This window comes from Camellia sinensis, chromosome 8 (assembly GCF_055761805.1).
Source record: "Camellia sinensis isolate YWXY chromosome 8, ASM5576180v1, whole genome shotgun sequence".
NCBI classification, from domain to species: Eukaryota; Viridiplantae; Streptophyta; class Magnoliopsida; order Ericales; family Theaceae; genus Camellia; species Camellia sinensis.
The window spans coordinates 65,813,953-65,886,041 of NC_138968.1; the positions used below are offsets into that span (position 1 = coordinate 65,813,953).

The 72,089-nt window shown below is 38.2% G+C and overlaps 2 protein-coding genes and 1 long non-coding RNA gene across 3 annotated transcripts in view; all 3 read right to left on the reverse strand.

Moving 5' to 3' along the window:
- The window catches only part of LOC145796568 (uncharacterized), an 8,165-nt gene extending 2,268 nt beyond the window's left edge, over positions 1-5,897 (reverse strand). The window contains exons 1-2 of the long non-coding RNA XR_014337045.1: positions 5,818-5,897; positions 4,693-4,788 (exon numbers count right to left, since the gene is read on the reverse strand). This is a non-coding gene — a long non-coding RNA (uncharacterized LOC145796568). The remainder of the gene's footprint in view (positions 1-4,692; positions 4,789-5,817) is intronic.
- Positions 5,898-34,213: 28,316 nt separating this feature from the next.
- Positions 34,214-35,044, reverse strand: LOC145797808 (uncharacterized). The gene has a single exon (XM_082885232.1). It carries the CDS (start codon positions 35,042-35,044, stop codon positions 34,214-34,216), a length of 831 nt encoding a protein of 276 aa, XP_082741358.1.
- A 4,774-nt stretch (positions 35,045-39,818) lies between these two features.
- Positions 39,819-42,742, reverse strand: LOC114321579 (aquaporin TIP1-3). The gene is made up of 3 exons (XM_082881786.1): positions 42,468-42,742; positions 41,209-41,459; positions 39,819-40,458 (listed from the first exon to the last, which is right to left on the reverse strand). The coding sequence occupies exons 1-3, from the start codon at positions 42,598-42,600 to the stop codon at positions 40,084-40,086; spliced, it is 759 nt and encodes a 252-aa protein (XP_082737912.1). The 5' UTR covers positions 42,601-42,742; the 3' UTR covers positions 39,819-40,083.
- Between the last annotated feature and the right edge of the window lie 29,347 nt (positions 42,743-72,089).

A 72,089-nucleotide genomic window follows, 5' to 3' on the forward strand; every position in this document is an offset into this window, starting at 1 on the left:
AAACATGATATTATGTTCTATCTCAAAATTATAATTTCTCCACAACCCGTCTATATTCATTGCAACCTGTAATACGTATATAAACAAATTGATACATACTATCAATCATTCCACAATCTGCATCCATATACCAAAAATAAATAACTTTAAATGTCAAAGTCCATACAAATCAACTATTGTCCAAACTAAAATAATAATTCCATACAAAATATATCATACAAAAATCAAAGCCCTCTGTATACACAAAATACATTTACTACCAAGCGAAATTACCATTTGGCATGGTACAAATTACCATCGTAATCTGTACAATGACAAAAGGTGATATATGTACCACAACAAAAGTTTTCTATAGACCATGACAAAACGTCCTATATGTACCATGACAGAAGGTGATCTATCTACCACGACAGTCATTATCTGTTGATTGTCAAAAGTTTTCTGTATCAGTAATAATGAACTACACAAAAGCTGAGGACGACAAAAGTATTATATTAGTTCTACACAAAAGTGAAAATTCTTCTCCATACACCAATATGGATTATGCACAAGTCCATGCAACAAAGCCATTTACAAAGAAAAACAAAAAATGAAACATTAGAATTGGTTAGAAAATATCAATTTAGTCAGCCATATGGAACATGTTCTAACATGCATTTAAGATAGAACAATCGAGAAATGTCTTCTTGGAAATAAAAGAAAGTATATAAATATGTATCATGCAATATTTATTCCAACCAACTGCACAAACAATGTAATATGTAATTTCTTCATCTTATAAATATATAAAGGCAATTATTAGAATATGTAGATATTATTTTCATAAAGTTGTCACTTTTTAAACTAAGTGTTGCGATTTTTTCGACTAAGCATAAGGCGTATTCGGGGACTGTAATGAATTTTCGCCTCCAGAAAGCTCTTTTTCGAGTAAGTTTAGGGCGTATTCGGCTCTAACTCCCAACCTACGGGTCTGAATTACATTCTGTCAGTTCTCACAAGTCCTATTTGTTATGGAGAAGTTATCCATGTGAGCCACACGGTCATTCGGGGGCTGTTTTGAATTTTCACCCCCGAAACGCCCTTTTTCAACTAAGTTTAGGGCGTATTTGGCTCTAACTCCCAACCTACAGATCTGGATTACATTTTGTTAGCTGTCACAAGTCCTATTTGTCATGGGGGAACTATCCGTATGAGTCACACGGTGGTTCAGGGGCTGTAATGAATTTTCGCCTCCGGAAAGCTCTTTTTCGAGTACGTTTATGGCGTATTTGGCTCTAACCCCAACCTATGAGTCTGAATTACATTCTGTCAGTTCTCACAAGTCCTATTTTTCATGGCGAAGCTATCCGTGTGAGCCACATGGTCGTTCGGGGGCTGTTTTGAATTTTTGCCCCTAAAATGCCCTTTTTCGACTAACTTTAGGGGGTATTCGGCTCTAACTCCCAACCTACGGGTCCAGATTACATTATGTCAGTTGTCACAAGTCCTATTTGTCATGGGGGAACTATCCATGTGAGCCACACACGGTGGTTCGGAGGCTGTTTTGAATTTTCACCCCCCAAAACACCCTTTTTCTACTAAGTTTAAGGCGCATTCGACTCTAACTTCCAACCTACAGATCCGAATTACGTTCCGTCAGTTCTCATAAGCCCTATTTGTCATGGGGAAATTATCTTTGAGAGTCACACAATCATTCGAAGGCTGTTTTGAATTTTTGCCCCCAAAAAGCTCTTTTTCAAGTAAGTTTAAAGCGTATTCGACTCTAACTCTCTACCTATGGGTTCGAATTACGTTCTATCAGTTCTCACAAGTCCTATTTGTCATGGAGAAGCTATCCATGAGAGCCACATGGTCATTCGGGGGCTGTTTTTAATTTCCAACCCCCGAAATGCCCTTTTTTAACTAAGTTTAGGGCATATTCGGCTCTAACCCCCAACTACGGGTCCGGATTACATTCCATCAGTTGTCACAAGTCCTATTTGTCATGGAGGAACTGTCCGTGTGAGTCACATGGTGGTTCGGGCACTATTTAGAATTTTTGCCCCCGAAACACCATTTTTCGACTAAGTTTAGGGCGCATTCGACTCTAACTTCCAACCTACATGTCCGAATTATGTTCCGAATTAAGATTTTTATGAGATACAAATGAAAATTCTTTTGCTCAGTCACCTTTTTAACACAGCAACAAAAAATAGTACATTCAAGGGGTGGTAAATAAGCCAAACTGAGTTACGTATTGACCATGCTTGAGCTCTGGTTGAGAACGTAACATTGCAAGATGGGGTTTATCTTGAAAGTGCCTGATTACAGTCTACTAACTATTTCACATGTGACTTATCAAAATATCATTGGCTTAAAGACTAGATTAACACCAAATTTGGGATGTAAAACATTGTAGTCTTTTTGACTAGTGTTTTTTTATGTAGAGATCACTGTAAATGTATTGTTGTTCTTTTATTGCTGTATATAATTTCAAATTTACCTAGTCAAGCTTTGCAGAGCCAAACCTCCTCTTGCTGAATATCAGATCAACTGTTAAGGAAGTCAGATATTCGACTTGTGCTAGGCTTTAACCACAAAACAAGCCACGACAAGCCTTTTGTGAGTTGAGTTTGAGCTACTTGTTGTTTGACTCCTTTTACTTATAAAATTCAGCACCCGTAGTGAACAATATTACCTCAATTTTTAAGATATTTTTCCAATTTTTTATTTTCTTGACTTTGCCTTGACACTTGTGAGTTTGTTGATTTTCGCTTATGTGATGACAGCCATCTTCCTAGCTAAAACAGATCAATTAGTAATATGATGATCTTAATTGGAGGATCTAAAGTCTGCGAAAAATGGCCAAGATTCACTCCTGATTTTATGTGGTGCTGCCCATTGATTTGTATATTCTTCAACTGTTTTTTACTCAAAATTGTCTAACAAAATTATCATTTTTATTGAACAGGTTTTGGATCACTGCAAATATGGATTTGCTATCTGATGCTGGATCGTTGTTGTTGTCGCTTAAAGCACCAAAGACTTGTACAAATGTGCTGCTTCCCAATCTTTAAGAAGCGATGCCCAACCATTTGGTTATCGTTATCATCCTCACTTCAAAAACGTTGTACTTTGAACCATGTACTGTGTAAATTGTATTGCCTAATATATGTATTTGAATTTGAATGTCAGACTGGGGTCTGAAATAATTTACAATGACTTACTGTTTATGATAGATCAGTCAATTTGCCTATTTACTTGAATTTCTTTGCAAATTTCACCCCACTTAAGGGATCTGCAAGTTTTGGGCATCTCATGGTTGATGCTTTTGAGGTGCAGGGAGGGAGGGAGGGAGGGAAAGAAAAATATGGTGTTGAGCTTTCGAAGTTTTTACTGTGACAATGATCCCATAACTATTTGCCAATCTCAAATATGTTTTGGACTTTTTTTTTTTTTTTTTGAACTAGTTTTAGATTGTTATTTTCCGTGGCCATTTTTTGAGGGACTGGAAACCGACATAGATACATGCATACATACAAGTCCTATTTGTCATGGGGAAGCTACCCGTGAGAGTCACACAGTGGTTCGAGGACTATTATGAATTTTTGGCCTCGGAAAGGTCTTTTTTGACTAAGTTTCGAGTGTATTCGGCTGTAACACCCAACCTACGGGTCCAGATTGCATTCCGTCAGTTGTCACAAGTCCTATTTGTCATGGGAAAACTTTCTGTGTGAACCACACGGGGGTTTGGGGGCTGTTTTGAATTTTCGCCCCCGGAACGCTTTTTTCGACTAAGTTTAAGGCATATTCGGCTCTAATTCCCAACCTACGGGTCCAAATTACATTCCGTCTGTTGTCACAAGTCCTATTTGTCATGGGGAAGCTATCCGTGATAGCCATACTATGGTTCAGGGGTTATTTTGAATTTTCGACCCCGAAATGCCATTTTTCGACTAAGTTTACTACGTTTTCGGCTCTAACTCCCAACCTACAGGTCCGAATTACATTACATCTATTGTCATGGGTCCTAATTGTCATGGGAAAGCTGTCTGTGACAGCCACATAGTGGTTTAGGAGCTGTTTTAAATTTTTTCCCTCAGAACGCCCTTTTTCGACTAAGTTTAAAGCGTTTTCGGCTCTAACTCCCAACCTACAGGTCCGAATCACATTCCGTCAATTGTCACAAGTCCTGTTTGTCAAGGGGAAGCTGTCCATGACAGACACATGGTGGTTCGGCTCTCCCAGCCCACAGGTCGGAATTACTAGCACAACTTGTACAACAACTTGTGAAGATTTATGTTAAACCATATATAGTTGAGTTTTGAAAAAGATTAAGAAGGAGTCCAGTGACACAAAGATGAACATAAACTTCGAATAAAAAACGTGAACCACAACCTAGAGTAACAAATGGGTAGCAAGATGAGCAAAATAATGCTTATTAATTGAGTTCTGAAAAATTGCAAAGAAGATGCTTAAATAGTTACTACAAATATATCCACTGCCCATGTCAAACTAATTTTATTATTCATGAGGCACTGAGGAACACTTTAATCATAACATAATAATTAAGCACTCAAGTAATCTTCTCCAAGTAGTTGGGATTTCTACTGGTGTCTATTTATGAAAATGAAAATGAATTTTAATAAATAAAATTAGACAATGTTATTGCCCATCAAAATTAGAAGTAGAGTCTACTCATTAGAAGCATACCTCATATCCTATCCAAGCAACTGAAGCAATCACTGTTCCTGCTAATGCATTTGAGAACTTTCTATAAATATCCAACTTGACACAACTCCTCTTTGCCTAGATAGAGAGAAAAATATCATTATACAAAGTCTATGAGAAGGAAAATAGTAAAGTTGCTCTAATGGAAAAATAATTTAATGTTGCAACTAATCAGTTCCTCAAATTCTACCTATCCCCATGAAAATGGTACTAAAGAAGCCCTCTTGATGATGTTAACAAAGCTTTATTTTGTCTCGTGATTCCTTTTGCAAATATAGTGTGATGGCTAACATCTATATTTAGCAGGTCACTGTTTCAACTAGAAAAGTTTAAAATTTTTGAAATTTTACACTTAATAATGGGAAACTTGAAGGCATATTAGATAAAGGCATATTTGTAAGATCCTGAAAATGAACAAGGGAAAGTACCAAAGCAACGCATGTAAATGCTAATCATATCCATTAATCAATGGGAGCCAAATCAAATGATATAGAAAATATATAGATGTCAATACAACTTTTTAAAGAAAAAAAGTAGTCTCAAACTCCCAAAACTTGTTCAAGTGCTGCTACCTAGAAAAGACAAGAACAAGCCCTTTAAGAACAAGTGAGATAAACTCCCAAAACTTGATTGGCTCTATATTAGTTACAAAAATATGCTTGCAAAACCAGCATGATATTGTAAATTTGTCAATTAAAGCCCTTCAAATTCAAAAAATGTCATTGCCCAACTTATAGGCAAATTACATAACAAAGCTTGACTATGCGATGTTCTTTTTTATTATTAATAAATTGCTCTACTTAACTATTATCTACCTGCCACTAATTTATGAGTTTCTTGGGTTCTTAATCCATAATTTCATCATTAAGTGGCATTGGTCCCTTTAGGTATCAATTCCAATAATAAGACACATTGCCTTTACACCATTTTAGCACTTTAAAAAACAATAACAAGTCATATGATTGTTCCAGCAACTAAGTTTTCCAAAAGCTATCAGACATCACACATTTATAACAAGTGCAATATCAAGTTCTCATTTTTGTTTCACATTACCATAATAATCCATATTCCAATTACCATTATGCGAAAAAGAGGAAGAAAATTTACCTTGGGTCCCTTCATAGTTAGGTAATCACCTTTACACATCTCTCAAAAATGATAGGACATCCTTCCTTGTGGATACATCTAATTAATATCAAGATTCAAAGACACAAAATCAATCTAAAAGGAATGAGAACTAGATAAAACTAAATTAGAAGTACTAAATAAACTAGTGAAACATTTTAGAGCTCATATACCTTTATAACAAGTTCAAAGTAACCAACAAGTTCACCTTGACTATCTTTTCCTCTATCTGAGAAAACAATGAAATTAAGAATAATAAACTCATATATTTGGGCAAGAGGGTTTATATATATATATATATATATATATATAATTCAACATTAAATCTGTTCATTTGAAATCCTTCAATCTAAACATAACCTGAATTTATTTGGACAAGATATAGTGATTCAAATTGTACAATTCTAAACCCTCGTCATCAAATCTTTAAACAAATATGAGAATTAATTTATGTATTCAAATTTACTAACACACACTAATACATAGAAGATAAAATTCAAAGGCCTATTGAAACGAATGACCAAATTTGGGTCCCTCAATTTCTTGGGGTTTTTTTTTTTAATATTTAAATTGTAGGGTACAACAACTTTGTTTTCATCAACAATCGTATAACCAGGATCAAGAAATTATCTTTGAGGTTCAATCCAAGTTGAAATTCAACAAAAGAATGATTAACAATCTAAAAGGGGTTCCAAAAAAAAAGTATTTCACAAGTAAAAATAAAAAAGAATCAAACAAAAAAGTGAATCAAACAATACACTCATGAGTAGGCAATCTAAGAAATAAACTGTTTGTGAAAACATTGTTTGTGATGCAGCTGCACTGTTGTATAAAGATTAACATGCTCTATTTTGTATATCAATCAGCACAAGTATTGCTAACAGTGTAGTCATACAGGAAACGAGTATTTCTGCAATTTCTTTTCTTGTTTCAACATGCAAGCTTATGAGGAATCCATAAGATGTGCAGCTAATTAACCAAGTAAAACCCGAAATCAACAGATCTGGGTTTCAAAAAAGGAGAAAACTGCAGAACAGTCTAAATCAACATGAAATTAAACCCTAAATCTACAATCAAAAAAGGGGGAAACAGAGGATGGGAGAGATAGAGAGAGAGAGATAGAGAGAGACTGTGAGTGAGAGAGCCCAAGCGAGAGACACACACACACAGACAGATGGAGAGCTAGAGAGCGAGCTGAAGAGAGTAAGAGAGAGCACCTGTGATCTGCGTCTATGGTGGTGGTGATTTTCAATGGTGGCAGTAGCCGTGCCGACGTCCTCCGTACGATGGGCTGCGGTGAAGTGATTTCGTGTGAGCGTTAGTGGTGAGACAGTCTGGGTGTGATAGAGTTTGAATACCATTTTTGTCTAACAGAGGAAGCACGGGCAGCCAAAAATTGTTTCCCTCCCTAAACTTTTACCATTTTTAGCGACTAAATGAATTTTTGTCGGCAAATGCGATATATATCCCCACTATTCTATTTTGTAGCCGAAGATAAATTAACGACGACTAACTTTTCAGTCGCCCAAAGTATTTTTGGTGACTAAATATAATTTTGGTCGGTAAAAGTTAACAAATGCTGACTAATTTTTTTGGTCGCCAAAGAGTTACCTTACCATAAGAATATGCTTATTATTTGGCGACTAAAATTTATTTTGTCGACAAAACATAATATATGACGACTAAAAAAAATTTAGTAGCCTAAAATATAGACTTACGGCGACTAATACGATTTTTAGTCGCCAAAAGTGAACTTTTTGCTGACTAAAACTAAATTTAGTCGCCAAAAATTAATATTTGTCGACTAAAAAATTTTAGTAGCTAAATCCTAAACCAACACTGACTAATAAATTTTTTAGTCGCCATATGTGATGCTTTTGGTGACTAAAATACTTTTAGTTGCCAAATTTCGTCGCAAAAATGTAAATTCTTGTAGTGCTTAGACACCATCTTATTTGAGTGGATTGCGTTTATTTATGGCTTTCCATACTTATGATCACTCTTAATCACCTCTGCAACCTCCCTCCTTTCTTGGCTTTTGTTTTGCTTTGAAAGTGGTTCAAACTAGTTGTTTGTTTAAAGCATGAGATTGAGATGTCATGCTTAATGGTTTAATCCCTTTGGGATTCATTACCAACAGTATGATGTCTCTTTCATGCCTAACACAACACTTGGTTTAAGTTTTCTTTCCACTTAAAGGACTTAAACTCACCTTTGGATTCAATTGGCTAAAGGATGGTTGGTAATTTAAAATGGAGTAATTAAAATGTGACTAAAATGGTGCAAGATAATAATTGATTTTGTGTTCAATCGGATGTTAATTGAACACATGGAAACTTGAGGCATTTCATACTCATTAGTGATGAAATGATTCAAGTTTCCAAGGTCACTACTTCCCTTGATCATCCATGATAGGGAAGTGGTTTTGAAAGTCTCATTTCATTGCATTTATTGAACTTGCACACTTTGGCTCACAAGCCATTATGCAATGAAATTGCTTGAGTTGGTGGTTTGTGGCTTAAGTTTACTACTCATTTGATTTATTCATGAAAAGGAGGGGTGAGTTGTGCAGGCAAACCCTTGAGAATACCCTGTGCATGCTATGTTTGTTCTTTGTTGCAGTAGGGTGAACTGGGCAGCAGTGTCCAGCAAGCCATTTTCCATAGTTGGCAGGCCACCTTTGATAGCCGGCCGGCTATCACTGGTGGCCGGCAGGCCCTCATCACTGGCCAGCTGACCACTGATGCAAAATTCAGCAGTGTGTTTTCTAGGCAGAGCAGAGTTGTTCTAGAAGTGGGCAACAGTGTATGTGTTCTTTGTGCAATAGAGGCTCTCCGGGAGCAAAACAGTGGCCTTTTCAAGTTGAAACCGAGCATGCGCATGAACATCTCTCGTTTCCTGAGATGGAGTAGTTAGCATAGTACTTAATTGTTTAGCTTGCTTAATTTTTTTAATTGCACTTGTATTGTAATTATTTAATTAGTTAAAGTAGTTAACTACTTGTGATGTTGTAATTGTTAATTAACTAGAATAGTTAGTTAATTCATATGTTGTTGTAATAATTAGTTAAGCATCTTTGCTAGTTTATTCATTTTGTTTTGTAATAGTTAATTAATTAGCTTAGCTTTAGTTAGTTAATTAGCTTAGCTTATTCAGACTCTCCTTCATGAGAGCGCAATGTTGTAATAACGCGTATGTCTTCCAACCCCACGTCTTTCTCCTTTTTATTTACTAGTTTATAATCATTAGTTTAGGGACATCATGTTTTGTTTAGCATACTTCAGGCTTGCATCCACTTGTTTCGCATGCACCAAGGGTCGGTTCGTCGTTCTAACTGCATTGTCGTTGAAATACTTCTTTGAATACATGCTTGGACCACCTGCTATCAAATTATTTCATATTACATGTTAAGTAGCCGAGCCTATTTAGATTGCATATTGTATGTATTGCATTAGTCATGTTGCATAAGTTAGGATCATGCATATTTTTTTTTTCTAACTTATTCCTTTTTTGGCTTAAAATACTAGGTGAGCCTTTATTTGCTTTATCATATTGCATGAGTGTCAATGTTGTCATGTTTAGCATGCTTGCCATGAGGCTAAGTGCTTAATTGATAAACTGTTTGAATGCCTATGGATGAAGGCTTAGTGCTTGAATTGGAATAATTTGAGTAATGTTTATATGCGGTTACTTTTTCAAGTGGTATATATTCGAAACAATTTTCAAAACAAACACGAATCAAGTGTTCCAATTCTTGCAAATTTAGTCTATACTTGCTTGTGTGCGTATCACATAGTAATGCCAGCCTAATAAACCGAAACGAGAACATATAATGTACATCAGATTCATATCTTGATTAGTAGAAACCGATCTTTGATCGGGCGAGCAGGGATGCTCAATTCATTCATGACCTTCCCCTCTCGTACCTAAGTTCCCAAGCCGAGACAATCTTGGTGATGACGGATATGTGGCCTTTGGCATGAGTCATGGGTTTCCTAAATTTCTCAAAAATATTTAGGTGATGACTCTATATCTGGGAAAGCAATCCATTTTTGGCAATTTGATTCAAAATCGATTTTCCAAAAGATTTGCCAGATTTGGACTCTTCGGTGATTATCTATTTTGCATTGCACTTGTGGAATCAGATTTAGTACTGCAGGAGGCCGAACTGTAGGAACGGATCACCCCCTACTGGCCCATGTCCATGTCAAAGGGCGCGAAAAAGTCGAGCTACAGTAGGCGTGCTCCAAGTAGGTAGATCCATGCAGCCTCCCACTGGCCCATGTCCATGTCAAAGGGGAACGGATCACCCCCTACTCTCAACCCTGTAATCATAGAGAAGTCATAGGGAGTCATCGTCATCTCCCCGATGGAAGAGAAGTGGAAGAAGTTGGTGGTGTCCCACCATCTCTTCACTAAAGCTCCGAGTAAGGCCCAGCTAGCCAGTAATCGCGAGAGTCTAGAGCAGAATAGGCCAAAGCCTGTTGTAGACGCCCCTGAATGCCCCGGGAGGAATGAGGTGCCGTTCTGTTCGTATTGGGGTTCACTACAGTTCGGACTCAAATTGTCACGGTTCTTAATCTGAACCAAAGAGTCCAAATCCGGAAAATCGTTTTGAGAAAATAGATTTTTTGAAAGAAGTGCCAAACATGGACTGCTTTGCCAGATACAGAGTCGCCACCTAAATATTTTATTTTTGGGAAATTTAGGAAACCCTGACTCGTTGCCTAAGGCCACGTGTCCGTCATCACCAAAGTTGCCTCGGCTCGGGAACTTGGATACGATTGGGGAAGGTCACTTCGTGAGCACCCCCGCTCGCCCGATCAAAGATCGGCCTCTACTAACCATGATATCTAGTTTTGAAAACTTTATGCGTTCTTATTCCGGTTATTAGCCTAGATTTACTATGTGATGCGCATAGCATACAAGTATAGACTGGATCGTCTGAATTGGAACAAAACATTTCATGTTTATTTTTTAAAGTGGTTTGATGGTGCTACCCGCAAGTAGGCTAAGATGTCGATTTGCCACCCTCGGGTGGGCTTAGAAAAACATGATTTTACCACTATCTAGTGGGCTTAAAACTCACAGTCAATGCATTTATTCCAATTCAAATAATCCAACCTTCACCAACAGGCATTCAGGCAGTTATATCACATAAGCATATAGCCTCATGGTAAGCATGCTATCATGGCAGTCACTCACACACATGTAGGGATGCTAAAGCATAAACACTTACCGAGTACTGCAAGCCAAAACAAAAGCTATATTAGAAATCCATGCATGATCCTAACTATACAAAAATGCCTAATGCAACACATGCAAAATGCAACTAAGATAGGCTCGGCTATTCTAAAGATGGCATGTGAAATGCTACAACTAACATGTATTCACCTTGGAATTGAGATACAAATGTTGTTAGTATGATGCGCCGACCCGGTGCATGCAAGACAGATGAATGAATGCAAACATGCTATCATACTGTATGCTAATTGAAACATGCCCTAATCTAACCATCATAAGCTGATAAATAAAAGGGAGAAAGACGTGGGGTTGGAAGACATACATCACACACACGCACACTTATTACAACATTGCCCTCGCGCAGAGGGTCCGAATAAATAATACAGTCCCACATGAATAAATAATACAGTCCCGAATAAATACAGAATCCTAATTAATTAACAAATTAATCTAGGAAAGTAGTAAATTGGCACGCAAATCCATAGACCGCCTCAGCTCTGTTCCAAATGATGAATGATGCATGCTCGGGTTGCTTTGTGCGGAGAATCCCTTGTGATGCCCCGATTTGCCTCTGTTTACAATTATTCTTGGGATGCGTGCCAGGCTCCGAAAGGTTGCTGATTTCTAATTTGCTGCAACAGAGAGCAACAAAGGGGCATGGCAAAATATTTTTACATATGTATGCATGACTACTCTTCAGGGAGTGTACTCCTCGATCCTCGTGCCACCAATCACGCATCTCGATGCATGATGGCTGAGAAGTCGAATTGCATGACTCAATATGAAATGAATGCACATATGGACACAACAAGGCCTAGACTGCATCATGGATAATCCGTAGTGTCGACGACCGGAAATTGAGACACGTTCCGTCACTCGGAGTACGAAACGTCCCTCGTTTCCCGTGCTTGGGCTAACTCCTATCCCAAGCACAATGCAATATGCATGACATGCATGAATGTAATCCTAACATGCAACCTAGTATACGCAATGCTATGAAATGGCACACGCAATGCACGATGTAACGAGGCATACACAATGCTCTAACATACAACCTTGCATACGCAATGCTATGAAATGAAATGGCATACACAATGCATAATGGACTTACACTAACATGAGTGGACCTCAGCCACACTCACATCAGTAGCCATTAGTTGAAAATGAGACTCTCGAAATGCGTGCACGCATGCACGCAAATTGAGGACCGAACCTAAGGCATAACATGTAACTCTAACAAGGCATGGCAAGGGATGCAAGATGGCATGCAAACTCACAAATTCCAGCACTGAAATATGATGCTAAACAACCCCGAAACATGGAAAAATGGCACCCGATGCATGAGATGAAACCCGAAACTCGAAACTAGGCACATGGAATGACTTATAGCTATACAAAGCATGCATTATTTGATCATGAAGCATGAAGACAGAGCCAAGGCAGTCCCAAAACATGAACATTTCCAGTTCAAAGTATGGCCAAAAGATGCTAGCATGGTGGACAAAATAGCATGCAATCTTGACTAGCAATCATGGTTTACATGGCAAGTATATGAAGCAAATATAATCTCACCAAACCAGAAAAAATCAGTGAATAAATCATGTGAAAATAGGCCCAAATAACCACTGATATGCAACCATGGTGCGCAAAAATAATGAGTAACTTTGGAGGGTCATGCAAGGAGTTATTAAGCACATGCAAGGTAGACATTTAGCATGGCATAAACAACTATGAAAATCAAATATGGTAGTCCTAAAACTCACCAAATTGACCCTGGAAAGTGACTTCAAAGCATGCAAGGTAGGGTCTCTTTGGAAGGCCAAAAAGGCCACCAAACAAGAGAAGGAGAGAGGGGGTCACCCCCCTCTAATCTTGGCTCTCAAAATAGTGTTCTAGCCACTTAAAATCCACTGGATTTCAGTGGCTAGAATACCAAACAAAGCATGCAATTGGGCCTTAGGTGTAAGGCTCAAAACAAGGGACAATCAAGCATACAAGGAAGCATGTGACCTCAAATAAAATAATTACCTTAATAAAACATGAAGATGATGTCAAAAAAAGCCTTTTTCCAGTTTATAACAAGTCTCAAAAATAAACATAAATAGGGCTAATCTATCATGCAAAAATGGCCCTAAAAGAGAGAATAGAGACAAGGGACAGCAGCTGGCCCCAAACAGTGAAGATACCTTCAACAAAGTTTAAGAGCGGCTCAAAATGAAGCACTTTACAGTTTACATCAAGTCTCGAAAATGAACAAAAGTGAGGCTAAATCAGCATGCAAGAAAAAGGCCTAAAAGAGGGATAAAGAGGCAAGTGATAGCAGCTGACCTCAAACAGAGTAGAGCCCTTCAACAAAGTTGAAGAGGGGATCAAAACAAAACATTTCACAGTTTATGACCAAGTCCAAAACAGCTCACAAATAAGCCTAAAATATCATGCAAAAATAGGCCTAAAAGAGAGTTTAAACGCAAAGGGGAAGGAGGAGACCTCAAACAGAGAAAGACCCTTGATCAAACATGGAGAAGAGCTCGAAATATGACTATTTCCAGTTTGGGTCAGAGCCCAAAAATGCAAGAAACAATGGCTGAGAAAGCATGCAAAATAGAGCTAAAAGAGAGGGAAAAGAGACTTACCCTTGTAGCCTAAGTCTTCAACAACTTTTGGTCCAAGAAATGGTGCTCCTAGCTTTTAGAAATCAGCTTCAAAGGGCTAGAATAGATGGTGGAGGTGTGGTGCTATGAGTGGTAGGGTAAAGTGGGCAAGAACCTTAGGGTTTGAAGGGTTTGGAAGAGAGGGAGAGGGAGAGTTGTATGCAAGGCTCAAAATAATTTTTGTAACCCTCAAACATGAAGGAGGGGTGCTGGTTATATAGAGGAGGAGAGTGGAGGAATGGGGGGGAAAATCAAATTGAAATTTCCCCCCTAAAAGGCAGCCCCCAGGATACAAAATCTGGGGAAAAACAGAGGGTACAGCTGGAAGGCACTCGGAGAGAGGATTCTGGCCGGCCAGGTTCAAAAGGTTCAGGTGGCCAGTCGGCCACCCCCCTGGCCGGCCGGACAGGGGTCAAAAGGGTCAATGAAAATTGCTGGCCTCCCATCCCAAAAAGGTGGCCTCCCATGTGTGCACAACACAAATATGTGGTCAAAACCCAAAAAATGTGAACCAGGAGAGAGAAAAGCCAACTTTTTAGAGGGGTTTAAAAGGGTCAAGGACAATTACTGGCCGGCCTATACATATTGGTGGCCTCCCAGGTGTGTACAACACAAATATGAGGTTTAGGGCTAAAGAAAGTGGCCCCGGGGTGGTCAACATTAGCTTTTTAGTGAGGAAAACGGGCGACGGAGAGCGATGAAGAAATAAAGCTAGCTTTTCAGAACAATTGCTGGCCTCCCACCCTCCTACAAGCTTTATAACAATGAAAATAAGGTCTCCACCAAAAATGAACCAAAACGGATGCAAAACGAAGGTTCGGGGACCGAAACGCGCGGCCTAGGGCCCCGAAAATGAGCTGTTAAACACCAGAGGTGGCATTCGATCACGAAGTTGGTCTCTCGAGCCACAATGTCCCCCAAAAGGGAGTAAATAAGATGTGTGCAAAAAACCGGAGCAAACGGAGGTGGTTAGGCGGTCCCGAACCGAGGCACATGACCGTCGACTCCGAAAAATCGGAAACCAGGCTCCAAACGGGAGAAATGGCCTACGACCACGAAACGTAGCCTACAGCCACTGAGAGATGATCTATGAGACCTCTCCCTCCCTTCGGGAAGAGAAAATAGAGAAAACAAAGCCTGGTTCACAAACCGAGACAAAGCACAAAAGAGCCCCAAAGTTCGAAGGCAAGGCTCGCAGCTGAGACTCTAAAACTTCAGAACTAGCACAATATGCAAAATCACCAAGCGCTCAATCAGTGACGACTGAGTCTTATGGTCGGTCAAAAATGGGGTGTCTACACCTGTCTCATCAACAAGATCGCGGACCCGAGCAGGGAGCTGATGATACTAGTCCCTCGCTATCACCGCCCCATATCCTCTCCAAGAGCAGACATCACCCTGTGTAGGCAAAGAAAGAAGGAAGGCATCAGTTGTGTTACAAAGTGAAAGATAGTAATGAAAGGCCATATTCAAATGACAAGAAATTAAAGTGCATAAAAGTAAAGTTCTTACCTCCACTGCATCATGATAAATATGGGAGGCGTGCTCCCTTAGCAGAACATCCTCGAGCATGCCCATCGTAAAATCCTCAAACTGTAGCATGCCGCTGAGGGCCATCGCGAGTGTCCGAGGGTAGTACGTGGCCAGGTCGAATGGCCTCAACCTCAATGGTAGTAGTTCGGGCTCAGCTCTGGAGGGTAGATCTCCTCTCCCTCGATGTTAGCAGCAACGTCCTCCGCCACCCCGTCGGTCTCATTGGCTATGAGCTCCTCAACCTCAGCAACAAGTGGAAGTACCGGTACCTCGGGAGGAGCACCACCATGTGGAATATCATCTGCCATGAAAAATGTGGGTGAAAATAGGGAAAAATGGTAAAAAAAAAAAAAACACGAAAAGTCAACCCTGGGAGAGAGAGAGAGAAACAGAGAGAGAGAAAAAAAAAATCAAAACTCGGGAAAATGTGTGGAACCAAAGAAAAATCACGTGGGAAATAGGCCCAGAGTGATGAAAAACCCAAAAACTCAACGAAAACAAGTTTCAATCGGTTCAAAGCAAAGAGGGTTAAAGGTGTTTCGCGAATAAAGTTTGCGTGGGGCATTGGGTAAACATGTATAAAGTGCGAATTTAGAGAGAGAAAATACCTAGGGAGTGAGGGGAGGTGTTTTCGGATGTGTAGGAGTGGGGAAATGAAGTTATGGTTATGTTTTTATAAACCTTAAGCCAAAAACCCAAAATTGCCCCCAAAAATCAATCGGATGGGTGACCGACTAATAGGTGGCTGGTCGTCCAGGTCTTGTGGCCGGCCGGCCAGGAAACTGGTCCAGAGCTGGTTTTTACTATGTGTTGCCTATTCTGAGCATGGAGAGTTCTGTATGCATCATAAAGTGAAGAATTGAAGGCTTTGGGTTTGTTTCAACTTTAGAAAATTCTGAAATGTGGTTCAGGATATGTCGGGAAATTTTGAAAGTGAAGAATTGAAGACTTTGGGTTTGTTTTGCTTACAGAAAAGTCCGAAATAAGGTTTCAGATGCATTACTTCAAAACCCGTCATGTCCCTGTAGAAGGAAATGCCCCAACCTCAACTTTGAGCAAGTCGTATCCTTTTTGCACATTTGAAGACCTCCGAACGGCAAGTCGAAGATCTTTGTCAGGTAATACCACCTTGGTTTAGCGTTTTCAAATTTGTTACCTATTATACCACATCATGCATCATGTTGTATCGATTATATCACATTATGCTACATCCATATGCGTCATACTCAACGTTTCCCCTTTCTATGTGAGATGTAGTTTGGCTTGCACCCTCCACCCTCTCTGTATGAGACGCAGTTTGGCATGGAGCTTTGCCCCTCTCTACGTGAGACGTAGTTTGGCTTGCACCCTCCACCCTCTCTGCGTGAGACACAGTCATGGAGCTTTGACCCTCTCCACGTAAGACGTAGTTAGGCTTGCAACTTTGACCCTCTCTACGTGAGACATAGTTTGGCTTGCACCCTCCACCCTCTCTGCGTGAGACGCAGTTTGGCATGGAACTTTGACCCTCTCTACGTGAGACGTAGTTAGGCTTGCATCTTTGACCCTCTCTACATGAGACGTAGTTTGGCTTGCACCCTTCACCCTCTTTACGTGAGACGCAGTTTGCCATGGAGCTTTGACCCTCTCTATGTAAGACATAGTTAGGCTTGTATCTTTGACCCTTTTCTACGTGAGACGCAATTAGGCTGGCACCCTCCACCCTCTCTGCGTAAGACGCAATTTGGTATGGAGCTTAGACCCTTGCATCTTTGACCCTTCCTATGTGAGACGTAGTTAGGCTTGCATCTTTTCCCCTTTCTACGTGAGACATAGTTAGGCTTGCACCCTTCACCCTCTCTGCGTGAGACGTAGTTTGGCATGGAGCTTTGACCCTCTCTATGTGAGACGTAGTTTGGCTTGCACCGTCCACCCTTTCTGCGTGAGACGCAGTTTGGCATGGAGCTTTGACCCTCTCTACGTGAGACGTAGTCTGGCTTGCACCCTCCACCCTCTCTGTGTGAGACGTAGTTTGGCATGGAGATTTTCTCCTCTCTACGTAAGACGTAATTTGGCTTGCACTCTCCACCCTATCTACGTGAGACGCAATTTGGCATGGAGCTTTGACCCTCTCTACGTGGGACGTAGTTTGGCTTGCATTTTCTTACATCCTTTCTACGTGAGACGTAGTTTGGCTTGCATTTTCTTACATCCTTTCTACGTGAGACGTAGTTTGGCTTGCATTTTCTTACATCCTTTCTATGTGAGACGTTGTTTGGCTTGCATTTTTTCACATCCTTTCTACGTGAGACATAGTTTGGCATACATTTTCTTACATCCTTTCTACGTGAGACATAGGTTGGCTTGCATTTTCTTGCACCTTTCTACGTGAGACGTAGTTTGGTTTGCATCTTTGACCCTCTCTACATGACACGTAGTTTGGCTTGCATCTTTTCACATCCTTCCTACGTGAGACGTAGTTTGGTTTGAATCTCCCATCCTCCTTTCACATGAGACGTGTTTGGATGCTATTTGCTTACTTCTTTCCGTGTAAGACACGGCTTGATTTGTTTTGCTTTAATTTAAGCTTTCATTCAAATGTTGTTATCCTGTTTTTGCTGGTTGTATTGTTTCATCACATTGTTTTGCATGATCATGAGTTTTTAAACAAGTAGCCGATTTCGCGCAGCATATTAATCCAACTTTCAAATACATCCTTTCTGCATGTCATTTGCATCTTGCCCCTGAACTTTGCTAGTTTGATTCCTTGCAAAGGGATACGTAGGCAACTTTCGAGTGCAACCATTGCATTTGCATTTTGATTTCTTGCTGAAGTCTTGCGGCCCTGTCAAATGGGTCGTCTTTGGGCTTTGACATTCACTCACGTCATTTCATAACTTTGAGCTCTGTCAAAGAGGGATAACTGTAGACACCCCATTTTTTGACAGCCCTTAAGACTTGGACGTCTCAGGTTGATTGCCCGATGATGAAATACTATGCTGTACAAATTGTGCAAGTTCCTCAGAAAAAGAGCTTCAGTTTTCCAACACCAGAGCCTAGAATCTTATACCACCTTTGGACCAAAACCTGTTTTTTTTTTTCCCAAAACCTATTTTTTTTTCTAAGCCTGACTACATAGAGGCTTGCATGCCAACAGGTGGCTGGCTAGCCAGAATTTAGTGGTCGGTCATCTCCTAGCTAGCCGGCCGGTCATGTTTCTCTGCTGGCAGATATTTTGCTACCAGTTCTCCCCCCATGTGCATGCACTACACCAACTATCTCTATACAGCTGTGTTCGACAGAGGCACTGGTTTTCCTCTATATACATGACCACCCCTCTTGAAATTAAGTTAGAAAAAATTACGAATGGCTAAAAATGTGTAAAACTCTCTCCCTCTCTATCTTGCAACCTACACACACACACACTCTCTCTCTCTCTACACTTCCTAAACCAAAAATTTAGCTCTTCTTGCTGAGGTTCTTGAGCTCAAATCTCAACCCTTGAAAGTGAATAGTTTGTGGTTTGTGAACAAAGAAGTTACTCGTCTTCAAGAGATATAACTTAGACCATCCTTACACCACTTCTTCCTACTCTTTTCTTGCTGGTTTCATACTATTTGTTCACTATTTTTATGGGCTAAAACTTGTGACTTAAAGCTATCAAATGTGGAAGGGTTAACCACCCATCTTTGAACCTTGTTTTCTAGGCTTTTGCCCTTTTGTTTCCCACATCTTTCTCAACTTTTTACCACTATTTTTTAGAGTTTTTCAGAGGCTTAAAATGTGGTTTTGAAGTCCCAAAAATGGAGGGGTTAGCCACCCCTTCTTATGCTTGTTTACTAGCTTTATTTCTCCTTTATTTTAGTTTACTTTTTCTAGCTTTTTCAACTCAATTCTAGCACTGTTTTTACTCATTTTAGGACTGTTTTAATGTGTTTACTTCATTCATGCTTTGTATAGTATACTTGTAGTGTTATAGTCCTCATAGGTTTGGTGGTTTAGGTCTTAGACACCAACCTATTTGGGTTGATAGCTTCTATTTTATGCTTTTCATACATGTGTTCACACTTGCAATAACCATCTTTGCACTCTCCCTCCTTTCTTGGTTTTATTTGTTTGAGAGTTATTTCAAACGAGTGTTATTTAAGGCATGTGAGAGAGACCCTTCCATGCTTAATGGTTTAATCTCTTCAGAGGTTCATTACCAAGACATTACATCTCTCTCATGTCAAGAACAACTTCTTGTTTGACACTTCTCTTCATTTAGTGGACTTAACTATCACTCTTTGGACTAAAATGATTAAAGAATGAAAAGGTAATTAAAAGAGGCTAATAAAAATGGGACTAAAATGGTACCAAGAGTAATAAAATCAAGTCGGGTTCAATCGGATTAATTGAACCCATTGAGTGTTGAGTCATTTCATACTCTCTAGTGATGATAATGGCTTAAGAATCAATGTCTACCACCTCCCTTGAGGTAACTCCATGATAGGGAGGTGGTTTTATTGGTATTTACTTTCCATTTTTTGTTCCATCGATTCATAGATCATCACGCAACGAGTTCGGGTCAATTGATGGTCTATGAATCGAGTCTATCCCTCCCTTGATATATCTCATGATAGAGAGAGGCAGAAAGGACAAACACCTCCTAAAAATACTCTATTTGTGCTCTGTTTCTTTTCTGTTACAGCAGAGCAGACCCCCAAAATAGTGTTCAGCCGGCCACCTAACCATCTGGCTGACCACTTTTCAAGGCCGACCGACCGGCGACCTTTTTTAAACCAACAATACCCTTTTCATGGCAGGACAGAGCAGAAGTGTGGCTCGCCTTTTTTTGCACCCCCTTTCGGAAGGTTTGAAAAAGAAGGCCTCGCAATTCGGACTCCCGCAGTTTTGAATCTAATCACACAACTGCAATGTGAAATTAATAAACACCAAAGAGTCCAAATACGGCAAATCGTTTGGAAAAATCGATTTTAAATCAAATAATGCCAAAATTGGACTGCTTTGCCAGATACAGAGTCGCCACCCAAATATTTTTTATTTTGGTTAAATTTAGGAAACCCTGACTCGTGCCAAAGGCCACGTGTCCGTCATCACCAAAGTTGTCTTGGCTCGGGAACTTGGGTACGAAGGGGGAAGGTCATGAATTGAGCACCCCCGCTCGTCCGATCAAAAGATCAGCCTCTACTAATCATGATATAATTTTTATGTACATTATGTGCTCTTGTTCCGGTTATTAGACTAGTTTTACTATGTGATGCGCACAAGCACGTATAGACTAGTTTACTCAATTTGGAACAATTCCACTCATGTTTGTTTACGAAAATGGTTTGAATTTGCCACCTCAAGTGGGCTTAAAAGTTTGCGAATTTGCCACCAAACATAGTGGGCTTAAAACATGATTTGTCACTCAACAAAGTAGGCTTAAAACGTACATTCGTTGAATCGTTCCAATTCAAACAACAAGCCTTCATCCATAGGCATTCAAGCAATTTAGCACTTAAGCACATAGCCTCATGGCAAGCATGCTAAACATGGAAACATTCACATTCATGCAAGTATGCTAAAGCATAAAAACTCACCTTGTACTCCAAGCTAAGAAGATATGAGTTAGTGAAATATGCATGATTCCTAACTATGTTAAGTGTCTAATGCAACACATGCAAAGAATGCAATTAATAGGCTCAGCTACTAATATGGCATATGGATCGATTTGAACAACATGCGATTAAACACGTATTCAAATAAGATATTGAAATGACAATCAGTTTGAATGATGCGTCGAGCCTCAGAGCATGCAATACGAATGAATGGATGCAAACATAAAGCATAAGGTATGCTAATCGAAACGTGATGCTCGTAAACTAACCATCAAAAGCAGTTAAATAAAAATGAGAAAGACGTGGGGTTGGAAAACATACACATACGCACGCACACTTATTACAACATTACGCCCTCGTGAAGAAGGGCCTGAATGAATAAGATCTAAGCTAATCTAAGCTAACCTAATCTAATTAACCTAATCTAACTACGCTAATTAGGCTAATTATTACAAATCAAATGAATAACTAGTTAAGCAAATTACTAATTATTACAACACTTTAACTAACTAGCAAACTAATTAATTAATTTACAACACAAATGCGCACGAACTAAGCATTTAAGATATTAAACTATGCTGCCACTGCTCCGCCTCGGGAAGTGGAAGATGCACATACTCGGTTTTGGCCCGAAAAGACCTCTGTTTTTCTCTTGAAAGCCTCTGTTTGCAAGGTTAAGCATTTTCAAAACCTTCCTGCTCCATCTTACCAAATCTTTGCTGAGATTTATATCAGTGGCCTGCCGGCCAAGGAGGGATGCTGCCGACCATCTGTCGACCAGGGAGGTGTCATGCCGGCCTGAAATGATACACTACCAGCCATGGATGGTGGCCTGCCAGCCACTGATGCATTGGATTACCATGCTGCAACATAGCACAAATAGAGCAAAAATGGGGTTTTTCCAAGGGTTGTCTTCATAATTCCCCTCTCCTTTTTATGGACAAATCCAAGGAATTGTGAACTTAAATCACAAACCACCAATCAAAGCAATTTTATTGCATGATGGCTTGTGCTTCAAGGTGTGCAAGCTTAATAAATGCAAAGCCAAACACTCAAGAACCATCACCCTATCATGCATGATCAAGGGCAATGGAGACCTAGGAAAATGGCGCATTTCATCACTTTTTAATATGAAATGTCCCATTTTTCTTGTGCTCAAACTAACGTCTGATTTAAGCATATGAAATGAAATACAAAGAGATGCTTATCTTGCCTCTTTTACTTGTCAACTTTGTTTACACATTTTAATTACCAAATCATTCTTTAATCAATTTGTCCATTGGTGAGTATCCTCTAAGGTGAAGGAAGTGTTAACCAAGGCATAGTGTAAGGCAAGAGAGAGATCATGCCTTTGATAATGAACCCCCAAAGAGGATTAAACCATTGAGCATGACCTCAATCTCAAGCTTAAAGGATCCTAAGTTTGAAACAACCCTCAAAAGCAAATGAAAGAGTGAAGCAAAGAGGGAGGTAGCAGAGATTTAGGTGCGGAAATTGAGTGACAATAGTACTAAAAACATGCAGCCAAGTCACACCAATAATGTTTAAAGCCTTAAAACAAGTGCAAGGATTTACACTACAACTACACAAAACAAAGTTCAAATGAACCAAACAACCCAAAACAGAGCTAAAGCAGGCTATTTCAGAAGCTAAAACATGCTGGAATTAAGCTAAGTTAAGCTAGAAAAACATGCTAACATGTAATGCTAACTAAGAATGCAAACAAGACACAAAGAGGAGAGGTTAACCCCTCCAATTTTGGACTTCAAAATGAGATTTTTGCCACTGAAAAACCTCTGAAATTCAATGTTTAAAAGGCCCAAAAAGGTTGGTTTGAAAGTGATGGATAAAGGCACAAAAGCTTTATAAACTAAGAAGCAAGAAAGGTGAACCACTCCCTAACTAAAGAAGGGCACAAAACACCATTTTTAAGCCACAAAAACAGAGCTTTTTACAGTTCAAAACCAACCCCAAAAATAATTGAAAAAGATAGAAAAACAAGCATTGAAAACAAGATAACAAGACTAGTATTCTACCTCTTGAAGCAAAGAACACTTTAGGCACAAGTTCAAGCCAAAACCACCTTTAAGAGCTCCAAGAAAGCCCCAAGGAACCTCAGCTCAGAGGTGAGAGGATTTGGTTTAGGAGAAGTAGGCAAAAGTGTAGAGAAACTAGGCAAACACACATAATTTTGCAAGAGAGAGAGAGAGAGAGAGAGAGAGAGAGAGAAATCTAAAGAGAAAGAAACTTTATGTCTCAAATTTTTCTAACCTCCACACATGAGAGAAAGGGGTCCTATATATAGAAAACACAAATTTCCCTCACAAACATCAAGCCATACACGTGTAGGAAGATGCTTGAATCTGTGCAAACAGCTGGCACAAAATATCACAAAATATCTACAGCATACAATGGAGGCTGATCAGCCATCAGTGGTGGCCGGCAAGGCTTCATTGATGGTAGGCAATGCACATCAATGGCCGGCAAAGGAGAAGTGGTGGCCGACAGCCTCCAAGGATAGCCGGCAGGCCATCAGGAACTTCAGGCTGAGAAGACCCAAGCATGGTCCAAAGATGAGACAAAATGGATGCAAGGTTTGAAATGCTCAAAATTGTGGCATTCCGCTAGAGACTTTGAGCGTTCAGCAATCAAACAGACTCATCATCGAATGTACTTGCAAGAACATCCAAGTCTTAATGGGCCGTCAAAAATGGGGTTTCTACAGTTACCCCTCTTTGACAAAACTTGGAGTCATGAGATGACGTGAGTGAATGTCAAAGCCCAGAGACGACCCATTTTGACAAAGCCGTAAGACTTGGACAAACAATCAAGATAGAAAACAAATGGTTACGCCCGCAAGCTGCCTACGTATCCCTTTGCAAGGAATCAAACCAGCGTAGTTCTGAGGCTAAATGCAAATGCTATGCATGATGCAAGAACATAACTTATGATCATGCAATGAAACTATGCAATTAAACATTTAAATGCAAACGCAATGCAATAAAAATGCCACAGTTAAACAAACCGAAATAGGGCACAGCAATCTCAATCATAAGAAGGAGTAAGCAAACACGCCACATGTGGGAATTATGAGCCAAACCACATTTCATGCAGAAAGGATATAAGAAAATTATGCGTGCTTAATTACGCGACGCGCAGGAAAGACGAAGAGCAACAAAATCATCGGGCGTACCCGAGATGTCAAACAAGATCCTAACGCATTGCACGCAGAAAAAAACAAGAATAGTGTGAACACCAGGACGCACCTAAATGTTTTTAACCAAAGGACGGTAACTAAAGGATGCTATGAACATCAGGACGCACTCAAATGTTTTTAACCGAAGGGCGGTATGAACATCAGGACACACTCAGATGTTTTTAACCGAAGGGCGGTAACCGGAGGATGGTATGAACATAAGGACGCACTCAAATGTTTTTAACCAAATGGCGGTAACCAAAAGATGATTTGAACATCAGGACGCACTCAAATGTTTTTAACCGAAGAGAGGTAACCGAAGGATGGTATGAACATCAGGATGCACTTGAATGTTTTTAACTGAAGGGCGGTAACCGAAGGATGGTATGAACATCAGGATGCACTTGAATGTTTTTAACTAAAGGGCGGTAACCGAAGGATGGTATGAACATCAGGACGCACTCAAATGTTTTTAACCGAAGGGAGGTAACCGAAGGATGGTATGAACATCAGGATGCACCCAAATGTTTTTAACCGATGGGCGGTAACCGAAGGATGGTATGAACATTAGGACACACTCAAATGTTTTTAACCAAAGGGCGGTAACCGAAGGATGGTATGAACATGAGGACGCACTCAAATGTTTTTAATTGAAGGGAGGTAACCGAAGGATGGTATGAACATCAGGATGCACTCAAATGTTTTTAACCGAAAGTAGGTAACCGAAGGATGGTATAAACATCAGGACGCACGCAAATGTTTTTAGCCGAAGGGAGGTAACCGAAGGATGGTATGAACATCAGGACGCACCCAAATGTTTTTAACCGAAGGATGGTATGAACATCAGGACGCACTCAAATGTTTTTAACCGAAAGGAGGTAACCGAAGGATGGTATGAACATCAGGACGCACTCAAATGTTTTTAACCGAAGGAAGGTAACCGAAGAATGGTATGAACATCAGGACGCACGCAAATGTTTTTAACCGATATTCCAGCAAGCCTCAAGCCTCAAGTCCCAAGATCCAAGATCCACGATCCACGGATCACGAAGACCACGGACCCGGACCCAGACATGACCCCAGCCCAGTCCAGGCAAGTCGCGTGTGGCAATTTTTGCAAAACCAACTTGGACCATAGTCTCGGCCCAAGTCCATCCTTGAAGCATCCATAACTCCCTTTCTTCGGGAGATTTGGATGCCCCAAAGGGCTCACACCCTTAGGCAAAAAATGGGATTCAAATACCCATCAATGCTCTCATCTACAATCAATGTGGGATAAAGGTTTTACAACTTTCCCAACACCTCTTTCATGAGGCCAACTTAATAAGTCAACTTCTCATTCAAATCTTAATGGTTTTTTGTCATTCTTTTGTGGTGTAAAGATTTCACTACAAAGAATCTAAACCCACTTTAATCCACCTCAATTAAGGATTAGCGCCCACTTTAATATTGCATTAAAGTCATCAAAAAAATCATTATTTTCCAACAAAAACTAACATTAGTATCAAAGCATAGTTCTTAGCAGTGCCTCAATTTTCACTTGAAGGTATCATACAATTGAGGCAAAACCTACAACCACATTAGGCACAGTAATCCTGCTCTTCAGTTGTGTGATTCATAAGAGTAAATGGTTTTCATTGACTCATTTTGTACAAAAGTTTTATACATAATGAGTTGGTACCTTATGATCCTTTCATTTTCAATGAAACACTCACCATTGTCTTTGTAATTTTACAAATGCTATTGATGCATCATTTTAAATGTATTTTTTGTATAAATTTTATGTTTGTAAATAACTTTAATTCTCAATCACTAGCTAGTCCATTCTCCTCCATATGCATGCATGGTTGGTCTTCGTCATTTCCAAAAGGGTTATTTACACAAAGACCCTTCAAATTATTAAAAAATATCATTTTGACCCTCTAAACTATAAAATCGTAGAAATAGACCCCCTAAACTATTAAGAAGTATCACTTTGACCCACTAAATTATAAAAGCATGCAAATGAATCTCCTAAACTATTAGCATGTTTCACTTTGGCCACTTCCAATATTACACCGTGAGTTAAACCAAATTTTTAAACATTTTTTAGACAAAAATATCGTTCAGCACTTTATATATTTACAATTTCATTACTATTGTTTTTTTATTTTTTGTAATTATAAGCATTCATCCATTATTATTATTTTTTCTCATTTTTTAAATATTCTACTAAATATATTTTTACATAAAGAATATTTTGAAAAAAAACAATAATAAAACAAAAAATAAATGAGGAAAATTGAGAAGAAATGGTGTTGGGTGTGCTATGTAGAGTATTGAAGGGTATTTTCGTCTCAAAAATTTCAACGCAATAATGAAAGGGATCAATGTGAAGCATGTCAATAGTTTAGGGGATTCATTTATATGCTTTTATATTTTATGAGATCAAAGTGAAACTTCTCAATAATTTAGAGGCCCATATGTAAATAACCCTTTTCGAAACATTTTTCCTCCACCCACTTTCTTGGGATCTCATTTGAAGTTGTAAATTTTTTTCCAAAAAAAAAAAATTTTTTATCATTTATGCATCCCTTAGATCTTGAATTTGTCAAATATAAGGGAAATGCAATTAATTACACATATTTTTTTTTTCCTTGGTAACTAAGAAAAAATTGTGTTTTGTTTTTTGTTATATTTATTAATTCGTTTACTTAAACCTGCCAACCACATAACAGAAAAATAAATAAATCCTTTCACTTAATTTTCTTTTTTTATTTTTTTATTTCCTTTCAGATACAGAAGACTTTTCACCCTCAAACTATCACTTTGGTCCATCATCTTTTAATTACAATAATTAAATCCTCGAATTTTAAATTGTATTTTAATGTGATCCTTTGTCATGTATTTTAATGTGATCCTTCGTCACCCAACAAATTTAAAATTTGAGGAGTATTTTGGAAAGTAGGTTAAAAGTTAATTTTTTAACTTTTTAAAATATATATATATATATATATATATATTTAAGTAAATAGGTGATGCGACTAAAAAATATCAAAAAAAATTAAAAAGCTGACTTTTAACCAACTAACCAAAATAGGCCATTAAAATTTCAAACATAAGAGATTATAATAGAATTTGGAGTGAAAATTGAAGAGTAAAATGTACAATTTGTTGTACAAACTTTTCCCAGTAAGTGATGCGAGGACCACAGTAAAATAAGAGTTAAAGTTTAAAACTTTAATTGTTATAATTAAAAAATGAGGATCAAAGTGAAATTTAGATAAAAAGTTTGAAAAACCGAAGGAGTCATTTGTTAACGTTTTTGTTTTTTGTTTTCTATTTTCTTTTTTTTTCTTTTTTTCTTTTTTTTTTTTGAAAGCTCAAAACGAAAACTTGTTTGATATATTGTTTTCATTTTAAAAAAATGAAATTGATTTCAAAGTTTTCAAAACTTTTGTAAACGCACAAAAAAATTGCTTTCAATTGTTTTTAAAACAAGTTTTCACTTTCTCCTAAAAAGCCCAAAACTTATCACGGCATATATCGTGTCTACTTTGGCTAAAAGAACTAAAATTCAATTTTATCAACTATATCTGATATCTTTACCCAGTAACTAGCACTACAAGAAAAAGCATCTTTGGCGACTAAATTTTTAGTCACCAAAAGTCCGTTTTTAGTCGCCAAAAGTCGACTTTTTACTTTCCCCGACTAATTTTTTTAGTCGCTGGGTTTGTCGCCTATAGATGGTCGGCAGAGGTATTGGCGACCAAAACTTTTTTTAGTTGCCAAAAAGCAACTCTTTCGCGACCAACATTTTAGTCGCCAATAGTGATTTACACTTTTCAAAATCACACATTTAGCGACTAATCCTTTAGTCGCCAATACTCACTGAATCGCCGACTAATCCATTTAGTCGCCAAAATAAAGACTTTTGGCGACTAATTATTAGTCGCCAAAGGTGCTTCCGTGAAAAAAAAAAAAATACCAACTTTTTTGCTTTTTCTGAGATTCGAACCACGGACCTTCTACTTTGTACACTTTTACCAACACACTCCCTCCACTATGCCACCACAAGATCACATGAATACATATGCAATATATATTATTTATATAGTATATTGACCCGTATTAATTTAAAACTATATATATAAATATAATTATTTTTATTCAATATTAATTTATGTAAAAAATAAATTAATTATTAAAAAAAAAGGGAGCCACTTTTGGCGACTAAAGTTTTTTTTAGTCGCCAAAAACCTTAGTTTTGGCTACTACCAATAATTTAGTCGCTAAAAAAATTAATTTCCATCTAAAAATAACCACTTTCGTCGACTAAACTGATTTTTAGTCGCCAAACCGCCACTTTTGACGACTAAACTCAATTTTAGTCGCCAATTGTCCACTTTTAGCTACTAAAAATTTTTTAGTAGCAAAAAACCTTTACATTTGGCTACAACATTTTTTTTTGTCGGTAAAACACCTACAATCGGCGACCAAACCATTTTTTAGTCGCCAAAGCCTATACTTTTGGCTACTAATCTTTTTTAGTCGCCAAAAACCTTCACCTTTGGCTACTAAAATTGTTTTAGTCGCTAAAACCCATGTAATCAGCGACTAATCTGATTTTTAGTCGCCAATAAGTACACATTTGGCTACTAAACTGTTTTAGTCGCCAAAAGTCTTCACTTTTGGCTACTAATTCAATTTGAGTCGCCAATTGTCCTACTTTCAGCGACGAAATTTACATTTTTGGTCGCCAAAACTGCTTTTTGTTGTAGTGTAGTCGAAATCCTTTCTACATGGTAAAAAAAATATCATAGAAGGGATATGATTCTATCATCGACAAAATTGATAGCCACTTATTTTGTCATAATATATTGGAAACTCTTCTCCACTACTCAGAACTAGCAATCTACTATGATGGGAAGAGAGTTGTGGTTGTAAGAAGCGAGAGAGTCTTCATTGAACCCTCCAAGGTTGGAGAAGACAAAGCAAAAGAAATACTCAACATGCTCCAAGAATAGATAAGTGAAGCACCAAACATCTCTACATCTGTTTGGGAGCTCTACAAAATTAAGATGAGAGCCCAAATTCACTATGAATCAATGTAAGACATGCACCTCTGCATTTTTAAAAAATAGGCAGAAGTTCACATGATGAATCAAGTCAAAAAAGACAAGAATCATTCAGACAAGTCACATATAGTACAAGGCCAAGAAAGGCTCACATAACAAAAGAAGTCATGATAGAAAAAATTAAAAGAGAGCTCACATAACGGATACAACCAGGAAGACCCAACAAAGTGGACCATATCGTAAATGAAAACAAAGAAGTGACATATTGAATGAAACCAAAGTGGTGGAGATACCACTACTAAGTTTGTTAGTTTCAATTAACCCGAATGTAAAAGCCTTCTTGTCTTACCACAAGAACCTCATCTTTTAATTTTATATATTTCAATTTTGAAGTTAAAATCCACTCTTTCTTGTAGAAGTAAAGTCAAGAAGCAAAGTCTTATAAGTGAGTAAGAGTGTTCTCTTAATCTTTCTTGTAATCTCTGTAATTTTTCAGTATTCAATAAAAGTTTTTTATTTTCATATACATTTTGTCTACCTTCTTTTAATTTTCTAGAGATGAAAGTAGTAATACAAGCAAAGTTAAATTTACCAAGAGTGAGAGATTATGCTTTATGTCTACTCATTGAAAGACTTAAAAAGTATTTGCAGCAAACGAAACACAGTGAGCATGGAAAAGCAAAATCATAAAGTAACTTTCTTAAGTTGCAATATCATCATTGTAATTGTGATTAAAAATAAATGAATAAAAAAATTACAACATATATAAAAATATTATTTTATTTCACGTCAACACCCCATCATCGTCGTACCAAGACATTCAGGACACGTTTAGGGAAGACAAAGAATGTGGGATGTAGCATCACCCTTTCAACTTGAGGCTAACCAGACCTGGCCATTGATTTTGGGAGGTTTGCTGTCGCTAATGTATCAGCATGGTTTCTTCTTTCTTGTTTGTTTGTTCCTGTGCTTTTGGTTGGTATCTTAGCAACTTGGTAGTGTACTAACACATGATTGGCTCTCTCTTTAGTGCCAATTTAATTGGAATCAATTGGTTAGTTATGATACTTTTGCACCCCCTTTGTTTCTGACATTGATTATATCAATAGAATTTATTTTTCCTATCAAATATATATATATATATATATATATTATTTTGTTTTAATGTTTTGTGTAACATTATCCCAAAATACATAATTTCATTTTTTTTAATTATAAATTATCATAATTTTACTAAAAAAATGCATTACATTTGCTACTAATATACATGAGGAGGATCCCCTCTAGTCTAGATTTTAGACTGGAGGGTGTTGTTTGAGCCTATGAGATCCACTACAAATTTCGTTTCGATCCAAACCGTTTCTTTTGTCGGACATTTCATGTATTTTATTTACCAAAAAAATTAAGTCGATCCGATAACTGTAACTTATTCAATTTTTTACTATACAAATAGACAATGATTGTGTTTTTAAAAATGAACCATATATTTTTTAGTGACAAACGTAATAAATTAAACAAATTACAGTTATTGGATCAGTTTAATTTTATTTTTTTAGATGGAATATACAAAATACTTGACAAAATGAATTATTGACTCAAACAGTACCCTCTAATCCAAAATCTAAACGGAAGGGAATCCTGCTCCAATACATAATATGTTTCACAAAAATAGGTATAATTATGTACAAATGATAAACACCTTTTTAAGGGGATTTCCATTTTTTTTTTTTTTTTTTTTTGAAACAGCCAAAAGAGGAAATTTATTGATAAAGATCAAGCAAGGACATTGACAAATATCAATAAACACAAAGAGCACCCCCAGTTGGTAAGACACTAACCCAAGGGAAAGCAGTAAACAGGAGAACATCAAAACAGCAGCGACCAACACAAAGAACACCAAAATAGCAGCCACAAAACCAGCACTCCACATCTTCTCATGAAAATCCCAACTGCAATTCCCAACTCTGAATCCCCAACCACCAAACTTGACCTTTCTACAACCCCCACCAATGAATTAGACATGACCAAAGTTTCCAAACAAAAAGGTAGAAAAGAAAGGAATGATTCAGACGCCATAGCAGACTCCGCAACAGTAGACTCCACAGTAGGCTAGAAGGGAAATCACCAAACTCCAAACAAGCAGCATACTCCAAACAAGAGAAATCACCAAACACCAAACCAGACATACCAGAACAAAACCAGCAGCAGAAACAAACCCGGAACAAACCAGAAATTCAGCAGCAGAGCAGAGTTACATAATATCAGCAGCAGAGTTACATACCCCTCCCTTTAAGACAACATCTCACCTGCCTAAGATTTACCAGAAAATCCTGCACTGAAAAGTGATGCTTAGCATACCTTGGTTTCATCCACAGTGCAATTCTCACCTTAATCACTTCACACAGCTCCGCAAAGTTAGAAGTAGAAGCATTAAATGCTATATCATTCCTATGTTTCCATAGAGACCACATCACAACCAAAGGCACTCCACTCCAAATCTTCCTCTCCTGACTCCTAAAACACTGACCTTCCCACCAAAATAAAATTCCCTCAACAGATTCGGGTAAGGCCCCCACAACATCCCACCAATCCAGCATAACAGACCACACCTTCCAAGCAAATGGGCACGAAATCAACACATGATTCACAGTTTCCAATACCTCTTTACAGAAAACACACACTGTGGAGGCAGAACTAGGAAGGACACTGATCCGTTACAAGAATACTGAAGTCTTGATTCTATTTCTCCAAGCTAGCCAAGTAAAGAATTGGACTTTTGGAGGTAAGTATGAAATCCACACCAATTTAGAAGATCTTAACAGAGGGCCTGCAGTAACTAACAAACCTTTATAAACGAAGCACACCGAGAACACCCCAGAGGATGTCGCATTCCACACTGGACAGTCTGATTGATCTGCTGTAGGACTAGAAGCTGAAACAAGAAAATTTCTAAGCCTTACCATCTCACTAACCTCCCAATCGTACAACCTTCTCCGAAATTGACACACCCAATTTCCTTCAGTAACCTTTTTAGCATGCATAGACTTAAATGATTCCTCCTTATCCACCACCAAGACATACAAACCAGGAAACTCCTCTCTAAGACAAGTATTATTACACCATTTGTCCATCCAGAATCTAACATTATTCCCATCCACGATCTTTAATTGAAAGTTGTTCATATGAAACTCCAACAGAGTGTTATTTGACTCTGCGATGGTAATGATACCTTTCCAAATACTAGACATGGAACTAGATGTAGAAGCAGAAGGAACCCAATCCCTGAAGTCCACTTTGTACTTACTACAAATAACTCTTCTCCACAATGCTTCCTTTTCATACCCAAACCTCCACCACCATTTGATTAGTAAACAAGAATTTACTACCTTCACTCTTCTCAACCCCAGACCCCCTTGTTCCAAGCTTTTAGTCAGTTCCTCCCATTTAACCATATGAACCTTTCTTTTTGCTTCTGATCCTCCCCAAAGAAATGAAGCCTGCAATCTCTCCAACACTCTAGCTATCCCATCCAGCATTTTGAATAAAGACAGATAATACACAGGCAATGATGCAAGCGCAGATTTAATAAGAGTAAGCCTACCAGCATGGGATAAAGTTTCCTCTTCCAACTAGCTAATCTGTTTCTCACTTTATCCACCACTGATTTCCAGGTTGCTTTACAGCTGGGATTAGCTCCTAATGGCAGCCCTAAATATTGCAGAGGCAGCTTACTGGTTTTGCAATTTAGAATGGCAGCAAATCTGTCCAAAGAACCATCAGGAACACCTACCCCACAAACCTAACTTTTATGGTAATTAATCTTCAACCCAGACAAAATCTCAAAACACCTTAAAATCCTCTTAAGGTTTCTAACCTCCTCATCTTCAGCTTCGCACAAAAGTAAGGAATCATCCGCAAATTGCAAATGAGACAACACCACACCCTCAACACCTATTTTCACCCCTTTAATAATACCCAACTGGTATGCTCTAGATAGTAACACATTTAATCCCTCAGCCACCATGTTAAAAAGAAATGGGGACAATGGATCTCCTTGTCTAAGACCCCTTTGTGGACAAAACTCGTCAGTAGGAGAACCATTAACAAGGATAGAAATACGTGCTGAGGTGACACACTCCATGATCCATAGTGTCCATCTTAAGCCAAAACCAAAATTCAAAAGCATTGAGTGAAGGAATCCCTAATTTACCGAATCGAAAGCCTTCTCAAAGTCAAGTTTGATTAACACACCCTTTTTCTTCAACTTCTTCCACCCATCCACCACTTCATTCACAACAAGAACACCAATAAAAGTTGATTGAGTTTCACTGATAACACAAGGGAGCACAGCTTTTAGCCTTTTTGCCAATAACTTTGTTAGAATTTTATACACCGAGCCAACAAGGCTAATAGGCCTAAAATCAGAGAGACCCACAGGATTCTCTTTTTTAGGAACAAGAGTGATGAAAGAATTATTCAAACCCTTCACCAATCTACCATTCTTATGGAAATCCTTGAAAAAATTAATCACATCCCCTTTCATCACCTTCCAGAATTTTTGAAAACAAAGGATATTGAAACCATCAGGCCCAGGAGCCTTATTACCATCACAATCCTTCACAGCTGCCTTAATCTCTGACTCTGAGAACTCTGCCTCAAGCATTTCAAACTGAGGACTGGTTTGAACAGATTTGAATGAACCACCTAGCTTAGGTCTAACCACCCACTCCTCTGCAAAATGCTTCCTAAAGTGAGCCAGAGCTTCCCTCCTTACAGAAAAAGGATCCTCAAACACTGAATCCCCTACAGTAATGGATGTTAACTCATTCTTGCTTTGTCTACTCCTATCCATCACATGGAAGAATCTTGTATTCCTATCACCCTTCAATGCCTAGTTCAATCTTGAGTTTTGAAGCCACATCCATTCAACCATCCTGTTCAGCCTCCAAACCTCCTCTCTAACTGCCCTTCTCCTAGCTTTCTCAGCCTAATTAAGCTCTCTGATTTCAGCCTGTAAGTCCAGGATATGAACCTCATCCTCTGTTGCCTTCAATTTAAAAGATACATTTCCATGCACCTCCTTATTCCACATTTTGAGAATCTGCTTCAAAGCTTTCAGTTTGCTGAGTAAACAAAACCAGCCCACCCATGAACCACAGTCTCCTTCCAAGATTTATCAAGAAGAGAAGCAAATGAAGGGTGCAAACACCATGCATTTACAAACCTAAACGGCTTAGGACCCCAGTCCCTTTCATCCTCCATCAGTAATAAAGGACTATGATCTGAGATAAGCCTAGGCAAACCCCACAATTTAATCTTAAACACCTCTAACCATCTTGGGTCCACCAGAGCCCTGTCTATACTACTCCATCTCTCCCCATCTGCTGAGTTACACCAGGTAAACTTTCTTCCCAATAATGGCAAATCATTCACTTCACACTTCTCAATGAACTCATTCAAATCTGCCATACCCCTATCCCTCCTAGAGCACCCTTTCCTTTCACTAATATTTCTAATCTCATTGAAATCCCCACATAAGCACCATGGTTTAGGAAAATCCACTTTAAGTTTGAATAAGCTATCCCAAAATTTTCGTCTAATACCCACTTCATTAGGGGCATATAAATTTAAAATCACACATTCAAAAGAGTTAAACAACAAACCGGATAAAAGAATGAATCTCCTACTACTACGACAATCTACTAATTGGAATACCTGAGGATCCCAAATGCAAAGAAGCCCACCAGCAAATCCTTTCGAGCCCACTGCCATATACTCCATTCTATCCCTTCTCCAGATTGCTCTGACTTCTTTATCTGTGATATCTACCTTCTTCGTTTCTTGAAACAAAACAATATCAACACCCCTCTCCTTCAACAACTTCCTAATCTTACCTTTCTTTTCACTCCTCCCAATACCTCTAATGTTCCATACTAAAATCTTCATCAAGAGCCAAGCAAATCACATTACAAACCCCTTCTTTCTTGCAACTACGCAATTGATCCCTTCAACCCTCCGATTCTTTCCTTATTTTTCAGCTCAAGCTCCATAATTTTGCTAAGAACTTCACTTTCCTTTCCATGGTACTGCAAACCCAATACTGCTCCCATTTGCACTGTTGCTTGAGCCTCACTGAGAATCCTTCTACCTTCGGCATTCCCACTGTCAATAGATGCTGATAATGAAGCTTCTGCAACAGATCCCCTGAAGACTGACTGCTTCAAGGCTTGTTTACTTGAAGAGGCTCCCTTGTGGCCATACCTACTCACGAGATCGAACAGTTCCCTTTTCAGAGGTTGAAACTTACGTTTATCCTTACAGGACGATTTCTTTTTACCTTTCATCCTTGTATTGATTGGCTTACATAGACCCTTATTTACAGGGGCTGTTGAGCCCCTTGCCAGACTAAAATCTGGCCCATCTGCCTCAGCCCATTCAACTGGGTGGTGTACTTGATCAGTCCCACATTGAACTTCAGTCAGCCCACACAACTCGTGATTTAAATTATTATGGCCCAAGGCCACTTCCAAGTTCAACCCAAGTAAATTTAGACTAGATCCACTCAAGCTTCTCATAAAACCAGGCGTGAAGACTTGCCCATCATTACCTTGTTCAGCTGGTTTTGAGGCATTAAATGCACTGCTACCTGCCACCAGTTCCTTGCATGCTTTAACCTCGAGCTCCTTGCCTACTATGCTGCTAGACTCAGCCACTTCCATATCACTCTTCCATTTTGCCCCTATTATACTGCCATCCCTACGGGTCGACAATTGTCTGGCCTCATTTTTGAATTGCTTAGAACCCTGAGCTGACCCACCTTCGCTGGGCTGAGTTGACTCATCTCTGAGGTTCTGTAGTGGCTTACCAACTCTGTTGGAGTCATGATCCTCATCTTCCTCCTCTGGACTAAGTTTTTTCATCTTATCAAGATGATTCAAACAGCTGCAGCACTGATTTACTGTTTTTGCTTCAAGGACCTGAACTTCCGAGACTCTCACTGGATAAGAGGAGTGCTTAGTCACCAGGTTGATAACATTGTTAACAGGTTCCATGCACTTGGTAATAGTCCTAAGCTTAACACAATCGAAAGACTGAGGTATGCATTCAGCACCTTCAATAACTTCACCCCATATGCTACCAATCTTAACAAGATTGGACCTATTCCATAAATGTAATGGAATGCCATAGCAGTTAATCCATACAAGTCTCTCTTATGCCAAAGCAAGCTCTGGCCTCCATTGGATGATGTCTTCACACCACTCATCGATAATTTCTTTGATGGTCCCCATCTTTATTACCATTTCCTCCTTGGACTTGAAAGATAACACCACATCACAACCGCCTCCTTTTCTGGCTTCGAACCCATCAATACCTCTAGCATTAAGCTCGAACTTCAAACTAATGTTAACATATTTGACTTTTAGACGGACTAAGACACTGTCGTAGAGCCACCCGTTACTATGCTCGCCGGCCTTAACTGTAATGGAGTCTCTGTCCTGTACCTGAACACCTCTTACCACGTCTGCTGTCACACCCCAAAATTTGGACAATTAAATATTAAATTATGACTAAACCTCAATTAATATTCCATCATCCAAATCCTAGGGGTGTAACAAAAAAACTAAAACGCCAACCCAAACCATCCACCATAAATTCATAACTAATAAATACCTCAACATCAAAGTAACAATACAAAGTCAAAATAACTTAAATAAAGTATGGTTACAAACCATGCCAATTATTCCAATACTAAAGTCATAAAAATAAATAAATACATAAACTACTAACAAGCCTAAGCTCAAAAAAACAAAAAGAAATCCAAGAGATATGCCCAAAAACTTTAGTTACTTCTCGTCACCACCGTAGCCTCAACTAATCCTACAAAGGAAGCTCAGCAGCGCTCAACAGAACGCACCCGAGTTGTCAAGAGACAAAACGGGTCAGTATACATGTATACTGGTATGAGTACAAGAATTGACACCCACGTGTCCACCAGACACAAACAAAAACTATATTATTTCTTGTTACGGAACAAGACAAGTAGTTCCAACCGTACCGAGACGAATGGGTAGTTTCCCGAGATACGATGGCATTTAGTTTCTTGTCCGTACACAACGAAATATAAATTGATTATAGAATAGACAAAATAGAAATAAAAAAATATGGTGGGTCAGCCCTGCATAAAAAGTTAGTAAGACCCACCATCCTACAAAACAAATAAAGTTAGTATAATTTAATCATAAGTAACTTATTAAAAAATATATATATATAATTACACCGTTTCATACTTAAACAATTTGAATTGATCAAAACTCAAAGAACGAAAGTTGTACAGAATCACATTTCTTAAAAGACAACGTGAACGAATTTAACAGAAACTGAACAGGTTAAGAGAAAGGCTTGATCTAAAAATCTAGACGGAATTCAATCGAAAAATATGAAGCTGAAAACGAACAAAAACTGCCATAAGATGATTTTTTCCGAAAAAGTTCAAAACATGAAAAGTGTGTAGAATAATGTTTTACTTCAGTTTACGCGAAACCAATAAAAATGAACTCATTTCATGGGTTAAAACAGCCTATAAAATCTGCATTACCAAAGTGAATCAAACCGACAATAACCAAAGTCATCCGATTATAAGTTCTAATCGATCTTTTTAATAAAAAGCTACAACACAAGAGTTGTCCAAAATCACGTATACATGCTTCTGCTCAAATTTCATAATTTATCAAGATCGTTTACTATTTTTTTTATCATGTACATAACAATACCATACACACTATACTGATAAATTCATAATTAAATTCTTTGTTCCTTAACTCCACCACTTCGGCCCTCCACTTTTGGCCTACACATATATCCCATGTGCCTCCCGTATATCTAACACCGCTCCGAAGCCAAACTTGCACGGGGATATCATCCCGAGTTTGACTCACACTCCCCGGATGGTTAGCATATACGTACGCGCGTAAATTAAAGCACTCGTCTACTCATGAGAACGAGGCAACAATATAAATAGCATCTCATCAACATCATGAAACAAATATAACAATGCCGGGCATAAGGTATTAAACAACTCTCATAATCCTCACTTTTTTATACACTCTTTCTCCCCATTACTCAAATAAAACAACAATCCATGGAGTCATGGTGGAGTATAAGGAATTTATCTATAGGTTCATAATTAATTTTAATTTCATATGACCATGAGTGTAATTACAACCATAAAATAAATCCATATAAAAATCATAAACATGGCATACACAACTAATCCAAATAATTAAAATTACTCTATCATCTTTATGTAAAACAAAATCAAACTAACATCAAACAAATAAAAATAAATAAATAAGTAAAACAGCGAATTAAACATAAATCAAAGAAAGTGGGTTTTGTACTCACAATATTTTATTGAAGATTAAAGAATATCTGAAAACTAATAGAGCCACCAAAACAAAACCCTATTCCTTTTATTTTTTCCCTCTTCCTTTTTCCCGGTGTTCCTCTTTATCTCGGCTTTCTTGGTTTTTTTTTCTTTTCTTGATCTTGGTTTTCTTCTCTCTCTCTCTCTCTCTCTCTCTCTCTCTCTCTCTCTCTCTCTCTCTCTCTCTCTCTCTCTCTCTCTCTCTCTCTCCACACACACAACACTCTCTTTTTCTTTGTTTTTGTTTATAACCTAATTGACTACATATTATATATATATATATATATAACCTAAATCTCATCCATAACAACCTAATAAACTATTAAATAATATTATACAACAATTTATAATATATATAAATATAAATATACGATATTATATATATATAAATAACAAATATAAATACACCTTTCTTTTTTTATATATATAAAACAAATATAAATATTTAGGTTAATTATATATAATTAAATAACACATTAAATTAATTAATTACCACATTAAATTCATTAAATACCACATTAAATTCTCATGTAACCTACACAATTAATAAAGTCAAAAATAAAATAAGATATAATAATCATAATAATAAATAAATGACTTAAGAAAATTAGGGTCGCTACAATTGCAAAGGTTTTGTTTTTGGTGAAATGATATGAACCTCTCCGAACTTCCTCTCTGAGGTGTAATTGCTGTGGTTTTTGAGCATAGTACTTCCCCTGTTCTCTGCTTCGATCGAAAGCTGCAAGTTTCACGAATAACTTTTTATCATCCATCCATAGACCATTAGCCTTTAGCACAGCAACGTTTGCTGCTACTTCACAGCTATATCTTACGAATCCAAATCTAGTGTTGGTGTTTCTTCGACGCTTTTGCAGAATGAAGATATCTTTTACAACTCCAAACTTCCCGAATAGGTTAAACAAGCCTTTGGTATTCATTGAGCTAGGTAGATTATCCACAAACACCGTGAAAACAACTGCACTACCCACTGATTTCCTTGCTTCTTGCTTCCCTCTTTGCTTCACCACCGGAATCCATCCTCCACGCTCCATTTCGAAAGAGAGGGTGACTTAGACAGCTTCCTTATCAAAATTGTATCTACGTAATTACCGAATGCAGATTAGGGGATTTCCATATATATATTACATGAGGTTACATAAAATGTGCTTTATTAAATGTCTCAAATTGTTTTAAATTATGTTGAATCCTTGGATCATTATATTTCCCTACTCTTAAATAATTCATCCATTCAATTAATTTTATTTATTTATTTTTTTATTTTTTGATAAAACTATATTTTTGAAGAAAAAAAAAATCCCAAATTAATTACACATATAAATGATAACAAAACAAACATGACATATCCATTGATTTGCCGAAGACAACCGAGAAACTCTTACAACCAAGCCTAGAAAACAAAACAAAATCACAAGAAACTAAACTTCAAGAATGCCAACATCCACCCCCAAAAGCCCATCCCTTTAACAATTGATCTCCATACCCACCTTTATTCCCTCCCCCCTTAATCCAATCCAGACAGAGAAAGAGAGAAAGAAAGTTTCTAATAATCAACGGTTGGGAGTTGCTCATGTGCATTGTCACAAATGAAGATGTTGTCATAGACAAGGGCAGCAATGGCGGCCCCGATAAATGGGCCGGCCCAATAGACCCAGTGGTGTGTCCATGTCCAGCTCACGACAGCAGGCCCAAAAGATACTGCTGGATTCATAGAAGCACCATCGAAGGCACCACCAACCAGAATGTTAGCACCCACAATTAAACCAATTGCAATGGGGGCAATAATGCCCACATTCCCTTTCTTGGGATCAACTGCTGTGGCGTAAACTGTGTAGACCAGTCCGAATGTCATCACGATCTCAAACACGAGTGCGTTCCATACGGTTACATTGGTGGATAGAGAAAATGCAGATGTTTCCTGCATTGGATCATCATGTATATATAGTCCAGTGTAATTATGCATAGAATTATGAAATTTACAATAAAAAAAAGTAATTTATATATATATGATGATCTACATGACGCACAGGTGCTTCGAAAATGTTGTCGTAATTGTATCACATATTGGTACATGTATCGATATGACTGTATACATATCAGGTACTTTTTACATATTTTTGGCACTTGGGTATTTCATGGGTACGGGATGAGTATATGGGGGGTTCTTCAAGTTATGAAACATTGGTGGAGATGATTTACCTGAAATTGTAAATCATTTACTTGATGTACTAGAAATGAAAGATATATTATTTAATGATTAAATTGATGAAAGTAAAAATTAAAGTTTCAATTTTTCAAATTTTACTTAACTTGCATTTGGAATGAAATTTTGTTTTGTAATTTCTCCGATTTAATAGCATTAAAATAGCTTATGTACTTTATTGCACTATGGTTTCACTTTTGATTTTGTAATTTATCTTTTAATTTTGGTATTAAATTTTGATTTGTAAGTTGAATCTCAAATTAAAAATTAAAATATATATATATATATATATATTATTGACGGACCACAATTATACCTATATTCTTTTTTTAAATCTTGTCATATCAATATATCCATAACATTTCCATATCCGTACCTGTGCTTCGTCTATAGATGATGATGATTGTGATATATATATATATATATATATATTCAGCATTTCATAATGATGAGTTAGTCGCATACCAATCCACCAGTGGAGAACTTGAGAAGCATGCAAGCAACAACAGAACCAAGCAACTGAGCAATCCAATACAAGATGGCTCTCAAGAGAGTGATGTTGCCACCGAGGAAGGCACCGAAGGTCACTGCTGGGTTGACATGACCCCCTGATATGTTGGCACCTACCGAAACCGCCACAAATAGAGCGAATGCATGAGCTAATGATGCTGCTACTAACCCTGATGGTGTTGCTGACCCGTTATCCGTAAGCTTGTCTGTCAAAACAAAACTAAATTCATCACCCCACCAATTACTCACTCTTCAATTCTAATTAATTCAAATAATAATTTATTTATTTTATTGTGAACCCTTGATATACCATTTGCTCGTAAATATTTGGATAAACTACTAATAGGTCCTAATTTGATTTAATTCCTATCAAGTTCTATTAAAAATAAGTTTTAGTAAAATTGTCGTTAAAAATAATTTTTTTTGACAATTTTTTATATATGTCGCTAAAAATTGACAATTAGTGAACTTTTTTTGTCATGATTTTTACAAATTATCGTTAAAACTTACAATTAATAACCTTTTTTTGTGACAAATTTTTTCCATAAGACTTGTTAGACAATAAATCTACTTATTAGACAATAAATTTTTTCCGACGCATAAGTACTCCTAAATATTTTAGGGTACATAATACTATTTGCCTTTTTGACTTTTTGCAGCCCAAGCACTTTTTAATTCATTTTAAATCAAAATATTTTTATTATTTTTTTCTTTACCCATTGCCACAAAAATCAGATTAAATTAAAGTTGTAGCCAAATAATAATATCTCAACCAACAATTTTGCAATTGTTGAGTTTCTTATCAAGAAAGTATCACCACTAATGTTGTAGGTACTACATTTTATTTATTAGAGAGGATGACATGTTAGTGAAATGGATAAAAAAAAAAAATTACATATACACAGAGGAGTGTAAGTAACTTTGAATTGCACCCCACCACACAAGGAGTTGCACCCTCCCATTTTTATAAAAAAAAAAAAAATTTATCTTCTACCCTACACAGTTATTTATCCTATTTATTACCCCTCATGATATATTTATAGTGGTTAGAATATTAATAAAATATTATTAGATAAAATGGTATATTATTTATTACTTGTCAATAATAAAATATTATTAGATGACAAAAACTAAACTAGAATTATTTGGGACAATCTGTGTTAGAGATTTTTTTTCTTTTGGTCACACGATAGAATGTGTTAGAGAGAACTTACTGAAGGCCATGCCGGACCCTTCCCCTGCAAAAACAAAAATGACCATAGAGAAGAACTCCGCCAAGGCCGCCTTGAGCGCATCCGGTTGGCTCGCCTCTCCCGGAGTCCCCACTGCAATTCTGTAAAACGGCATTTTCCTAATACAACTCTCTCTCTCTCTCTCTCTCTCTCTCTCTCTCTCTCTGAGTGTGCCTTGCTTCTACTTCTTTCTAAGACAATAGATCCAACAACCTGCACAAGATTGCTTGCTTCTTTCTAGCTGTCTCAGCTCACTTGTTGCTTAGTCTAAAAACTCCTCTATATATATACATTACCTAAAATAACGGCCGAGGAACCGGTTCCCATTATCAACGAAAAGGGAAGCCACTTGTCGGTGCACTAGAGCTGGTCATGGTCTGGACAACTTGTGGCGGTGATTTAGTCTCTAGACCCTGTGAAATTGGAGATCCAATGGTTGAGTAGCCGACCAAGTAATTTGGTGGGGTTCAACCCACCTGACTGATTATTTGATGGTTTTAAAGCATTATTCGATAATATTTATTGTTTGACGCTTGTTATTTTAAAAACTCAACAAAAATAGCAATGTTAGAGTATGTTCGTCGCTTTATCAAATTTTTCATTAAATTTGAATAAAAATTTAATGAAAAATTTAATCTGATATAATGCACTTTAATAAATTTAAAATTTTTATCAAATCTTGTTACAGGTTGTCTGGAAGATATCCAAAAAGACATCCTAGCGACGTCCAACCATGAGTAAAAATTGACGTTCAGATAACAAAAATTCAGTTGTCCGGGAGGACGTCTAGGTGGATGTCTGGCCCAACAGTCACCTACAAAATTTGATTAAATGATAAAACTCCCTTAATTTGATGAAAATTCTAACTCTCTTCTAAGTGTTGATTTTTTATCTCACAACCAAACTAGATCTCCTAGCCGAGATTTTAGGAACTTAGTAGTAAAGCACACTGAAGATTAAAAGAGCCCAACACTTACACACAAGAAGACAATAAACACCACGGTGGCTCCCAGAGGGACTCTGACGATCAACTCAATCAACTTATCTCTCAAAGATATGAGAACAAGGAAACAATGTACAAGCAAAAAGTATATCTTAGGATGCCTTACTTTTATAGTTAGCAGTACACTCATAGGACTCTATCCGTTAGGATAACATCTATCTTGGACGACTCTAATCCATGCTAGAATGAACTCTATCTCATCTCTATTCAAACAAAGAGTCTCAAACCATCTAGGACTTTTGTCCTCTATCCGATTATCTCGGATTTCAATATAGTCGTACCATATCTCAACATCTTGGCTTATCCACGTGACACATCGGCAACCACATCGGCCATGTAGATAATCCTAGAAATATGTCCCCACATCTCCCTTCATTTGATATCAATTTGATGAATTGATTGGAAACATTTGATAAATGATTGGAGATGCCTTAATGACACAAAAAAATTTATCAAAATTTCTACCAAATACTCACGTGGTGTGTGACCCACACCCATAGAAGACATACTAGTAAAAAAATTAATAAAAAATTTAGATTTTCTAACATTTTTATCTCATTATTTTAACCAATCAATGTAAAATTGCCACACCACATTAATTTGGGAGGAGTACAAATAATTCTTCGGTTCCACCTAAATTCAAAGTAGTATTCTAGCAGTTGAATCTCGTGGCATATATAGCTGGTCGGCCTGTTCTAATCATTTACAAGCCGACCATCAAACTAAGGTTACAAAATTTTAAATGTTTTTTTATAACGATAATTGCAGAATGAATATAATAAATAAATAAAAACGGTGACAAAATTTTAAAAAGATATTTTGAATAAGTTGTACACTTATGTAATATTACTTTCGTCTCAAATTATTTGTTCATTTTTAGCATGAAAAAAGCTACATATAATATTATTTCTTACACCTTGTTTTCCATTTAATTGTAAATAAATTATATTCTTTTGTAAGAAAAAAAAATTATAAATTAAAATTTCTCAATTAGATCATAGATAAAGTCTTCAAAAATAGTTGAAAAAATAATAAATTAAAAAATGTAAATAAACGTTTTGGAATGTCTGTACATATAAATTATCTCACAAAACAATGGTGCTACAAGTATCAATTGGTATATCAATTAGTATACCAACGCATACTATAGCATTGCAATTTCAAAATTGTGGACCACATTTATTATACAAATTATAAAGACTCAAATCCAATAAAATTATGACACATTATTTGTTAGTACATTAATTGATATATTAATTGGTGCGTATAACTTTATTTCTCACCAAAATGTATAACTCAGATTACAAAATTACATAATAAAAGTGAATGCATATGATACGCAAGGCACACTTCAGAGTTTTCCTAAATAATTTGGGAGAGAGGAAAAACAATAAATATCTATATATATATATATATATATATATATTTAAGATTAAAAAATCTTTCTTAGGCTTAACTCTTGAATTTATTGGTGTAGTGTAAATTTTTAAATATTTATAATCATTTACAAATTATACATATTGATTGATTTTTTAAAAATTGAGTTTTTTTATTTTTTGTGTTTATTTTAGTTTTTTTTTAAAAAAAAATTTACTTTTTAGATGGACCTACTTGTCTACACCTAAAAATAAAATATTTGTGAAAAAATATTTTAAATTTTTAATAAATACACAAGAATACAAAAATATAATATATTTTTATTATATTTTTTGTATTTGATGAATTTTTTAAATATTTTTTTCTATAAATATTAAACTTTTTAAGTGTATTTAGATTAGTTGCATCTAAATAATTCTTAAAATATTAAATTTTTTAGTAAAAACACACAACAACAACAACAAAAACACTTAAATTTCAAAAAAGTGGGCTCAATTTTTTGAAACCAAGCATGTGAAAGACATTAATTATGATAATCCCATCACGTAATATATTTATTTTTATTTAATTTTGAATGCTAATTATGTGTTTGGTGTGTAAATTGTGCATATATATCTAATTTGTGAATTATCTGTTATGATTTATGCTTAATCCGAAATTGAAAGTCTTAATGACTACAGAAATAGAAATCGACAAGTTTAATGTAAAGACAATGAAATGAAGACAATAAAGTGAAATTCAACTACTTAATATCTTTGCTTCTCATAGAAATCTTCGTTTGGTAACCTTCTCAAATTATAGTTCTACCTATTGATTTGAGTGTGTTGTTTGTTTTGAGCTTTCAAATCATAATTCTACACCCATTTCTCAATACTCAATTCAAAACATAATCATTATTTTTCAAAACTCATAATCAAACACATAATTCAAAACTCAATTCAAATCAATATTTTAATTTTTAAAATATTTTAAATATTAAATATTTTAAAAATATTTTAATTTGTTAAGATTTTAAATATTTTAATATTTAAATATGTTACGATTTTTTTAATTTTTTGAATATTTTTATATATTTTAATTTCAAAATATTACAATTTTAATCTTTTAAATTTTAAAATATTTTATAAAAATAAATTCAAACTCTATTTTATAAAAATATTTTTAATATTTTAATTTTTTGTTATGTATTTGGTTACGATTTGAGTGTAGAGTTGTAAAAGTAATATGGAGTTTCAAGTTATTTGTTTGGTTATGAGTTTTAAAATAATTTCTTAATTGAGTTTTATTTTATATGTTTGGTTACGATTTGAGTGTAGAGTTGTTTTTAAATTTAAAATATTAACATTTTAAATTTTTTGAATATTTAAATTTTTACGATTTAAATTTTTTGAATATTTATTTTTATTTTTTACTTATTAAATTTTTTAGATTATTTAAATTATTTAAATTTGTATTATTTAAATTTTTTGAATATTTATTTTGGGAAAAAATTATTTCCTTTGTAGTATTTTCAATTAAAAAATTGATTAATGTTATTTTCTGTTAATAATAAATTTTTTTAATTGAATTTTAAAAAGAGTTTGGTTATAAGTGTTTATCAGAATTTTCAATAGTGTGAAAGTAGTATGTTTTGTTATGAGTTATAACAATTTGAATTAAGTTTTGAAAACTCTTTCCAAAACTCATAAGCAAACAAATTTTCTTACTTCACATGTCAAATCAAACTTTCAAAACTCAATTTCACACTCAATTCAAAACTTAATTCAACACTCTATTCAAAAATCATAACCAAACAAATTTTCTACACTTAAATCATAATTACACAACTCACAAACTCAAAATACAACTCATACTCTCAAATCATACTTACAAAACTCTACTAAACGCAACCCAAGTTTCTCAAAGCATGATTACAATATTCAAAGGAAAAGAGAAGAAAGAAAAAGATAGCAAGCGTGCCACACAAAAGAGAGAGAGAGAGAGAGAGAAGAAAAAAAAACATAACAAAGTCACAATACATCAAATTAAACCCTTCACACAAAAACATAACCGAGCCAGGTTCTGACGGTGCTACTCTAAGGCACCCTCACAATCTCTGATGGTCTCTTCCAAGGAGGCAATCATAGCCACAGTATCTGCGTGCTCGAGAAACCAGCAACTGCTTGGAGCTGGCCCTCATCCATGATAAGTCCAAACCATTCCTTTCAAAGCCACTAAGATTTGCCTCAACATTCTCTACAAACTTGCCAGAAGTTGTCAAAAACTTCTTGGTGGCGAGGTTGCGAATGAAATTGGCAAAGGACTCCAACAGCGTTGTCTGCACCATCGAGCCTAAGACATTGAAAGCAGTAAAAGAGCTAGGGTGCAACGCCTAGATGCGAACAAGGATGGGAGCAGTTTCAGTGGAGACCCAATAGCTCAGAAAATAAACTTTCTCTAAAGGCTGCGAAGACTCTCATACAATCACTAGCTTGAATCACTGGGGAGGAGACTTGCAGAATAGCCAAAAGTCTGAGGGCGACGCACCTTCCCTGAAGATGACTGCCCAGCAGCATTAGAGTGAGTAGATGCTGGCAGGTGACCAGGTGAACTGATCTCGCGAGATAGGCCAAAACTACCCGTATCACCCTGCCAGTTCAACAAAAGATCGTCCATATGGTAGTCTCCAACATTTAAATCTGGTGTAGCAATGGTGTCCATCCCTACATAAAAGTCTTGTGATTCCGTAAGATTAGCTGGCACCTCAGGAAAGTGAGTGAGGTACAGATCAGCAAGCTGCTCAGAAGTTGCTAAGGCAACTGGGTCAGAAGTATTAGCAGCAGCAGTGGCACTAGGAGTGGCCGAGTTGGCAGCTATCTCTACAAGTTAAACCAAGCTTGAGGAACACACATCAGGAGTAGACACCACATTTGTGCTCCCCTCAACAATTGGGATGCTGGAAATTATGTTCTATTGAATTAGAGGAGACTCAGTGGACTAAGAAGAATTCCCCGATCTGGCTTCCATTGGGGATGGCTCAACTTCAAGTGGCTCTCTTGCTCCACGCTATTCTCTCGAGATTTCAGGAACAAAATCCTCCCCACCAACAGAGGAATGGTCAGAGTAAATGGGATCAACAGGGTTTGGAGCCTCAGCACTCTCAACAATCATATCACCCTCTATAACTTCCACAGTAAAGGGGACATGTCCACTTTCAGTAGAAGGGATATCATGACCTTCTTCCATATCTTCAGCCTCAACAACTGGCCCAACCTCAGCCAATGGCTCAACTTCAGCAACTGTCTCAGTATCAACAATTGGCTCAGCCTCAGTAGTTAGTTCTTCCTCTACATCTGAGAGTATCAATCTACGGGTTCTAAGTACAGTAACCCCTGAAACGATAGGAAGGTTGTCGTCATCGTCTGAATCCGAGAAAAGTCCAATGGCAATCAAGGGACCTTCAGGGCCCAAAGGTCGTATGGCCGAAATAGTACCACATCCTGAGACCAATAGGCCCTACAAAGAAAGAGACAATGTAACTACTAAAATGAAGATGAAAAGCCAAAGGAAGTATAGAAGAATGCAGAATATGTTCTAAGTACAAGTACCTTCCGATGTCTTTTCTTAGTTGGCGAGGCATGAGCCTCAGCAACTAATGTCGCTGCCCTTCTAGACTGCCCTTAGCCGAGAGCGAGCCATGCACACTATTGTATTGATAGGGGGAAGAGCGACTTGTAGAGGCTGGATGGACATCGCCCCAGATGGATGAGGCTCGTCTACGGTAAGCAAAGACAAAAGTTTGAAACGGCAAAATAGACTGGTCTAGTTCCCACGACTAGAAGGGAGATGAAGAGATAAGTCAGGTTGTGGAATGGGTTCCACTACAGGGACAACTGGATCACTGTTACAAAAATTAAAAAAAGAGTTGAGGTTACGATGCCAAAATAGTCTGTTGCTGGGGGTGAAGGCACATTCTCTCCCAAGTGAAGGCAACTCCATGAGGCCTAAACCCTCCACCAGTAAGGCGGTGTAATCGCGAGCGAACCGCTAGAAACTCTAATGGGAGTCTTTCTAAAGTGGAGGAGCACGCATGATATCTTGGTCCATGTCGAATTGCCTAAGGACCCTATCCGATCGATAGACAACGCTGGACATGCCCTCTTCCTTCCATAATGGCAAGAACCCAGGGCATATCACAGCAGCCACAATGAGAGAGTTGGCCTAGATTGTCAAAAGAGAAGTCGACAAGGTGAGCCTCTGAGAAGTAAAAGGGGACAACAGAAATACCCGCAAAAGCTTGGGTAAAAAGACGGAACACACAATCCTCCACGTGATCAATATAATCCACAAACGGCATGTTACCATCTAGAGATGCGAGTGAGGGAGTTGCATACTTGCTTTGTAACAAGCCGCCCCTTCGCATCTAGGATAGGATGACCCTTTGCATCAAGAACTTCTTTGATGAAGAAAGGCTCATACTCCTTGGAAATAGGACCCATGGCAGGAAACCGCTCGTAAAAGAAGGCGGTCAGGAATTGAGTGTGCACAAGACTCCATACATCATAACAGCCCATGGACCTCTCCATGTCTGAGTGAATGAGGTCGAGACGGAAGTACAAATTCCTTAAAAAGAGGGAGCCAAAGGAATCTGATTGCCGCTGTAGAGTTTGACGGCAAGAGAAAACACCAAGGGGTTGATGCTCTCAGCAGGGTTGCTGGGAAGAACAAAAAAAGAGATGAAATAACTGATAAATGTAGCCAAGTATAAGTTGCCACAGTAACCTGGGCCAACTATGGAGTTGCGGCTGTCCTCTGTAATATCACCCACAACTGGTTGCATGTCCTTGAAAAAGTGGTTTAGCCAGGAGAGGTAGGTGATCTTGTCTCTCTTTGGCCTCTCTTGGAGCAATTCTCCAGTCCTGGGATCATACCAAGAGCCATATTTTCGTGCTTCTAGAAAGGCATATTGGAGAGCAATAACAGCAGTTTGTTCTGCAGCAATCAAGGATGCAGGATCAAAGGGATAGTCCCGATAGGTGCTCAAGCGTAATAGAACAGCAACATCCTCCAGAGTTGGGGTTATCTCCCCCCAAGCAAGGACAAAGGTATGAATGTTACGGTTCCAACGAGAAACAACCACATCTGTATTGGTCTGTACCTTGCACATGGATAACTCCCTCGAAATTAAGATGGCATTAAAGAGATGAACAACCCTCAGACGCTGCTCGAAGTCATTGTTTCAGATAACGTCGTCGACCCAAAGGGACCAGTCGACTAGAGGGCCTAAGTGAGTGTGATATAATATCTATGAATGGGGAAAATCACCTCGCTCAACTCAGAACCGCAATATCGAGATGGGGTTGACCATGTCAACGTCGTTTAAAGAGGCCTCGCCAAAAGAGAGCAGGGGTTCTTCTAGAGAAGGGGCATCAAGAATGAAAGAGTCAACAGCCTTCCAAAATAGGTCGGCGAGCCCCCCAAAGTATGGGGCCCTTCTCCACTCAGCACTAGATGGGACAGCCCTGTCGGCTAAGAACTTAATGGTGGCCATGAAAAAGAATAAAGAAAGAAGAAGAAGACTTTGGAGGAGGCAAGCTAGACAGAGAAGAAAACAAGAAGATGAGTTATGGCGGAAGTGGAGGACCAGTGGACCCAGAAGGCACTATTTATAAAGAAAATAACAAAAATGTGCCAACACGTTTCTGCAGCACCATTATGACCCATCAATCAAACACACCTTTTCAAAGTCATTATGACCCTACAGAGAGCCAACGCAACTTCTGACCCAACCGACATAACCCCAGGGTTACTTGCTAACATCATGCACGTGCAGGAAACAAAGGGTGTGACCCCTCCGCGTGCAAGGGGCAAAATGTAGAGGGTCAGAAATTAAACTCAAAATTAAGTATGGGTCTAAATGCTGAGGTCGCCCCTTTTAGGTGACCAAAAATGTCTAAAGGAACATGGGCTAAAGTCCAAGAGAAGTGGGTCAACAGTGGGCCGAAGCAGGTCCGACCCGCCAAAGATCTGAACAGACTCCACGAAGAAAAGTGTCTAAATGAAGTTGTAGAGGCAACACTTGCAACAGTCAAGTTGCTGAAGCACTTTGCTTCAACGCCGCCATTCCTAATATTGTCAATTCCTCCACCATCTGAAGCTGCTGAAGAAAAAAGAAAATCGTAGCAACTAAGTTGCAAATGCATCACTTGTAACGGTCAAGTTATGAAGGTACTCTGTCTCAGCACCATCATTCCAAGTATTGTCGATACTTTGTTGGCGTCACCATCTCTAATATTGTCGGGAGTGCCATCTGAACTTCCCACAGGAAATAACTGTCGTAGCAACTACTACCACAGTAACTAACTTGCAGAGGGAACACCCCGCCAAGGTGATAGCAGCCTTTGGAAGTGGTTTCCCCTCTATAAGTAGAGGCTAATGCTTAGCGTTGATAGTAGGTCCCGAGGCATTATTGGCCTAGGGTTGATAGTAAGCCCCCCTAAAGTCGTTTCTAGCTCGGCGCTAATAGCAGGCCCCAAAGCTCACTATCTTGGCGTTGAGAGTAGGCCCAAGGCTTACTGGTCGGAGCCGATAGCAAGCCAGAGATACCAATATACCACAATGATCCCGCAAAGATAGGAGCACGATAACCCAAGTAAAAAGGACTCCCTTTCTATTACCCAGGTCATAGACCTACCTTAGTCGCATAGGTAGGACTAAGGAAGCCCCCTTCGGCTTGGTACTAAGGCACAGCATGGTTAATAGCAGGCTTGGTTGTGGCCTTCACCCTGAGAAGCTGGGGAGTTTGTGGTTAGGTGGCTAAGGGTGGAGGCTTCGCTAAGGTGAACACGAAAACATGGTTGATAGCAGGCTATGAAGTCCTAAGAATGCATGTACTGGCTAAATAGAATTGAGAAGGAAAATGCAGCAGCAAGGTTTATAGCTACAAATGCACTTGCTGAGGTTCAAGCTGAGAAGGCAAGTGCAGCGGCAGGCACTCCTACTGCAACTACGCTTGTTGAGGCTCAAAAGATAATTACAGTGCGAAACACTCCCGCCACAACTACACTTGCTGAGGCTCAAAAAGGTAGTTACGGAGACAAACAAATAGTACACAGTACATACAAAGAGACATGTGGCACCTTTAGCCTGGTGGCTCAAGGAAGAATATTTCATGTGGTTGTAGACACCCCATTTTTGACCGCCCTTAAGACTTGGGCGCTACTAATTACTTCTTTGGTGTTGAAAGTTGTGCAGGTTATGCTATGCAAAGGGCCAATTTCTTTGGCAAGGAGAACGTCAAATCCAAACCTCACACCCCATTATTGGACCAAAAAATATTTTAGATCTTAAAACCCTCTCTTTCAAAATATTTTTTAAATAAAGGGTTTCTGCGATGCTCTAAGGCTCACATTTCGTTAAATGTTGCGCTTTTCGATAAACCGAGCAAGGACAAAGTGGAAATGAATGAAAGAGAGATAAAATCTTTGGAAAATCTTTCAAAACACCTTGTTTAGGGGTTTAGAGTTGAAGAAAAATGGAGGAGAGAGAAGAAACCAAGTTGAAGAAAAAGGCGGGTATGAATCGCTAAGAGAGAGTCGAGCGATCCTCTCTAAATCAGGCCTATCTGTCTATACACTTGGATTTAAGCTATGAGGCCACCACCGTTGGAAAGAAGACTTCTGGGGCTTCATTTTACACTCAAGAATCTTTTAAAGCCGAGTCCGGATGGGGGAGTTATGATTGGTTGAAGTAGGGCATCCATCCGGGTAGGATCAAAACTGAGCGGATTCACCAAAATAGGCATAACTTTTTGCACAGTTGGAGTTTTGATACAAGGTGCCACCATCGGAAAGCTTACTTCCGGGGCTTCAATTTGGACACAAGAATGACCTGAAAAGGAGTTTATATGAAGGAGTTATGCCCATTTGAAGTTGGGCCTAAAAAAGCAGACTTTAAAGTAACAGATCGGCCATCACAGGTAGCAAATCGGCACCAAAGATGGCCGATCGGCCAAGAGTGGCCCAAACTTAGATTTTTTGAAGATATTTTCTCCTCCAGCTATTTCCAGCAAGCTCCAGCTGTCCCAACTTAGATATTTTCGACCAAAAGCTCTTGAATTGTTATATATGAACCTATATCTCATATTTTTGAAGGGTTAGAACTTCTTGAACAAGTTTGAGAGCTTCTATCTCTAAAAAATCTTCTCTCTCTACAATTTCCAGAGCTAAATCTCTGCCTCTCTCTCTAGTTTGCTCTCTCTTTTACCCTTTTGTGCATAGAAGTGCATAGAAGTAGAGAAATACTTCTAGTTTGCCTAGGCATCCTTCATCAAGGTTGCATATCTATGGGCTGAGGTCCCTTGCAGCTTATTTTTGGGCTGATAGAAGGTCATTTGAGCCAAGAAAGAGGCCATTTTGCTACTGAGCTCCAAAGGTAATCACTCAACCCTTTTAGCTTGTTTTGCATACTAGCTTTGCCATAGTTTTCAACTACTTTGGGGTTGTTTTTTAGGGTGGTGTTGAACTACAAAAACCTCTATTTTTCCTCTGTTTTTTAGTCCTAAAAGTCTTGGTTTGTACCTTGGTTGGCTAGGGGGTTATCCTCCCTTTTGCTCTTGGCTTGTAAGGCCTTGTGAGCTTACTTTCAAACATTTCAAATAACTTCTTTTTGGCCTTAGAACCACTGAAATCTAGAGGATTTTCAGTGGTAAAAACCCTGTTTTGAGGGCCCAAATGGGAGAGGGTGGTCCCCTCTCCTCTTGTCTTGTTTGCTAGTGTTGATGGCCAACCAAATGAGCATGTGTTTTTACTTCTTTATGGCTTTGTTTAGGCTTATTTTTGTGACTTATCAGACCTACCATAACTCTATTTTTGGCTGTCTTGGTCACCTCTTGCATGCTTATTGCACATGTAGTGTAAATCCTCTTTGCTAGCCTTGTTAGCCTTACAAAGTAGCATGCTTTTGTGGTTTGAATTAGCTTAGTTCAAGCATGTTTTTGGTGTTATTTTGACATGTTAAAACTCTGATTTTGATTGGTGGACTTACCTCTTGCATGCTTTATACACTTGTAGTGTAATCCATGCTTACTAGTCTAACATGCTTGATGTTTTGACCAATCATACTAGCTTATTTTGGCTATACTCCATACATGTTTTAGCATTATTTTGACATCCTCTAGGACTATTTTGGGCTGCCTTTGTCATATGACTCATGTTTTGTATAGCTATAATGCAAATGCCTTGACTAGTCTTGAGTTTTGAGACCCCTACCATGCTATACTTGTGATGTTTGCATGCCTTGGCATCATTTGGAATGGAATTTCAGAGCTTATATCTTTTCCATATTCTCATGTTTGTCACTCTTTAATTTTTTTTAAGGAGTTGGTTCTTTATGCCTTAAGTATGAGCCTATATGCATGCCATCTTGCCTACGCTTTTGGGCCACCATATCAATGCATTTTTGGTGTTATTTTTCCATAATATAACTCTGATTTTTGTTGGTAAAGCCAACTCATGCTTGGTTTTGATAGGTGTAGTGTAACCTTCCTTATTGGCCTTGCATACTCCATGCTTCATGCCCTTTATGCTAGCTTGTTTTGGCTCTAGTCCATGCATGTTTTAGCCTTGATTTGGCATGCTCTAGGACTATTTTGAGGTGTCTTGGCCATATGGTTTATGTTTTGCATAGCTATAGTGCAAGTGCCTATAATAGTTTCAAGCTTTGAGCCTTCTAGCATGCCATGCATATGTTGTTTGAATGATTTGACATCATTTCTTACTTGATTTCAGAGCTTATGGTGTTGTCACACTTCCACATTTGTCATTCCTTGAGCACTTCTGAGAGTTGTGCTCTTGTGCCTAGTTAATGGGCCATTGCATGAGCATGCATTTTCTAGCCTTTCATGCCATCTTTTAAGAGTGTTATGGCCACTGATTTGGGCATGATTAAGATCTGTTCACTTTTGGTTTAAGTCCATTGAGCATGTTGTTTCAATGTTTTTATATTGTATCATGTTTGCATGCTTGAGTTGCATGACATTTGCATGCTTATGACATTCTTACTTGCATGTTGTTGCATGTTCATGATGTTTAGCATGTTGATTAGATAAAGTGTTGTTGCATTGCTTGGTGCATTGCATGTTGTTGCATGCTAGTTGCATTGCATGACATTGTTGCATGTTGTTGCATGCCATGTTGTTTGCATGCTTGTCATTTGCATTGTGTTTGGCATACCTTGCATTGCATTGTGTTTGGATAGCGCATTAGTCCAAACACGAGAAACGAGGGACGTTTCGTACTTGAAGTGATGAAATGTGCCTCAATCCTCAGTCGCTGACCCTCTTGATCAAGCATGATAGAGGTTAAGGCATTTATGTGTTTTTGTGCATTCATTTGACATTAATTTGTGCAACTCGGCCTCTTTGGCCATCATGCATCGAAATGCATGATTGATGGCTCGAGAGCCGAGCACTACATACCTTTGAGCCTTAGACATGATAAGGGGTGTAGTTGCACACACATTTTCTTGCAAATACATTGTCATGCCTCTGTTTGTGCTCTGTTGCAGCAAAAGGAGAGTTTGCAGGAAGAATTGGTTGATTGGCTATCTAGTGTGCTGATCGGCTATCAAAGTTGGCCGATAGCCTTGAAATTTGGCCGATGACCATTACACTTAGCCGATGGCCTTTCCTCTTGGCCGACCATCTCTCAGATTGTTCCTAAGGTGGGTCAAAAGCACTATGGAAGTTGGCACAGTTTTCAGAGATACAGAAGTGTGCAAACAGAGGCAACATGAGGCACGGTAGTGGATTTCCGAGTGAAGTCTACCGATCATGCATATGCCCCTCTCCTCGAGGCTGTTTTAACTGCTTTGTGTAGTTAGTTAATTTGTTGTTTAATTAGTTGATGTATTTGCTAATTGATTCCATCATTGTAAATTCTTAATTAGCTTAGCATAGCTAATTTTCAATTCGGTGTTGTAATAATTAGTCTAATTAGATTAGTTGCTTAGCTTAGCATAGCTAGCATAGCGTATTGATTCAGACCCTCCGTCAAGAGGGCGTATTTTTGTAATAAGTGTGCGTGAGTGTGTGAATGTCTTCCAACCCCATGTCTTTATCCTTTTTACTTAACTGCATTTGATGGTTAGTTTTAGGGCATGTTTTGATTAGCATCCTTATGTTTGCATGCGTGCATCCATTCATTTGTCTTGCATGCACCGGGTTCGGCGCATCATACAAACCACATTGCCATCTCATATGCCATCTTAGAATAGTCGAGCCTATTTCTAGTTACATTTTGCATGTGTTGCATTAGCCATCTTAACATGAACTAGAATCATGCATGATTTCTAACTAGTTCTCTGTTTTGGCTCGGAGTATACTGTAAGTGTTTATGCTTTAGCATCTTGCATAAGTGTGAGTGTTGCCATGATAGCATGCTTGCCATGAGGCTAACTGCTTAAGTGATTCATTGCATGAATGCTTGTGGATGAAGGTTGGATTGCTTGAATTGGAACAATTCATCGAAATGTGATTTTTAAACCCACTTGAGGTGGCAAAATCATGTTTTCTAAGCCCACTCGAGGGTGGCAAATCCACGTCTTAGCCTACTTGCGAGTAGCACCTTTAAACCATTTCCAAACAAACAAACATGAGATGTTTTGTTCCAACTTAGGCGATTTAGTCTATACTTGTATGCTGTGCACATCACGTAGTAATGATAGATTAATAAACCAGAATAAGAACACATGTGCTTTCAAAAACAAAATATCATGTTAGTAAAGGTCGATCTTTAGATCGGGCGAGCGGGGATTCTCATTGCATGACCTTCCCCTCTCGTACCCAAGTTCCTGAGCCGAGGCAACTTTGGTGGTGACGAACACGTGGCCTTAGGCATGAGTCAGGGTTTCCTAAATTCCTCAAAATAAAACATTTAGATGGCGACTCTATATCTGGCAAAGCAGTCTATGTTTGGCACTTCTTTATAAAAATCAGTTTTCCAAAACGATTTACCAGATTTGGACTCTTTGGTGATTTATCGGTCTTGCATTACACTTCGCGAGATTAGATTCAGAGTCGTGACATTGAGTCAAAACTGTAGTAGCTTAAGAACAAAACGATTTTGCACCTTCGCGCGGGGTGCCGTGACATTTGGCCACGTCTACAGTGATCCTTAGGGACACCTGTCTTCTCTTTATTTGGCCACTTGGTGTCCTCTTGGTAGTAAGGATAAGCCTATACATAGGACCCATTTCCCAAGTGTAGACACCCCATTTTTGACTGGCCTTAAGGCTCAGACGTCATCGATTGAGCACTCGGTGATAGTGCATGTTGTGCTCGTTCTGAGGTTTTGGAGTTTTCGGCTGAAAACCTTGTCTCCCGGCCTCTGAACTCTTTGTGTTTTGGCTCGGTTTGCAGACCGAACCTTGTTTTCTCTTCCCTAGAGGGAGGGAGAGGTCTTGTAGACCATCTCTTGGTGGTCGTAGACCACTTTTTACGGTCGTAGACCACTTTTCCCGTTTAGAGACACCTTTTCGATTTTCGGAGCCTTCGGCCGCGCGCCTTGTCTTGGGACCGCTTAACGTTCTCCGTTTGGCGTGGTTTTGAACCACACCTTGTTTCCTCTGCCTAGAGGGACACTGTGGTCCGGGAGACCACTTTTGTGGTTATAGACCACTTTTGGTGCTCGTGGACTAGTTTTCGGGTCTCTCGACTACGCGCTTTGCCTCCCGATCTCTCGTCTTGCATCCGTTTTGGTTTGTTTTTGGTACAAACCTTGTTTTCCTTGTTTGGAAGGTGGTACAAGGGTGGGAGACCAGTATTTCCCCTTGGAGACCACTTTTCTTCCCGCCAGTCCGTTTTCTAGTCTGACAACTGGTCTCCTTGGTCTTTAGGCTATCTTTTCTGGTCGGCCACCTCACCCCTAGCTTGTTTTCAGTGTGCTGATCATCTCCCACCATGGCCGACCACTTGTTTTCTTGGGAGACCACTTGTGGTGGTCGACCGACCAATTTTTTGTCACCTTTTTGGAGATATTTTCCTCCAGCTGTGCTGGAGGGCACTAAAACCATCCTCCATACACGTGTATGGAAGGATGGCCTTGAACCTTAGCTTCTTCAAGAAGCTTGAGCTTTTGGTTCTCTATAAAAAAAAGAACCACCTCCTCCCTCCTCTAGGTTCAGAAAAGTGTGCTTAAGTGATACATATCATCTATATCTATACTTCTTCATTTTGCTCTTGTTTTGTGCCTTAAAGCGTCATTTTGTCTCACTTTTGTACACAAACACACACTCAAACACCATCCTTTTATTGTTGAGGCTTCTTGAGGTTTGTTTTGGAGTTCTTGGACTGGTTTAAGCTTGAAAAACCTGCTAGAGTTGCAGCTTTGAAGGTGGTCATCAAGGGTGAGTTTCTAACCCTTAAAACCCCCATTTTTGCTTAAGCTTTTAGCCCTATTTGCATGTTGTTTTAAGCTTAACTCTTAACTACAAAAATTTCTGTTTTTTAGTCCCTAACATGTTTGTTTAAGGTCACTTTTTGGTTGGGGGTGGTCTACCTCCTCTTAGGCCTTGTTAGGCCTTGTTTTGAGCCATTCCTTTAGGCTCTTGTTGTAGCCTTTGCATGACCTTTCTACCACTGAAATCCAGAGGATTTTCAATGGTGGAAAGGTGGTTTTGGGGTTCTAAATAGGAGAGGGTCATCCCCTCTCCCTGTGTCTTGTTTACTTGCTTCATATGCCTCATGTTTAAGCATGTTTGTTAAGTTTATGTTGGTCATATCTTGGCATATATTTGGGGTTATTTTGCTGTGGCATACCTCAGTTTTTACTTGGTTTTGTCACACCATGCATGCTTAATACACTTGTAGTGTAAATCACACAAACTAGTCTTGTATGCTTCATGAAGTAGCATGTCATTCTAGCTTGTTTTGTTTCCATTTCAGCATGTTTTTGGTGTTTTCTTGCCATGTCATACCTCTATTAGGGTTTGGTTTGGTTAGCCTTTGCATGCTTCATGCACTTGTAGTGCAATTCCTTGAATTAGCCTAACATGCATCATGCTTTGACATGTCATTTTAGCATGCTTTTGGCTTAACTTCAAGCAGATTTTGTCCATGTTTTAGCATTCTCTAGCTCTAATTTTGGTTGTTTTGGTCATGCATGCCACGCTTTGTATAGCTATAGTGCATTTTAGCTTGTTAGCTTTGTGCATCGAGTCCACTAGCATGCATTGCTTGGCCTATTTGAATGGTTTGGCATCATTTGTTATGTGATTTCAGTCCATGTTTCATGGTCATGCACTTGCATCTTTCACTTATTCAATGCGATGGAGGGTTGGTCCTTTATGCCTTAAGAATGAGTCATTGCATATGCCTTCATGCCTAAGCTTGCGAGCTATCATTTCGATGTATTTTTGGGGTTATTTTTCCATGATATAACTCTGATTTTTGTTGGTTAAGTTATCCCATGCTTGGTCTTAATAGGTGTAGTGTAATCCACCTTATTTACCTTGTATGCATCATGCCTTATGCCCCTCATGCTAGCTTGTTTTGACTTCCTTCCATGCATGTTTTAGACTCATTTTAACATGTTCTAGGATTGTTTTGGATTGCCTTGGTCACATGCTTCTTGTTTTGTATAGTTGTAGTACAAGTGCTCTTGCTTGCTTCAAGCTTTGAGCACCGTAGCATGCTTCATTTGTGTTGTGTACATGATTTTGCATCACTTAACATGACATTTCAGAGCATGTAGCATTGCCATGTTCCCACTTTATTCACTCTTTAAGTGCCTTTGAGTGTTGTGCATTGTTGCCTAGTTTGTGGCCTAGCATGTATGCCATCTTGCCTAGGTACTTGAGCCTCCATCTTAGCATGTTTTGGTCCATGTTTTGACTTACTTGAGCTCTGTTTGTGGTTGGTTCATGCATATTTTCCATGTATTGCATGCCTCCTTTGTAGTCCTCTTTATTAGCTTTCATGCTTTAGGATTCTTACATGCTTTACTTGCTTTGTTTGAATGATTTGGCATCATTTCTTACTTAATTTCAATGCACTTAGTGTTGCTACACTTCCACTTTTGTCACTCTTCGAGCACTCTTGAGAGTCGTGCTCTTAAGCCTAATTGGTGAGCCAATTGGCATGCATGCTTATATATGCTTTTGGTGCCTTCATTTTGGTGTTATGGCCTCTATTTTAGGCATGGCTGAGGTCTGTCCATTTTGATTTAAGTCCATTGAGCATGTTTGATTGCATGTTGTTTGCATGCTATGTTGTCCATTGCATTGTGTATGCCATGTTCATCGCATTGTGCATGCCTTATACTTTGCATTGTGTATGCTTAGGTTACATCGCATTGTGTATGCTATGTTGTCTATTTGCATTGTGTATGCTAGTTGTTGCATGCATTAGCATTGTACATGCCATTAGCCTTGTTAGGTTGTTCATATTGCATTGCATGTTTGCATGCTTAAGTCATATTGCATGTTTGCATGCTTGTGTTGCATTGCATTTTTGCATACTCCATGTTACATAGCATTGTGCATGCCATGTTATGTGTTGCATTGCGTTTGGAATAGGTGTTAGTCCAAACACGAGAAACAAGGGACGTTTCGTACTTACAGTGATGAAACGGGCCTCAATTCTCGGTCGCCGACGCTCTTGATCATACATGATACAGTTTTTGGCCTTATGTGTTTATGTGTACATTCATTTCATATTGAATTGTGCAATTTGGCTTCTCGGCCATCACGCATCGAGATGCACGATTGGTGGCCCGAGGGTCGAGAACCACACTCCCTTGAGCTCATGAAATGATAGGGAGGGTGGTCGTGCACACATACCTTGCAAATACAATGCCATGCCCTTTCTTGCTCTCTGTTACAGCAAATTGCAGTTTGGCAGCAACAAGTGGTCGACCGACCAGCATTACTAGCTGGCCAACCACTTTTTCTGGTTTTTCAGCACAGAAAGTGGTTGGCAGGTGGTCTCCTTCCTCAACAACTGGTCGGCAGCCCTCCCACAGGTCTCCAAGGTGAGTTAGAAGCTTTCTGGAGCTTGGTGCAAGGTTCTGAGAATAGTTGTAAACAGAGGCAAGTTGGGGCATCGCGTTGGATTTTCCGAACAAGGCGACTGGGCATGCATGCATTCTTCTCCCTCTGAAGCTCCTGTTTTACTGCTTTACTTAGCTAATTTTCTTAGCTAGTTTATGCTTTGGTTTTGTAATTAAGTAGTTAATGCGTTTAGCTGCTTATTTGTTTTGTAATAGCTTAATTAGTTAGCTAGTTAGTTAGTTAGTTTTGTTGTGTAATAATTAGTTTAATTAGCTTAGATTAGCTAGTTAGCTTCTTCATTCAGACCCTCCGTCGAGAGGGCCAATTATTGTAATAAGCATGTGTGTTTTCGATGCATGTCTTCCAATCCCCATTTTTTTCTCCCTTTTACTTAACCGCTTACGATGGTTAGTTTTAGGACATATTTCATTTAGCATACCTTATGCTCGCATGCGTGCATCCATTCATCTGTATTGCATGCACCGGGCTCGGTGCATCATACTAATTGCATTGTATTTCAATACATTTACTTGAATACGTGTTCAAAGGCATGTTACCAAGTTGCATTTCACAGGACATCTTAGAATAGCCGAACCTATCTGAGTTGCATTTTTGCATGTGCTGCATTAGCCATCTTAACATGAACTAGGATCATGCATGATTTCTAACTAGTTCTTTGTTTTGGTTCGGAGTACACTGTGAGTGTTTACGCTTTAGCATGCTGCATGTGTGTTATTGATTGCCATGAAAGCATGCTTACCATGAGGCTAACTGCTTAGTTGATATAACTGCCTGACTGCCTGTGGGTGAAGGTTGGATTACTTGAATTGGAACAATTCATCAAATCCCTGCTTTAGCCTACTTACGAGTAGTAAACTTTAAATTATTTTCACAAACAAACATGCAATGTTTTGCTCCAACTTAGGCGATCTAGTCTATACTTGTATGATGTGCGCATCACATAATAATTCTAGGTTAAATAAACGGAATAAGAACACATGTATTTTCAAAAACAAAATATCATGCTTAGTAAAGGCCGATCTTTGGATCGGGCGAGCGGGGGTGCTCATTGCATGACCTTCCCCTCTCGTACCCAAGTTCCCGAGCCGAGGCAACTTTGGTGATGATGGACACGTGGCCTTAGGCACGAGTTAGGGTTTCCTAAATTCTCTCAAAATAAAATATTTAGGTGGCGACTCTGTATCTGGCAAAGTGGTCCATATTTGGCACTTCTTTATAAAATTCAGTTTTCCAAAACGATTTGCCGGATTTGGACTCTTTGGTGATTTATCAATCTTACATTGCACTTTGTAAGATCAGATTAAGAACCGTGACATTGAGTCCGAACTGTAGTAGCTAGAGAGCAAACCAAAATTTCGCGCGCTTGCAATGCAGAGCTCGAGGAGTTCTCCGGGCACGTCTACACCAAGGTCCAAGAGAAGGATCATTAGGGATTTGGGAGAGATGCTGCCCATTTGTGCACTGTCAACCATTTATTCTAGAGCCACTTGCTTCACCCTCACGTAGCTGCTCATCCTCTAGTCATTCCACCATTATTGGATCATTAACATAGTTTTACCTCTCCAATCACTACTCACATCAAAACCCTTTGTCATGGCCCGAACCTGCCCCTATAGGATTAAGGTCATAACCGGCCAGTAATCAAGAGATTACCTATGGCCTCACACCAAATAAAATATATTCTAACAGAGTTAAAGGGGCAAACGGAAGGAACTAAAAATTTTGTCCATTGAGCCGTGCTTACATGGCACATCATAACATTTCACATTTATTCGTTAATAACTCACGTCAAAAAGGAAAATAACCCAAGTTCTATACATACAGGATCATTCACGTCTAAGTCAATCAAACCCAAAGCTTATATACAAAAATGATCCAATGTTCCGCCAATATAGCAAAAGGACAAAAGAGGCGAAGACAAGTCTCGTGCGTGAGACGTTTGGGCTGACTCTTCAAAACTTTGACTGTTTCTCACATACTTCACTAAGGCTGGGTTTGGACATCTCTTGGCTCACCTACAGACACATGAATAAGAGTGAGCGAAAGCCTAGTGAATAATATCAAGTAAAAAGAGATACATGAACGAAGTTTGAAACAATTACATCAAACGGCCTTGGGCCCAATTCATGTTTCAATCTAATGTATCAAACGACTAAAATCCAAACGTATCAAACGGCCTCGGGCCCAATTCACTCATATCCGACGGCCTTCGGCCCATTCATTCATATCGAACGGCCTTTGGCCTAATCGTTCGTACCCGACGGCCTTTGGCCCAATCATTCATGTCAAACGACCTTTGGTCCAATCATTCATGTCAGACGGCCTTTGGCCCATTTCATTCATATCAAATGGCCTTTGGCCCAATCATTCATGTCAAACGGCTTGTGGCCCAATCATTCATATCAAACGGTGTCTGACAGCCTTTGGCCCAATCATATGGCATAACAAATATTTGTCCACAATTCTGTTTAACAGACTTATAAGACTGATATGGAAATAAGCAATTGGACAAATAACATGCTTCGAATATCTTTACTAAGATATTACTCACAGTGATCTGCCGGTGGATTTGCTCTCGTGCTTGACCCTACACATTTCATGAACATAATGGGTCACAAACGATTCAATCCATTCTTAATTCATACATCCCTCTTAGGCTTCTTTCTTATTCTTTTAACTCATTTACAATGCTTAATATATGCCTAAGAGTACTTAGAAATGAAAAAGAATGGAAAATGAAACACAAAACATCTTTACAAATTTTCAGAAATAAGGCTCCCCGCTCGAGTGTGGATTTCGCCGCTTGAGCAGACCCCCTTGACCTGCAAAAGTACTGGTTGCCTTATTTTCACGCTCGAGCGTGAAGTCGAGCGCTCGAGCTGAAAGTCACACTACATGGCTCCCCGCTCGATCGTGAATCTCCCCGCTCGAGCGGACATCCATGTCTGCAAAAGTTCTGGGAACTAGCATTTCACACTCGAGCGGCGCTTTCCCCGCTCGAGCGGACATGCCAATTTCTGGGTTTTCCAGAATTGTTCTTCAAGTGCAACCTTGATATTCAAAGATCCAACATTCATGTTTTTGGTCCAAAAACGTGGAAACACAATATATAGCATAAGGATGTAAGCAATATGAGGCCAATTATTCAAAATCCATAATTATACTCTCGAATTAATCAACATTTCTCTTGTATGGTTGAAACCCATGCATTCAAACTTCATATTAGCTTCATATCTCCATTAATCAAACATGCATGTCAATTTTGACTCCAATTCTAGTACAAATGGCACTTATAATCATGAAACTCATGTAGATTATGCATGCATGAGAGATTTGGTGCCCAATTCTCCTTGTTTAACATGATTCATGCTCAAATATGCAAATTCATAGCAATTCTTTGTGCATGTACAAAAAAGCTTCCAATCCTTCAATTTCATCTCAATTTATGTTCTTGATCACCCAACTAGCTTGAATACACAAATTTACAAACTTATACTCATGAATTCATACTCAAGTGCTTACCTAGAAGCTCTAATCACCCAAATTATGGTTAATTCTTGAATTGATCTCCAAGATCTTCAAGCTTCTTGACTAATTCTTCAACTTGAGCTCCCTCTCTCTCTCTAACCGGCACACACTCACTCTCTAAAGTGATTTTCAGCCAAAATGAATTCAAGAGAGGGAATTGAGTGTAATGAGACCCTTTATATAAGCTTTCCTAATCAAATTTGATTAGGCCAAATAATGGAGCTTAAATTAATCGTTCTGAATCCAATTATTTTGATCCGAATAAGTTTCCAATTAAATTTCACCGTAGGCTCTAAAAGTTGCGCTAATCACAATGGCATAATCAATTTCGGGTTCTGTGGCCGGTAAGGCCTTCAATTTAAATTCTAAAGCAAATAATCAAACAAATTTTCCTACAGTGAACAGATAGAAATTCAAAACCACATATATTCATACAATTGGCACTCAAAATCATATCAAATACATAATCACAATCATAATTAAGATTAATTAGTATAATATGGACCAGGGTTATCACACCCTCCCTACAAAATGTAATAGGTGTGTATTAGGTTGGTGTTGTTTACGTTTGTATTGGGTTGTTCATGATATTGTATTTGTCGTGCGTTGGTCGGGGTGTTAGCTGGGTTAATGTTTTGTGCATGATGTTTTATGATTTTTTTTTTTTTTTAGTATTTTTTTTTAACATTATTGGTCTAGTAAATTGATTGGTGATGTGGAATTTATGTGTTTTTTGCATTCGACATATTAGGGTGGTAGGGGGTGATGCTTGTTCAATTTCCCTAGATTTTATGTAATGGTGTTTCAATTGACATCATACGGGGGAAATTGTAACACCATACACAAATAGTGGGTGTTGTGATTGACCCATCAAATGTCATTTTTCACTTCAGTTCCGAATATGTTGGTGTCATCATAGTCATTTAATTTAAATGCACTTTTTATGTGTTTAACATATCACAGGGGTGTTTTAATTACAAAATTACATTGCTGTGTTACGTTGTGCACCAATTAAGTTGAGCGCCTTGTTTTTGTTTGTGTGACAGGTATGGATACTACTATTTTGTTGTTATGCACTTACAAATAAACTAATTTTATTCGGTTGCATTACGTGCTGACATTCGCACAATTAGTCGATGTTATATGTGAAAAGGTAACAACGTATGAGATGTAATTATGTTTGTATACTTACACACAGCAATCCAACTTTTACATTAGGGACATGAATGCATGTGAAGAATTCATAAAAATTAGCGTAGTGTGCTTTTTGTAAGAAGGAAAAAATAATAATGCAAGTATTACAAGCATCTGCATCGTTGATGCCTTGAATAACAAAAGGTAACAACGTATCAGATGTAATTATGATTGCAATGACACATTTGAGTGCACACTCATGGACTGGAACGACTTTGAAAACAGTGTCTATTACCAAGTTCTCGTTGATACCGTGTTGTGAGCTATCAACAAACAACGTGGCAACACGGAACAACACCATTATATTTGGAAAAGCAACATTTTTGAAAAACAGCACATGGTGCTCGTCAAAATGGCACCAGCCCAACAACAACAACAACACGCTAATGTTATAAAGCTATGTAAGAACCAAAAAAAACTATACATATGATTATTTCCATTACAAAATCCGTAAGTTAATGTGTGAAGAAATCAAATGCAACGATCGTGAACTTCTTAACATGTTGTCTCCTCCATGTAATTATCATGATCATTCATTTCTAAAACACATCGCAACCAAAAAAAACATAACACACTAATTTTATTCATGGGATATGTAAGCGTAAAAATTCAATGGCAAAGTCCCACACAACCACACACTCCTAACTGATACTCCACACCCCTCCCCCCATGCCATAATCAATATCACATAATAGCACCCACCTTTGTGATGGGTTTCAGATGTTCATACCCAACCCATGACACAACAAAATCAACTAAAAACAGGGGTAATGTAATACTACTATTGCGTTGACACTTATTTACATGATCAAACACTTGTAATGTTAGTCGTCACATTAACAACATTAGGTTGACAATCATGGATGGCCCAATTCTGAAATAACATTCAAACAAGAGATAACCTCAACTGCCATCAAATCTCCAACATCGTACACATCAAAAAAGCTACAACATGTAGGAAAAGAACACATACAGACATCACAAACGTTGCGAACATGCAATCGACAGATCGACAACAAATACATTCCACAATGAACTCCAAAAAACCACACTACATACCTTCCTGCCTCATTGTCATTATTCTTCAACACCACCCCTGAGCACTGCTCTATAAATGTGATGTTCAAACTAAAATTTGTAGTTGAAACAATCGGACATGAGCAATAATTTGATGTCGAAGAACCCCATTTGCACCTATATTCAATGACGTCTCCAATCATAGAATCAAGTGGTCTGAAAATGAAGAGCTTTGACGATGTAGGGTTTTGTACCCCCAATTTTTTGAATGTGGAAATCGATAATGTGGTACGAAAATCCCTCGCCCCTTTCACGATTGTGCTGATTTCATTAAGGAAATTGGCAATGTGACAAACATTTAAGGAATCTTTCCTTGTTCATAACATGGGATTTGTTTTAGAATAAAGGCAAATCCAACATTCGGATTGTCTAAATGTGTATTTCACATTTAAAAAAATCCACTTTTATCTATTAAAAATTAAAACCAAAGCTCATCGTCACACCAGAGCTCCACCACTTGAAATGAAGCAGTAGTGCTATAATGTGTCGAGTTTCCTCATCACCATCATCGCGCTCTCTTTCCTCTTCATCTTTATTGTTGCTGACACCACCATCTCTGTCACCATCATCTCCTCCTCCTCCTCCTCCTCCAAGTCCTAGCATTTCATCGAGAGAGGCTCAGAGTAAAGCTGAACAGTGGAGGCGTGGCGGCTCCATTGTCCCAACAGGTTAAGGTTTCGCCGTTCTTTGTCATTTCATAGCAAATCAGTATTTACCTATGGTCATCATCACATCTGCTGTCGTCTCATCGTCATTGTCATCTGATCTACAGTGAGAAAAGGACATCTACCTAGGCTAGTTCGGCGGTGACGATATTTTCGGCGATGGCCTGGCAGAGCTGTAACTGCTCGAAGAACGGCACCTGAACAGCATCGTCGACACCATTGATGCCTCTGAAACCATCTTTGTAGTCAAAACAAATCATCTTGCCACCAGATCTATCTATTGTTTATGTTTGAATCTATTGAATTTTTTTCTTTGTTTTTGTAGTGGATCTGGAAATTTGCAATGTGTGTTTACATATATATAAACACAAAATAGATGACATCCTCTTTATACAAACACAGATCTATTTTATAGTTCTTGTTGTTTTCGTTTGTATCTACAGATCTGTTCAAAATTACTTTCTTTTTTTAGTGTTGATGGTGATCATGCTCATGAAACAAATTAGTATGTGTGTGCGTGTGTGTATGTGTCTGTGTCTGTGTCTGTGTACGCAAAAAAGAGATGCAGATATAGAGAAATTTTGAGATTTTGGACAAATAAAGAAAAAAATTGAATAGATATAGGAAAAATTGAACAAGTAGAGGGAAAATTTTGGATAAATAATAAAAAAATAAACACATATTTCAATAGATAAGAATAAAGAGAAACCCACAGAATTTGAACAGATAAGGAAAAAAATTCAACAGGTAGATATAAATTTGAACAGATAATCAAAATAAATTTGAACAGATAAAAATAATTTAAACTGATAGATATAATTTGAACAGATAGTTAAAACAAGTCAACTGATAAATTAATGAGTAAAATTGAAAACAAAATGTCTTTCAAAACAAATCAAAGGACTTCTCACCAAACTATTTCACAAATGGTGGATTTCACATCAACAAAAAATATTCACTAAACCTAATGCCTTATACCCTCTTTAGATTGGATTTATCACTAATTTTCTTTAATATTTATACTTTTTTTATTTGATCTTTGCCTTTAGTAAGAAAAATATTAAAGATTAAAGGGCGAATTATACTAACGATCCCTGTAATTTGAGATTTGTACCATTTTGCTGCTTGACCTTTCAATTGTGATATATTTAACCCTAAATTTTGAATTTCATTCCAAATAAGGACAATTAAAGAGACCATTACTCCATTTCAAGGGCAAAATAGTCAATTTGATAAAATATAATCTAGTTTGATAAAAATAAATATCAAAAAATTATTTTTGAATTTTAAATAATTATTTCTACATATCACAGATAAAATTATATAAAAATGATAAATCTTTTACATTTTTATTTTTTTTTACCAAATTAAATTTTAGTATGTGTTTGGATGATGATCATGTAATGAGTGATTATTGTTACCATTTAGTCTTGTGTTTATTTTGGAACACTAATAGATCCCATTCCAATGTTAAAGACGTTAAAGCCCATGCTTTATGGAATACGTATCTAAAAGTAAGGGGTAAATATGGGGCATCATTTGTGTTGAGTTTACCAAAGAGGCCAACATCGAAATGGAGCGTCTATCTAGTGTGAGTGAAAAATTGAAGGTAATTTATGGATGGAGATTGTGATTCCGATGTTGAAGCGATTCTGAATCTGTGATTACAGAGATTGTTTGTTGAGATTGGTTTGCTGATGTTAAGTCCTTATTTAACGTTTGATTGTCGCGTAGAACCCTAGTTTGTGGAAAACCTCATTCGTGGAAATACGGTGTGTTGCCATCATCAGAGTTAGGAGTTGGGTTTGATCAGTGTCACGAACAAAAATTGGCATAGAATACGACATATATAGAGCGTTGGCGTCGGTGATCGCCGCGGAAAAACATGGCGGCAAGTATGTAGTTTATGGTTTGCTGGTGTGTGTATGTTATTTTACGTTGCGGTATGTTCTAATAGATTTATTACGTTTTAACCCTGCGTTGTTTGGTTGATGTTATTGTATGTGGACCAGTGTCTTGGTTCAGGTAAACATTGCAGTGGTCATTTTTTCTTGGGATGGCCCAAATGGCCCAGTTGTGTGTTTTTCTATGTTGGTGATGGACGCTTGCTTTTGGGTGTCTTGGTGATAAGGGTGAAAAATGGTGGGAATTGATTTTTATTGGACTGTGGCCAGCAGTTTCGGTGGGGTTTGATAATAAGTTAATGGTCAAAGTGGTGTTGTTTAGATGTCAATATTAATTTGGTCGAAGTGGTGTTGGGAAAATGTCAATGTTGATTTATTTTTTGATGTTAAAATGTCAACGTTAAAGGTGGACCACTGTCTTGGGTTGGGTAAACATTGCATTGGTCCTTCACTCCTATTATAGCCCAACTGTGTGTTTTTCTATGTTGGTGAGGGACCACTGCTTTTGGGATTTTTTGGTAATGTGTGTTTGTTTTGTCAATGTTATTTTAAATTTGGAAGTTACTTGAATTACAATGTGGGTTGTAGAGTTGAATGGGGTGTGTCGAAATAGTGTGTGTGCTTTTGGGTGACGTGGTAATGGGTGGTTAAAAATGATTTGGTAGGCATTTTGTTTTGTTTTTGTTTTTGGATTGTGGCCACCTGTGTGGGCTGGGTTAGAAAATAAGTTACTAATGAATGTTGTGTTGTTATTATGTCAAAGTTAATTTAAAAGTAAATTAACTAGTTCATTGTATTCCAATGTGGGTAGCAAAATTAAGTTGGGTGAATCAAAGTGGTGTTTTCGATTTTGAGTGGCATGGTAATGAGGTATGAAAAATGTGTGGGTGGGTAGTGGAAATTGTTTTATTTTTGGGGAGTTTGGTCACGTGTGTGGTTAAGGTTTGACAATAAGTTAGTAATGATCGGTGTGTTATTTAAAGTTCAATGTTAATTTAAATGTGTAAGTTTCTTGAATTACAATGAGGGGAGAGGGGGGGTAAAAAATGGGGTGGAGTGTAATGTTTAATGTTAAGGTTAATTTTGTAAGTTCCTCCAGTTTTCGTTATGGTTTTTGCATTTGTTGCGTGGGGAGATGTTGTGGCGTGGTATGTGTTTAGGTCTTGTAAATGTTATGGCATGTGTGCTAAAATGTAAATGGTTGTTGGTTGTTCAAGTGGTGATATATGCGAATGTTGCGTTGTCTGTTATTGTTGGTTAGTTTATTTTTTTTGGCGCTAATTTAGTAATGTTAATGTGGGTGCAGGAAGTGGAAGCAGCCAGCGTGCAACACGCAAGTCAGAATGCAAAACTCCGCATTCATGCTCTTCAGTTCAAACTTCAACATGATTAGCTGTGAGGAGACAATCAAAATTTCCATTCAAGACAAGTAGGACAAGTACGCGTCCTGTGAGAAAAGCTGTCGTCGACTCAACAAAGCTAATGTACCAGTCGAACATCGGCAGGGTTATCAAAACTGTTTTGGAGTTTGATTTCGGTGATCGTCATGTGAAGCAATTACAGAAAACCCCGTTTTGGCTCATGATTGACGCGATCCGAGTGCATAAATTGGATCCGAATGCATATAAGAAGTGTGATGCGAGGGTGTGCCGTATAATTCAGACATACAACCCTATTGATGAGAAATTTCACATCGGGGGAATAGGGCTGCCAATCCGAAATAGTGACATCCGTTTATTGTTTGGGTTGTAATGTGGGAAGGAGAAGTTGGATTTGGTGCATGGTAGGAAAGGACCAACAGATTTTATACAACGACGATGCCCAAACGTCAGTCGGATTTCATCGAAGGTAATTGTAGACACCCCATTTTTGACGGCCCTTACGACTTGGACGTCTTTTCAAATACACCCGATGATGAGTCTGTTTGCTTGCCAAGTGCTCAAAGTCCTCAGCGGAATGCCACAACTTTGAGCCTTTCAAACCCTGTATCCTTGTTGCCTCATTTTTCGACCATGCCTTGGTCTTTCCAGCCTGCGACCTTTAGTGGCTTGCCGGCTATCCCTAGAGGCTGTCAGCCATCACTTTTGGGCTGCCGGCCACCAGTGTATTTTGCATATATTTTATGCCAGCTGTGTCAGCTGTTTGCACAAATGCATGCATCTGTCAACACGTGGAGGACTGGATCTCCTTGAGGGAATTTCATGTTTTCTATACATATAGACCCCCTCTCTCTTGTAGCAAGGTTAGAAAATTTTGAACTCAAAATTTTCCTCTCTACAATTCTCTCTCTCTCTACAAATTTTTTATACTTTTGCTTACACCTCCTTAACCAAAGTTGATCACCTTTGAGCTGAGATTCCTTGAGGCTTTCTTGGAGCTCTTGAAGTTGGTTTTGGCTTGAATTGTTGCTTGGAATTACTCTTTGCTTCAAAAGGTATAATACTTGCTTTTTAGCTTGCTTTGCATACTTGTTTTTTTTATCTTTTTCCCACTGTTTTGGGGCTATTTTTGATCTATAAAAACTCTATTTTTGTGGGCTGAAATTGGTGGTTTTAGACCATTTAAGGTTAAAGGGTGTTTCACCCTTCTTTGTTCCTTGCTTGTAAGGCCTTTCTACCTTTGTTTCCCACTTTCAAACTACCTTTTTTTGGGCTTTTGAACACTGAATTTTAGAATATTTTCAGTGGTGAAAACCAGGTTTTGAAGTCCAAATTTGGAGGGGTTAGCCTCCCCTCCTTGTGTCTTGTTTGCTAGCCTAGTTAGTGCCATGTGTTAGCTTATTTTTCTAGCTTGTTGTAGCTTAATTCCA

What these genes read in the sequence shown, in the direction of transcription:
- LOC114321579 (XM_082881786.1), bottom strand. Translation starts at nt 42,600, where the DNA reads ATGCCGTTTTACAGAATTGCAGTGGGGACTCCGGGAGAGGCGAGCCAA. An exon ending in AGGGTCCGGCATGGCCTTCA is followed by an intron (nt 41,460 to 42,467) that starts GTAAGTTCTCTC and finishes TTGTTTTGACAG; the next exon opens with ACAAGCTTACGGATAACGGG. An exon ending in AGTTCTCCACTGGTGGATTG is followed by an intron (nt 40,459 to 41,208) that starts GTATGCGACTAA and finishes GATCCAATGCAG; the next exon opens with GAAACATCTGCATTTTCTCT.
- LOC145797808 (XM_082885232.1), bottom strand. Translation starts at nt 35,044, where the DNA reads ATGAAGATTTTAGTATGGAACATTAGAGGTATTGGGAGGAGTGAAAAG.